General features: G+C 35.4%; 2 protein-coding genes and 1 long non-coding RNA gene across 7 annotated transcripts in view; 2 read left to right on the forward strand and 1 right to left on the reverse strand.

Moving 5' to 3' along the window:
* Positions 1–655: 655 nt before the first annotated feature.
* LOC131928308 (costars family protein ABRACL) lies at positions 656–28,280 on the forward strand. Of its 3 annotated transcripts, XM_059284293.1 has the most exons (4): positions 6,784–6,887; positions 7,799–7,900; positions 23,174–23,241; positions 27,965–28,280. In XM_059284293.1, exons 2-4 carry the CDS (start codon positions 7,878–7,880, stop codon positions 28,141–28,143), a joined length of 270 nt encoding a protein of 89 aa, XP_059140276.1. In that variant the 5' UTR covers positions 6,784–6,887; positions 7,799–7,877; the 3' UTR covers positions 28,144–28,280. The 3 variants fall into 3 exon arrangements, with proteins under 3 accessions (XP_059140278.1, XP_059140279.1, XP_059140276.1); XM_059284295.1 differs by lacking the exons at positions 6,784–6,887; positions 7,799–7,900 and adding an exon at positions 656–839; XM_059284296.1 differs by lacking the exon at positions 7,799–7,900 and having other exon boundaries at positions 6,783–6,887.
* A 20,507-nt stretch (positions 28,281–48,787) lies between these two features.
* LOC131928309 (uncharacterized) overlaps positions 48,788–72,089 on the forward strand; it is a 26,343-nt gene continuing 3,041 nt past the window's right edge. The window contains exons 1-5 of one of the 3 annotated variants that reach the window (XM_059284299.1): positions 48,788–48,966; positions 57,789–59,841; positions 61,144–61,397; positions 65,286–69,067; positions 70,175–72,089. The exon at positions 70,175–72,089 is cut by the window's right edge and continues 3,041 nt beyond it. In XM_059284299.1, coding sequence (XP_059140282.1) covers positions 57,992–59,841; positions 61,144–61,397; positions 65,286–69,067; positions 70,175–70,243 — 5,955 coding nt within the window. In that variant the 5' untranslated portion in view covers positions 48,788–48,966; positions 57,789–57,991 and the 3' untranslated portion in view covers positions 70,244–72,089. Of the gene's footprint in view, positions 48,967–57,788; positions 59,842–61,143; positions 61,398–65,285 lie in introns of all 3 variants that reach the window. The other 2 variants (XM_059284297.1, XM_059284298.1) reach the window with 2 other exon arrangements.
* LOC131928310 (uncharacterized) lies at positions 51,244–53,250 on the reverse strand. Its single transcript, XR_009383756.1, has 2 exons — positions 53,135–53,250; positions 51,244–51,611 (listed from the first exon to the last, which is right to left on the reverse strand). It is a non-coding gene; the product is annotated as an uncharacterized LOC131928310 (long non-coding RNA).

Raw genomic sequence — 72,089 nt, forward strand, 5'->3', positions numbered from 1 at the left:
TATAGAAAACATTAGGGCAGAGATTACTAAACGATAAAATTGAGGTAGATTGATGTTTCTATTAATGATACACTGACGAAACCATGTTGATTGTATGTAGATCTTTAATCAGCTACCATGACATGACAGAACAGGAAGTCCCTGACACCTTGATGTTACCAGCATTGCCTATGAATAACAAGATGAATTCTTAAATTTGCAAAATTTAATTGTTAATGCTAGTAAATGCTTGTTAATAGCAGAGGCGTAGCGACCCTTCCCGGCGCCCGGGGACAAACTTTTCGATTTGCACCCCCCTCGAGATTTTGATTTGCAGCCCCCCCCCCCCTCAAACTTTCAATTTGCACCCCCTCAACCTTTCAATTTATTTTTCCAACCCATTTTGGCGCCCCCTAAGCTCGGCGCCCGGGGACATATGTCCCCCCTCCCCCCCTCGCTACGCTACTGGTTAATAGCATGTAATTTTGCTCATCGTATTAATATTGAAAGTCTACTAGAAAATATTAATTTAGTGCTTATTATTTTCTTTACCAATTGCGACTTGTTAATTATATGGGGGTCGCGGGTCACTTACGTTTTATGAAAGGGGGTCGCCACTCGAAAAAGGTTGGGAACCACTGATCTAATCCATGGATCAAATTTGCAATAGAGAAAGTGGGCAGTTTCCTGCCAGCTTTTACCTGGCAACTAGTCTAGATCTAGTTAGTTAGATCTAGCGATAGGCCCTAGCTCTATAGACTATTAGATCTAGTATTTATTTAGATCTAATCTAGTACTAAAGTAACTATACTCTAAACCAAGTTTTAGATCTAGATAGTTAGTAGATCTAGATCTAGTAGGTAGGTATCCCTTTACTTAGTACTTCTTAGTACTTTTAGTACTTAACCGGTAAAACCTTAGCGTCGTAAATCCAACGAAGCTAGATCTAGATTCTAAATCTAGAATCTAGATCTAGATCTAGTGTTCTAGTAAAACTAAATAATGTGCGAATCTATCGTTTTAGTTTTAGGACGTAAAATCGGCCGAGGCTAGATTCTAGATCTAGTAAATAGTAATGTGCGAGAAAGGTGGCTCATTAATATGGCTTTAATACAAGTAGGCCTATATTAAAATAAATATTATTATATTTTTGTGTCAAATATAATACATAATAATTAATAATAAACCAAAAGCAATGTCTGGTAATCTATCGTTTTAGGTAGGCTACGTATTCGTAAAATCGCCCGCAACTAGTCTAGTAATGTGAGAAACAGGTGACTCCTTAAATTTTAATAATTATTTCACATTTTGAGGAGGATTTGTGTTTTGAAAAATACAAAAATGTTTCCTTGTTTCATTTAATATTTATGTACCTGTTTTCAAACAATTGAATTAAAACTTTTCAATAATAAATGAAGACTAGCGATGTTTCCAACAGATGCAACCATGCTCTTTTACTATAGCAGCCATCTTGTTTAAGTTCTTTCTTTGTTAACTTATAGCGCGAGATTCAGGGGAAGGCAACTCTATTTTACAAATGGCTGCTGTTTATATAGGAAATCCTGCTCTCAAACACTGCTGTTAAAAGTTAATTTCTTGCCTATATTGATATATTTAGCTATTGATTTAGGTTTATTATTCATTTATCTATAATATGTGACACAAATATATCAAAATATACTTCTATTAAAGCCTTGACAATGAGGTAACTTTTTCGTACATTACTAGCCGCGGGCGATTTTACGTACCCTAAACAATAGATTACCGAATGTCTAAATATATATCTATCTATATCAAAGGCCAGAAATTAACTTTAAACAGCCTTGTCCTTGTTTTCGAGTAAATTAAAGTAGTTTCCCCTGAATCTCTAACTAAAATGTTACCAAAAAAAAAAAAGATGACTTCTAAAGTAAATGAGCTTAGATGCATCTGATGAAAACATAGCTAAAATCTTTATTGGTAAAACCTTAGTTTAGGGTCGTAAATTCGGCCAAAACTAGTAATGTGGGGGAGAGTGAATTAATGAATATGTCTTTAAACTTAAATATGAGTATATTTTCGTATAGGCCTATTTTTAAAAAAATATTATAAATAATTGAATAAGGCCTAATAGATCACCTTTTGTGGTTAAATCAATTTAAATCTCCTGCGATTAATTTTTATCAACCCTGTTCGAGATAGTAAATTTGCGATTAAAAACAGCAGAAGAAACTATTATGGCCAAGGCTATTCCCAGCCATTTGGGAATAGCCGTATTGGGGCTATTCCCAGCCGACTGAGAATAGCCCCAATACAGCTATTCACAGTCGGCTGTCATTTCATGCTAAATACGACTGAATAATATCTTAAAATAATAAAATCATTTATTGTGACTGGGGAGTGAGGTATAGTTTTTTATATATTTTTATTTTGTTATATTTTTATTAAAAAAGTTATTACGGTTTAGTTTAGCTTTTAGGCTCATATCAGACATATCTGCTACAGGCTACGTCTACGTAGGTCAAAATAGATGATCAATTATGCACTCTAAATACATACACTAGAATAATAGATCTAGTAATTTTTAAATAAATAATACTAATTAAGCATTAGTTTACTATTTAGTTGGTTGTTCACATTGCTATTCAACTATCAATTACCATTAAAAATTCACATTATCACATAGAATAAACATCAGGTGAAATAGGATGTCCTTTTTCATCAGCTACAATTCAGTTTCCATCACAATTTTGTGTTTTTTCTCGTAGCAAAAATCTACGGGACAGGTTTTTTTTTCTATTTTGCTGATATGTCAACAATTACGTCACAAAAGAAGAAAAAAATTAACAACAATAACCCATCCATGAGTAACTCAAGTAACTGTGAAAAAATATGTTGATAATAAGATTAAAAGGCATACATTAAGAGTCATAGCTATATGTCATCTGATGGATTTGAACACGCACCTTCTGGCACGCTGGCCACTGCCCATGACCGCTCGACTACACATCTTCATGCCCAGTTGGGTATTTTTATCATTAAATCTATCAAAAACGGTCACGACTGTGAATTGATACTTTGAAATATTATTTAGAGTAGCTTCCCTTTCATTTCTATTCGTTTGAAAATGTATTTGAATATGATTGTCTTGTTGGGTTCCCAGAAAGAACCGCAACGGAAAAAAGCGCAAACGGAAAAAAAGAGCAAAAAGAAAAAAGCGCACACAGAAAAAAGCGCAAACTGAAAAAAAGCGCAAATGGAAAAAAGTGCAAACAGAAAAAAGCGCTAATAGAAAAAAGAGCACACAGAAAAAAGCGCAAACGGGAAAAAAGTGCAAACAGAAAAATGCGCAACCAGAAAAACACAACAAAAAATGTGCAAAAGAGAAATTTAGCACAAAGACCACATGGACTAGATGACACATTTATACATGACTGTTAGGACTGCTGTGAAAGTGTCGTGTTTGATCACGTGATCTACTACCATTTAAAGCGTACCACTACCATGTGCATTCCCATCACCAGTATACAGGCGATAATCGCTTTACACAATGCCTATTATTTTCTTGGTCAATAATTATTCAACTACTATTCTCGTATAAATAAACATAAAACTATCCTTGATATCGACATTACACGAAGTATCTCTCACATTCTCCCTAGTCCGAACTAACTAGCTTGCATACCATAACAACCCGTTCCTATGGCAAAACTTCACTCTCTTTCATCCGCGTCATCAAACATGCATTCGTCATATTTCTCGCAACAACATTCATTCCTCTATCTTCTATCAAATTTTGAGTAATTTCCGTTGACCGGAAGTAGTAATTTACGCTATTTCCGATTTCTAAAAAAAAAATGCTTGTAAATTTATAAAGTACTAATAATATTGCGCACTATTATGCATATTTTGTTGTTTTGGCGTTCGCTTGGTGCGCAATTCTTTTTTCTATGAGATTCTATTCTATTTTAAAAAGTTTAAGTATTTAAAATGGATTAAAAATCATAACTATATCCCGAGTTCCCATCCCCTGTTGTTTTATATAAGAATATTCGAGAAAGTTTAGGGGAGATCACTCCCAGTTTATTTTGTACTAATGATTATTTGATCATTACTATTACTATACTGTTTGAGTTTTTTCTTATTGTTTGAATGTTCGCTATTTTCATTTCAGGGTTGTCTTTTCTTTAAATAGTGATTCTATCGTCAATTATGAGAGGGTTTTTTTTTACGTCTCTTTACCTTAATTAAACCCCAACCTCCATCATATTTTCGTGGTCAATGTCACAAAAAGTCACAATGTCAAAAATTACGTTTGGCTCTGCCTTATCTAAGATCTCTAGCCATAATTTTGACAACAATAAATGTTTTTCATCATTTACATATACAAAGAGACCAAAAAATTATCCACCAGCTTCCCACGTAAAACATCATCTAAAAATATCAGCCACCCCACCACTCAAGTACGTGTTGTCATTATGGTCGATCCCAAGTCTCCACCTGTCAGACATATTTTGGTTATCCTTTCTTGTCAAAATGTCAATATTAAATGCCCAAAATGAGTGAAATGGGGTTGTCCATAAATGATGTCACATATGATTTGCTACGGGAGTCAGTGAAGATTTGTGACGTCAACCCAGGCGGCTCAGCAATTTATGCCGTGTAGGTCTAGTGAAAGGGGAAAAATACCTAGGTCATTGATGGAGAACCTCTATAATGCTATGTTCAATCAAAATAACGATAAATAATCATTAGTATACGTATACCTTGCTCAAAACGAAAGATCATAAATGTTGCAAGCCTGCTAGTTTGAGACGTTTGGCAAAACGGCCTCAACACATCCCCGTCGAAAAGACTTGCCAATAAATGCCTGCCGACAAATATGCCCCGTCTAATGCGGGGCGTTAGTAATACGGCCATTAGCATGGGGCCAGGGTCCGACGAACCAAACGGGGACGCGTTAGTAGAGCACCACATAGTTTCTTCCAGGCATCTCTTCGGGGGGGGGGGGGGGGTGCGGAGTCGTCCTCCCCCCTTAAAGAATGTCTACCCCCACCCCGAGTGAAATGGAATTGATATAGAAAACATATACTTTTACCAGTGTCCGACCCCCGGAAAATGTTGACCGCCATCTCCCCCCCCCCTCCCCAAAAATATCAAGTGCACCCCCGGATAAAAAAAAGTCTGGAAAAAACTCAGGAGCACCAGTAGGCTATCGCGCTTTGTAAGATGACGCATATAGCTTACTTAATTTCAATTTCGCGACAGGTCTGCCCTACGGCCAAGCCATTTGCCTATAAGCATGCCAAAAAATTAGACAGGTGTAAAGAGGGTAAGTGCCCTAAAATCCGTATACAAAGATTATAAAGGGAATAAAACTAGTCAGTTTTGACCTCTTTACGAAGTTTTCCCAGATATGCCGAGTTTTTTGTGACACCCTATGGCGTTCTCCTACCACCTCACAAAATATCAAGATGGGTCGTCGTCGGAATTTTTTTTTCGTAATAGAGCTCATATAAAGAGAATTTCACTCGCGGTCACTTTTTAGCCCTCGTCGAGGGCTTTTAGTGACATCGACAGGTTAGCCCTACGGCCAAGCCATTTACCTATAAGCATGCCAAAAATTAGCCAGATGTAAAGAGGGTAAGTGCCCTAAAATCCGTTTTGAAATTACCCTCTGTTTTTCCCATAAAATACAAAGATTATATAGGGAAATACAACTGGTCAGTTTTGATCCCTTTACTAAGTTTTCCCAGATATGCCGAGTTTTTTGTAACACCCCAAGGCGTTCTCCTACCACCCCACAAAATATCAAGGGGGAGGGTCGTCGTCGGAATATTTTTTTCGTAATATAGCCCATATAAGGCGGCGGTCAGTCGGATCAGTTTTGACCCCCTCTCCGTAGACTTTTCGGCAAACCGTCACCGGCCCTCGTGTTCTATCGCCCCAAGGCACCATCGTGCCAAATTTGACGCGCCTGCGGCGCCGGGAAATGCCCTAGCGGGCACCTGACCACTTTGCTTTATATATATAGACTAGGCATGCTGCCCAGCTTCGCTTAGGCTTTCGAAAACATTGAGAATTTGAATGCTTAATTAATTCGCCCGAGGGTCGGTCTACGAGCTCAGGAGTTATGAAGAGGTTCCTACGTGGACATTTTTTTTTTCGATTTATACCTCAGTCGAGGTCAGTTTTGACTCCCTCATCGTAGACTTTTCGGCCAACCGGCCCCCGTGTTCTGTCGCCCCAAGGCAAGATCCTGCTAAATTTGAAGCGCCTGCGGCGCCGGGAAGTGCCCTATCGGGCACCCGACAACTTTGCTTTATATATTATAGAGATTAGCAAATTGCATAGATAAACAAAGATTTCAATAAAGTAATTAAGGCCTGAAATACTTTAGTATAGAAATGTATTATTTGAATAGATTCTAGATCTAGGTAAGGTCTACATCTGTGTAAGTCTAGTTTTTCCGTAGATCTAGAATATCTAGATCTAGATTCATCTAGATCTAGAATCATAATAGAATTTATTTTTTAAGTTTAGCCCGAGCAAAATTATATTGTATAAATTTCATAGCGTACGTAGATCTAAATCAAATTTGAATGAAATAGTTCATTTCTTTTTATTCTAAGCACGGAAGATGACGTCATTAGTTAATGTATAAACATTAGTGACGTCACAGTTTTATGCGTCCTTTTTCACATCTATAAATGCTTTTCCTGTTGCATCATTAAAATTGTTTTTCTACATTCGAATACGCCTTTTTTTTTTTATTTTTCTTCTGCCTAGAGGTGGGATTTCCTAAGCCGCGGGCGAATACTCACAGACAGGAGGTTGTACACGACTCTGTCGCATTTGGGTGCCGTGAGGAAGGGGTCGTGCAGGACTTAACAAAGAACGACACACAGGCTGCTGGCCGCTACTACTTGGTTACATAATTATACATATATATACATACATATATATATCTTATATATATATATATATATATATATATATATATATATATATATATATATATATATATATATATATATATATATATATATATATAAAGCAATGTCTGTGTGTCTTTTATGCATTACCACACCTCTTATCACATTGCCGTGAAACTTTGGGAAGTTGTTGAGAATATTCCTGGGCAGGTTTCTGCGGAAAAAAATTCAAAGTCGCAGGGGTGGCGCCCCGACAGGGCGCGATTTGTTTTTCTCCATATACGATAAAAAAAATCAAAGTCGATTTTGGTTTGACACCATTCATCCGATCGCCATCAAACTTTGGTGAGTTCATTAGAACACTTTGGGGAAGGGTTCTGTGTAAAAAAAATCATTTTTAATTTCGCAAGGGCGGCGCCACGGGAGGGTGCGATTTTTCTCTATATACGTGTAACCATCAGTCAGTGGGGATGCTTTTACCCACTGAGGTGTTGTGGTTAAGACGGGCTGACCCTGAGATTAAGTAGACACCGACAGTTGTTGTCCAGTACTCGCTTTATTTACAGCATCGAGCCATGACGGCGATGCAACACAGTAGTACAAAACGAACTAGCCAAGAAGAAAGAATCCAAAAGTCCAAAAAAAAACAACAAAAGACTGTAGCCCTAAAACAAATGTAAATAAAAAAAGTTACATTCCTGACAACACCATGTGTAGGCTACAATATACACGGGTAACAATAAAATATGTTTTGGCCAGTACACAGTACTGCCAACAAGTACCAATACGCAGTACTTCAACTAAATACTTATATTAATACTCACCCTAACTAGTGTGCACATGCAACACTAGCAGGAATACATAAGTATTTTAACAAACATAATTTATATAACTACCTTCATTAGGTCTACATTTGGTCACCGTGTTCACAGACAGCAGGCTTGCGTGTGCGACACGACTAGGCATGAAACTACCCACAATCCCATGTCACATGACATGGAACACAGGTAATTTCGCTCACAAAAGCATAAAAAAAACGTCAACAGTTCAGTTGCGGTCCCACAGGGGCCGCAACCCAATGAATAAAAACTTCATATTTTTATCCCCCTTTGGCTGGTAACCATATGTGTTACATACGGTATATAAAAATAAAAGTCGATTTTGGTTTGACACCGTTCATCCGATAGCCATGAGACTTTGGGGGAGTTGATTAGTACACTGGGAAAGGGTTCTGTAAAAAAATATTTAATTTCGCAAGGGCGGTGCCACGGGAGGGTGCGATTTTTCTCTATATATGGTATATAAAAATAATAAAAGTGAATTGCGGTGACACCGTTCACACAATCGCTATGAAACTTTGGGAAGATGTTGAGAATATTCCTGGGGATGTTTCTGCGCTAAAAACATTTTCAAATTTGCAGGGTTATCGCCCCGGCACGACGCGATTTGTTTTCTATATATATATGGTATATAGGGGGGATTTAATTTTGCATGCCCCCCACCGGCAGGATGCGATTTGGCGCCCTGGTCTTTCCCGTGAGCGCTATGGTGACTGCGTTCGGTCTAAAACAGTGTGATAGACAATGGATAGGATGGGGCGTTGCAAACGCTTACTAAATTGAATCAGGCGTGTCCTCTGGCGCCCTGGTAGGGTGCGATTGGGCGGCAAATAAAAATTTCTGTTTCGGCCCCCAAAGGCTCACATGGGCCGCTGAGGGCCATGTAATACGTTTTATTTTATAAATCAGAAAAATTAACCAATGTTAGATTATTAACTGGGATTTTTCTTTTTGTTCGTAAAAAAAATCCAGTTTCGTCACTTTGCGAATGATGCAATTAGCATTTATTTTTAGATAATCCAATCAGAAATTGAGATCGAGCATCTAAGTATTCTAAGATTAGACCATTAGTAACGCTAACATATTGCATCAGCCACACTGATGTTTAAAACACGTCAAATAACTTTTTTACTTGTTAAATAACAAATCCTGTTCATTTGTGGCACTTTAGCGAATGACGCAATCTGCATCATTGTTAACAGGATGCTATTTGGCACGAGGGCGCCTGTTAGTTTTAAGGAGCCATGGGTGGTACGCCTATTCAAATAGGCCTAATAAAGATTATATAGGCTTACTAGATATGTAATCTCCCAGTTTTCTGAAATTAGGTACGGCTGCCGCTATTGGGACCCGAGTCCTTATAGCCTCGGCTACTATTCGGACTAGCCAATAAAATTATTAAGATTTAGTTTAACAATTATTTTAAGATGTAGAAAGTAGAGTATATCTTTTCTGTTATTATGATTTTTTTCTTGTAATTCTAAATGATATCTTGAGATCTTGCTTTAAATTTAAATACCCAATATCATTCCTGACAAATGTTACGGCAAGAAGGAGTTGTTAGGTCTATAATATTTGGCCTATGGTATGAATGTCTATGACAGAACGAATGTTGAGAGCGCATGTAAAAATGGGCTTTATTTTTACAAGCTTTTATTTAACTCACTTCCTCGTCAGTCTGTCGTCAGTCGTCAGTCTAGACGGAAACGCAGGAGTGAAAATTCGGACAGTTCTACTTGACCGATACGATTCACATTTGGCACGTGGGTCAAGACATGAAGACAATGCAATCTGAAACTAAATTTGACTTAATTGGATGCCTAATTGATTTTTTATGAATTAATTAAAATTTGGACCGAATTGGTAGGCATGTCTAGCCAACCACACCACACGCGTCATCAATAGCTGCGCCATCACGACCACGTAATGGCTGCGTTCAAAAACCATTGCGCGCCTACTGAACGTGATATTCAGTAGGCGCGCAATGGTTTTTAGTCATGTAACTCTATTGTAGATAAAACATGTAAAGTACTGAAAAAAAAATTCATAAAAAACGTTTTAATAACAAGCTTTTATGTAATGATGCACTAAAAAGTAGAAAATAAATTATTGACTACTATTTAAATAACTATAAAGAAAAGCGTGGGTGTCTTCCTTAACATTATTACAAGCTTTTATTTAACTCACTTCCTCTGTCTGTCGACAGTCTGTCGTCAGTCTAGATAGAAACGTAGGAGTGAAAATTCGGACAGTTCTACTTGACCGATACGATTCACAGATGGCACGTGGGTCAAGACATGAAGACAATGCAATATGAAACTAAATTTGACTTAATCGGATGCCTAATTAATTTTTAATAAATTAATTAAAATTTGGACCGAATTAGTAGGCATGTCTAGCCAACCACACCACACGCGTCATCACCTTCAATAGCTGCGCCATCACGTAATGGCTGCGTTCAAAAACCATTGCGCGCCTACTGAACGTGATGTTCAGTAGGCGCGCAATGGTTTTTAGTCATGTAACTCTATTGTAAATAAAACATGTAAAGTACTGAAAAAAAATTCATAAAAAACGTTTTAATAACAAGCTTTTATGTAATGATGCACTAAAAAGTAGAAAATAAATTATAGACTACTATTTAAATAACTATAAAGAAAAGCGTGGGTGTCTTCCTTAACATTAGTAAAGGTATCCAATAGATACTAAAGTGACCCACGCTTTTCTTTATAGTTATTTAAATAGTAGTCTATAATTTATTTTCTACTTTTTAGTGCATCATTACATAAAAGCTTGTTATTAAAACGTTTTTTATGAATTTTTTTTTTACAAGCTTTTATTTAACTCACTTCCTCGTCAGTCTGTCGTCAGTCTAGACGGAAACGCAGGAGTGAAAATTCGGACAGTTCTACTTGACCGATACGATTCACGGTTGGCACGTGGGTCAAGACATGAAGACAATGCAATCTGAAACTAAATTTGACTTAATTGTATGCCTAATTAATTTTTTATGAATTAATTAAAATTTGGACCGAATTAGTAGGCATGTCTAGCCAACCACACCACACGCGTCATCACCTTCAATAGCTGCGCCATCACGTAATGGCTGCGTTCAAAAACCATTGCGCGCCTACTGAACGTGATGTTCAGTAGGCGCGCAATGTTTTTTAGTCATGTAACTCTATTGTAAATAAAATATGTAAAGTACTGAAAAAAAAATTCATAAAAAACGTTTTAATAACAAGCTTTTATGTAACAATGCACTAAAAAGTAGAAAATAAATTATAGACTACTATTTAAATAACTATAAAGAAAAGCGTGGGTGTCTTCCTTAACATTAGTAAAGGTATCCAATAGATACTAAAGTGACCCACGCTTTTCTTTATAGTTATTTAAATAGTAGTCTATAATTTATTTTCTACTTTTTAGTGCATTGTTACATAAAAGCTTGTTATTAAAACGTTTTTTATGAATTTTTTCCCTGTCAAACCTAATTTGATTTTATAGGACTACTAGGCATACTGCCTAGCTTAACTTAGGTTATCAAAAACATTTGAGAATTTGAATGCTTAATTAATTAGTGATTGGCTGAAACTTGGAGTGCTTACGTTTAAACAGTAATGCTAATTTTAGAGAAGTTGTTGTTTGTTGTTATAGTCCGTTTTCAGAGAAATTGTGATGGGATGTTCGCAATTTATGACTCAAAGGTATTTAGAACTACAGAGGTTCCCTGAACAGTATAACCCACAATTTAAATTACATTGACTTTTACAATTAATTTTTACAATTTTATTAGGATAGGCCTACATACTTTAATTAACAATTTAATTTTTTTTACTGAAACGAATGCTATACTTCGTCATTTTCTGTTTTTGTTAAAAATAGTATACAATTGTTTGAAAAATAATTACTTTAAAAAAGTTACCTCCTTTCAAAATTGAACAATGACGTAGTCTTTGTTTACTTTATTTAAACAGTTGCAATGCTTATATAAGAAAATACGACTTCTGGACAAATCTAACGACCATAATTGTTTTTTCCTATGGGAATAACTTTTTTTTTAGTTACCCTCCAGGGTCGGTCTACGACCTCACAATTTATCAGAGGGGATCGTAAGGCATTTTAAAAATATAAAGCTCATATAAGGAGAATTTCACTCGTGGTCACTTTTTTGCCCTCGCCGCGCGAGCAGAGGCTGGCCGATAGTTTATCCATACGGCAGATTCATTTACCCAGGTTTATCGAATAAAAAATGAGCCAGATCTAGAGAGCCAAAGTTCCAAAACACTGTTTTGAAAATAATCATCTATTTTCACCAAATTAATACTAATAGTTTCACTGTCTGTGTATCTATCTATCTATGTATCTGACAAGATAGAGAAAACACAAGCAAATTAAAAACATGCATAGTAAAACGGAAGCGAAATATGACGTCACATTTAACATATAGTAGAAAATAGTATCAAGCCCGAGAGTGCACACAGTAATATGACGTCATTGATTCTCGAGTAAACATTGAATTAAAAAGCCAATTTTGTCTAATCTTTAAAGTGGTTTGCGTGAAGAGTTTCTTTCATACAATTCGTGAGAGCGTCTAAGCCGACCAAACCCCCCCCCCCCCTCCAACTCAAAAGAAATGTCGTCATCGATACTCTATAATAAAATTACAGCCTAATTCATGTGTCTAATCTAAAAAGTGGTTTGCGTGCAGAGTTTCTTTCATGAAATTCTTCGGGTAGTGGCTAAGCGCGACACCAGTGTTTCTTTCAGACTTTTTCCTCCCCGGAGGGAGGAACTTTTTCTAATCTAAAAAAAGTGTTTAGCGTGCAGTTTTTTTCATGCATCTCTTCCTTTAGTTTGTATGATCTACAAATGCGACCAGTGTTTTTTTCCTCCCCGGGAGTGGTGGGGGTACTTGAATTTTTTGGGGGCGGGGGTAGAATTTTCTGGGAGGGGGCGGACACTGGAAAAAGTATATAATTATATTTCGTTGAATGGGGCTGTAGACATGTTTTGGGGTGTGTGTGTGGGGGGGGGGGTTGGTTTTAGTTTAGAGAAAATAGACAGCACTATCAACCTAGCGCCCGTTGTATCCTTCCTCGACGGGCCATTTTTCTCGTTAATACTAATAGTTTCGCTGTCTGTGTATCTATCTGACAAGAACGCTATAGAGAAAACACAAGCAAATTAAAAACATATATAGTTAAACGAAAACGAAATATGACGTCACATTTAGCATATAGTAGAAAATAGTATCAAGTCGGAGAGTGCACACAGTAATATGACGTCATTGATTTTCGAGTAAAAATTGAATAAAAAAAATTCATAAAAAACGTTTTAATAACAAGCTTTTATGTACTAATGCACTAAAAAGTAGAAAATAAATTATAGACTACTATTTAAATAACTATAAAGAAAAGCGTGGGTCTCTTCCTAAACATTATTAAAGGTATCCAATAGTGACCCACGCTTTTCTTTATAGTTATTTAAATAGTAGTCTATAATTTATTTTCTACTTTTTAGTGCATCCTAATATATAATGGCCCACGTGCGCACTTCTCTCTCTCTCTGTCTGTTTGTCCGCAAAAAATTTTCGCCGGACATCACATCAGAATCTGCAGCGACATATCAAGAACTTTATACGGACTTTTGTTGAAAATAATATGTTAGATGTTTTAAATGTATAATCACAATTTTATTTAAAGAAGAAAAATAAAAAATAAAGGCGTATTCGAGAAACAGTATTAATTCTGCAACCGGAAAAGAGCTTATATCTGGGACAAGAACGCATTTAACAATGACGTCGCTTATTGTTTACTTTAAAAGAGCACGAAACTGGTGACGTCATCTTCCGAGTTTAGAATAAAAAGAAATGAACTATTTCATTCAAATATGATATAGAGCTATGTACGCTATGAAATGTAAACAATACGATTTTCTCAGCCTAAACTTAAAAAAAAAATATTTTATCTATTTTGATTCTAGATCTAGAGATTCTAGATCTAGACTAGATCTAGATCTAAATCTAAATCTTCACAAAAACTAGACGTAGACTCTACGTCGCTAAGATCTATTCTAGATCTAGATTTAGACTCCTATCTACTGTAGAATCTATTCCAAAAATAAATTTCTATAATAAACTTTTTCAGGACTTCAATATTTTATAGAAATCTTTGTTGTTTAGCAATGAAACTGGCTAATTTTGGGTAAAAAAAATTAATTAGAAAAAAAAATAGGCATTTTCGCGTAATTTTTTTTTTAAACACTTCTTTTATTCTCCAATCTTTATAAGGTACCTAATTAGCTGAGATGATAGTGTACTTGATACCAGACAGGTGGTACTGGATCGAGACACACCAAGTCAAACCTTTTTTTTTTCTTTTTATATGTGAATCTTCCTATTTTAGACTATAAAGAAAGGAACTACTTTGGAAATCTTTGTTTATCTATGCAATTTGCTACTTCTATAATATATGAAGCAAAGTTGTCGGGTGCCCGACATCGGGCACTTCCCGGCGCCGCAGGCGCTTCACATTTGGCAGGATCTTGCCTTGGGGCGACAAAACACGGGGGCCGGTTGGCGGAAGAGTCTACGATGAGGGGGTCAAAACTGACCTCGACTGACCGGCGCCTTATATGAGCTAAAAATCGAAAAAAAAAGTCCAGGTAGGAACTTCTTTATAACTCCTGAGGTCGTAGACCGACCCTCGGGCGAATTAATTAAGCTTTCAAATTCTCAATGTTTTCGAAAGCCTAAGCGAAGCTGGGCAGCATGCCTAGTTAGTACATAAAAGCTTGTTATTAAAACGTTTTTTATATACCGCATATAGAAAAAAATCGGACTCTCCCGTGGCGCCGCCCTTGCGAAATAAAAAAATATTTTTTTACAGAACCCTTCTTCGGCAATATTGTTCTAAATTATGGCAGGAATCGATTGGTACATGTTTCAAGTCGCTAAGTGGTCTGGTTGCCGAGATATGGGCAAAAAAAAATTTCGAGGTTTTTTGGCTTTTCCGGGAAATACATGAAAGAAACCCGGAATTTTTATGGCCTATGCTCATTCTCGTAACTTGCTTAACATAATTGCTTTTGGAACTAGTCATCGATATTGCTTCGTTGAGGAGGAGATACGACTTAAAGCCCGGACACACATTCATCCATACATTCATTCATTCATTCATCCATCCATTCCCAGAAATGACGAGTTAATAAACGCAATTCTCCAGAATGGAAATTGCGCTAAAAAGGTGTTTAGCGTGCACAGTTTTTTTCACGCATCTCTTCCGGTAGGGGCGAAGCCTCGCCCAGGTTCTTCCTTTAGTTTGTATGATCTACAAATGCGACCAGTGTTTCTTTCAGACTTTTTCCTCCCCGGCGAGGGGTGGGGGTACTTGAATTTTTTGGGGGGCGGGGGTAGAATTTTCTGAGACGGGGCAGACACTGGAGAAAGTATATAATTATATTTCGTTGAATGGGACGGTAGACATGTTTTGGGCTGTGTTGGGGGGGGGGGGGGGGCTCCGCGCCCCCTCCTCTAAAGTAGAGTTGCCTGAAAGAAACTCTTAATGCGACTTTTGTCATGAATGAGAGTAGTTGCATGGTTTAGGGATATGCCTATGACTATATCTATCTATCTATCTAACTATCTATCTATCTATATATTTATATATATATATATATAAAGCAATGTATGTCTGTGTGTGTGTGTCTGTCTGTATGTCTTTTATGCATTACCACACCTCTTATCACATCGCCGTGAAACTTTGGGAAGTTGTTGAGAATATTCCTGGGCAGGTTTCTGCGAAAAAAAATTTTTCAAATTCGCAGGGGTGGCGCCCCGGCAGGGCGCGATTTGTTTTTCTCTATTTACGGTATATAAAAATAATAGTCTATTTTGATTTCACACGGTTCATCCGATAGCCATGAGACTTTGGGGAGTTCATTATTAAACTCTAGGGAAGGGTTCTGTAAAAAAATAATTTTTTATTTCGCAAGGGCAGCGCCACGGGAGAGTCCGATTTTTCTCTAAATATGGTATATGAAAATAATAAAAGTGAATTGCAGTGACACCGTTCATCCGATAGCCATGAAACTTTGGGGAGTTCATTATAAAACTCTAGGGAAGGGTTCTGTAAAAAATCATTTTTAATTTCGCAATGGCGGCGCCACGGGAGGCTGCAATTTTTTTCTATATACGGTTTATAAAAATAAAAGTCTATTTCGGTTTCACATCGTTCATCCGTGTACCATGAAACTTTGGGGAGAAGGTTAGATCATTCAATGGTAGGGTTCTGTAAAAAAATATTGTTTAATATTGCAAGGGCGGCGCCCCCAGGGGGGGGGCGATTTTTTTTCTCTATACACGGTATATAAAAAATAAAACTCTGATGCTGTTCATCCGAGTGCCATGAAACTTTAGGAAGTAGATGAGAATACTCCCGAGAATATTTCTGCGAAAAAGAAGACTAAAGTTTCTTATGGGCGGCGCCATATAGGGTACAACTTTCGTCAATTCACGGTTTGGCGCCCAGAGTTTTAGAGCGACTATGTAGGCACTTGGCATCCGTTAATCGAGCGTCCTGCATAGCGATTAAGGGGTACTACTATATTCAGCGGTAAAACTACAACAGTCTTCTAAAAATAACTTTGTAACGCGAGGAAATCCTTCTGTACAGTTTCGTCACCTTGCCAAAGATGAAAAAATAACTTTTTGAATTTGAGGAGCCTACTGTAGAGTTTCGTCACTTTGCGAATGATGCAATAAGCATCTACTATTAGACAATCCAGTTAGAAATTGAGATCGAGCATCTAATAAAAGACCATTAGTAACACTAGCATATCGCATCAGTCACACTGATGTTTAAAACATGTCAAATTCTTTTTTACGTGTTAAAGAAAAAAATCCTGTTCGTTTGTGTCACTTTAGCGAATGACGAAATCTGCATCATTATTAACAGGATGCTATTTGGCCGATGGCGCCTGTTAGTTTTAAGGAGCCAGGGTTCGTACGACGTGCCTATGGGTGGTCACCGAAGTGTGTTCTACCTGATTATTTCGGTGAGTTATTAATGTACACATAAGGTTTTCACGCGGTAGTTTAGGTAAACCCGTGTCTCAGTATTTATGATCCACGCGCATTCATTGTTTACATTTAAATAACTCACTTTTAGAAAACAAGGTCACGCGTCTAAGAATATAGGATTGGTAACGTATGGATGAAACCCTTCTTCTATTCCCGCGGCAACGCGCGGGGACGGGTACGCTAGTTTTGTATAAATTAAAGTACCAATTCTGGATAAAAATCCGTTTTCAATGTAATTTTTTGTTTCCGGTTAAATTGAATTAAGATGGCGATTTTGGTTTTAGTTTAGAGAAAATAGACAGCACTATCAACCTAGCGCCCGTTGTATCCTTCCTCGACGGGCCATTTTTCTTTTTAATACTAATAGTTTCGCTGTCTGTCTATGTATCTATCTGTCTATCTATGTATCTATCTGACAAGAACGCTATAGAGAAAACACAAGCAAAATAAAAACCTTCTCAGTAAAACAGAAACGAAACATGACGTCACATTGGAGCATATAGTAGAAATTAGTTCCGAAGAGCCTGGTACGTCGGACTCCCAAGTCCCCTACATAATAGCGTGGGGGAGGAGAGGTGCAAGACTGCTGAGAACAAAGAAGGGTTTGCTCTCGACCCTAACCAGATATCTTGACTTTAAGCTGCGGCCTTCACGTGGCTTCGGAAGAGTGCCACTAGTCGGACCAAGCTCATGACCCCCCTAATGGGTGCGGAATGGCTAGTGGTAGCCAACAGCTGCTAGAGTTTTTTTGATCTGGCCGAGTAGAACGGCTGTATGCGCTAGGTTCAAAGAATGGCCGAACGCCCCCCCCCCCCCCACGATGAAGCTGGGTACCAGGCGGTAGGACGACGTCCCGCGTCTGGTGGGTGGGGAAGGAAAGCCCGGTGAGAGCCGACGGAAGTAGCGACCGATGTGTGGGAAACTCTTGTGGTCGGAGTTTGCTACACTGAGGCCTGCCGGTTTCCGTATAGGGAAGGAAGTAGAAATTAGTCTACAGCCGGAGAGTGCACACAGTAATATGACCTCATTGATTCTCGAATAAACATTGAATTAAAAAGCCAAGTTTGTCTAATCTTAAAAGTGGTTTGCGTGAAGAGTTTCTTTCATACAATTCTTCGGGTAGGGGCCAAGCCCATCCCCCGCGTAAGAACGTCTAAGCCGCTAAACTCAAAAGAAATGTCGTGCAATTCTTCGGGTAGTGGCTAAGCGCGACACCAGTGTTTCTTTCAGACTTTTTCCTCCCCGGAGGGAGGAACTTTTTCTAATCTAAAGAAAGTGTTTAGCGTGCACAGTTTTTTTCACGCATCTCTTCCGGTAGGGGCGAAGCCCCGCCCAGGTTCTTCCTTTAGTTTGTATGATCTACAAATGCGACCAGTGTTTCTTTCAGACTTTTTCCTCCCCGGAGAGGGGTGGGGGTACTTGAAATTTTCGGGCGCGGGGGTAGAATTTTCGGGGAGGTGGCGGACCCTGGAAAAAGTATATAATTATATTTCATTGAATTGGACGGTAGACATGTTTTGGGGTGTGTGTGTGGGGGTGGTGGTTTTAGTTTAGAGAAAATAGACAGCACTACCAACCTAGCGCCCGTTGTATCCTTTCTCAACGGGCCATTGTTCTCGTTAACAATGTTTATATAGGGAATTCGGACGAGTCAGTTCTAAAGCCCTTCCGAAGTTTTCCCGAAGATAACGCCTAGTTTATAGTGATCCCGCGGGTATTTCTACGACCTCAGGAGTTATGAATGGGTTTGTACGTCCAGATATTTGTATTTTTTTTTTTACTAAAACGTTACTATGTTTATATAAGGAAATATGGTCCCTGGTCTGTTAAAACATTGTTCCGGGGGTAGCACCATTTTTTTTCCTGAACCCCTGGGGCCGATGTACATCTAGAGTTTTTAAAGGGTTCCTACATGGGAAATGCTTTTCAATATACAGCTCATATCAGGAGAATTTCACTCGTGGTCAGTCACTTTTTGGCCATTGCCGTGCGAGCAGAGGCTGACCGATAGTTTATCCATAAGGCCGATTCATTTACCCGTGTTTATGGAAAAAATGAGCCAGATGTACAGAGCCAAAGTTCCAAAACATTGTTTTGAAAAACAAAGTCGTCGTTTTCACCAAATTAACAATGTTAATTCGGACCGGTCACTTCTAAAGGCCTACCGGAATTTTCCCGAATATATCAGTTTTTTTTGCCACCCCCGAAGGTCGGTCTACTACCTCAGGAGTTATGAAGAGGTTCCTACGTGGGAATTTTTTTTCGACACATGATTGTTACGCTTTTTTTTTTTTTTTTTTTTTTTTTTTTTTTTTTTTTTTTGTTTTTACAAAAAAATCGTTTCTTGTTCCGCCATCCCGTTTTTGTCAAAGTTTGTCGTCGTCGTTGTCGTGTCCCCCCCCCCTCCCACCCCTTAAAAAAATTAAATAAAAGTAATAAATCGAATTGAAAAAATATCAGGAAAAGCGATTGTCTCCCTTTGGCACTCATTTCAGTTTCCTAGTTAACTTACAATATTTACAATTATACTTAATCTACTATACTAACAGATAATGTGGACAGTCTAGCTTCTGAACGGTTTTTAATATTTGCAATTGAATTGTAGATTTAAATTATGCCTTAAATAATATGTAGGGAGAAAAATACAATAAAATCAAGACTAACACGCTAATTTCTAGATCTATATAGTAGATTCTATATATTACAATTACTGCTCAGTCTTGTTTTAAGTTGTAACTAGATCGAGATATAGTAGATACTATTATGAAGAACTTACTATTATGAAGTAACTAGGACTTTTACTAGGTGGATCTAGGTCTTAGATCTTGATTTATATTTTATACTAGACGGCCAGGCCCTGCACTGGTCTATGTGAAAAACCTATCTGTAAAGAACCATGACATGTGTGTCATGGGCATTGCCCACCCTAACTACAACCAACCAAAACCAAAACAAAACAAAAAACCCACAAACGAAAACACAAACCCAACACGCAAACAAAAAAGCAAACGAAAACAAACTAAATCCAAGAGCAAACACAAACCTAACCGCAAACCCAACCCAAACACAAAGAAAACGCAAACATAAACATAAACGCAAAGTGCTCACATTCTAGCCCGGGGCGCTAAATCGCACCATGATTTTTTAAAAAATTAGTAAACAGTACGTTCAGTGTATAAAATAAATAAAAGGCAGTATTTTAAATACCTACTACATTGCACTTGATCAATGCGTGCTAATTATGTATATACATTCCCCCCCCCCCCCCCCGATGTAATGTTTTTTATAAAGGAAAGTAATTTTGTTTTCCTAATTTATCAACGGACGTAGTGAGTGCTAAATGACTAAATTTAAATAATTTTCAAACAAAATTAGAATTTTTGTGAAAGGTGATACATTTTAAAAAAATTTGTTTGATAGACATGCTGACAATTATTGCTTTAAGTTTGAAAAAATGAAAATTGTTTTACAACACTTCAGTATTAATTTTTTAATCATTAATTTAGACGATAAGCACGTTAGACGAATTACACGATGATGACGATAATAATAGATCAATTTCTTATATATCTTTGGAAGCCGCGGTTTGCTGACAGACTTGAACTTTATATATGGAGGGGGGGGGGGATTGAAAGCTCGTGCCAGTATAGTTGTGGAAATTATCCGGTAGTGTTTTTTTTAGTTAAGTAAACAGTTACTGTAAACCATTTAATTTTTGGTGCGCGGACCTTTGACCACAGGTGCTTTGACCATAGGGGGTTTGACCATAGGTGGTTTTACCACAGCGGGGCTTTGACCGTAGGGGCTTTGACCATCACGGAGCTTTGACCATAGAGGGTTTGGCCACAGGTGTTTTCTCAGCAGAGGGTATTTGATCACAGGTGGTTTGTCCAATGAGGGCGTTTGATAACAAGCGCTTTGTCCATGTATGGTGCGATTAATTTAAAATAATAATCATTTAAAAAGTTAAAAAAAACCCACGTTTTCTGATTGAACTAAAAAGTAGAAAATAAATGCTATACATCACAATAATGCAAGCGATCACTCTACTATAAGCGATGAAAAACGTGGGGCGCCGAAGTAAAAGTTATATTACTATTGATTAGATAATACTATTGACTTTTATTAGGGAGCTTGTAGAGAGTCAACAGTATTAGAAACTGTAAGAAAATCACGGCGCCCCACGTTTTTGATCGCTTATAGTAGAGTGATCGCTTGCATTATTGTGATGTATAGCATTTATTTTCTACTTTTTAGTTCAATCAGAAAACGTGGGTTTTTTAAAACTTTTTTAATGATTATTATTTTCTACTTTTTAGTCTTTGTCTGTTTGATTGCATTAAAATCTTGCTATCGATTTTATCTTTTCACTTTTTTTGGGTAAACGAAGACAACTCGTAAAAAGACAACTCGTAAAAAGACAACTCGTAAAAACACGTTGTGTGAATACGTTACTGACTAGAACACATAGATTTGAACCCGTGTCGAGTGGGATAGCAATCGTGTGCCCAACCACTCGACCATATCGTCTCCCCCATACTGGCCACCAGTTGTTATGGTTGTTTGTACACAAATTACAGTTACTGGGTTATGTCCCTTTTTCCCCACGTTTTTACTACAACGAGCCGACCCGCGGCGTATCATACGCCGCTATTTAGTTGATTTATTTTCTACTTTTCAGTAATTCATAATTTGTGAATTCGACAGTACCAATGCTGCCACTGAAAATATTTGCTTTAAAACACTAACCCCCCTCCTTTCCCCTAACCCCGACCCTACACCCCCCCCCCCTCGTGAAAGCAGCCTCCTCTTAGTTACCTCCTGTAAGTTTAAAGTCGGTTCAAACTAAATTATCTGCCCCTAATAGCCGTCACTAAACCTGGCTGTACGGTTTGTAAACAATAACGTGACCACAGCTCAGCAGACCATGTGGGGGTGGGGTAGGGTGGTAGTGATAGTGATAGAGAGAAAGAGAGGGGACTGTAAGGAGGCGCTTGCAGCTTGTTTTCTAATGGCTCGCAGAGGAGAATTATATATATATAGATTATATAGCGGTCTAAAATGCTCAATAAAATGTTTCCATGGATCAATTTAGTAATAATAACAATTGAATATTCTAATGTCATCCAAAACAAAGCTTCCCTGAAAATTTCAGCGCGCTAGCTAACTGGGAAGTGCCAGAAATTTCGATCGCAAGATTTGATTGGAAAGACAAACAAACAGAGACGAAAGCAAGTTAAAGAAAACGTGGGAAAATTGGAATCAATTACACACGATTGCCGATGGTGTAGCACGAACAAATAACATTTGTGAAGAATGGCATTAGTCTTCAGTCTCTCCTCCAATCTAGTCGCCCAGCAATGTGACGTTTCCTTGAAGGTCTACATATGGACTGCACACGTCAAAAAAACAACTTTCTTGCAAGGTGTTGCAGGAGCAAGCTACCCAGCTGAGAAGCTATACAGAATGCTGCACGAAAAATTACAGTGTGCTGTTCAGACATACGGTCAAATAGATGTACTGACATATGGTCAGATGTACTCACATGTGGTCAAACAGATGTACTGACATATTTGCGTGCTAAAGCACATCTGTCATTTAGTTAACCATACAAGTATCACTTCTTTGACAATAGTGTTGGCATGCTTTTTATCGTTAATCTATGCTATGTATTTTCCGGTACATCTACATTATTTATTTTTTAAACTTCTTATGTCTCATTATTTTTGTTTCATTTATATTTAAAATAAATCTATGAGGCCTAGCACCAGCCTTTATGTGGAGACTAAAATATCGTTATTGACTTTTTTTAAATACATCTTAATTTCAATTAAGTGACTCTCGGGAAACATGTATTATATCGTATGATTTGTATCATAAATTTAAATCAAATAACAGTTTCTAATTTATATTTTTAAATCTATAAATTATGGTTAACCCCCCTCTGTGGTCAAAGCCCCGCTGTGGTCAAAGCCCGTCTGTGGTCAAACCTCAGCTGTGGTCAAACCCCCTATGGTCAAAGCACATGTGGTCAAAGCACCTAAGACCCTGTTAGGCATGTTTCTTTACCGCCTTTTCTTATTCCCTTGCATCTTACCGCCTGGTTTGGACGTGAGGGGCAGTTTGTAGGGGATACATTCTTTAGCCAGGGTTCAGAACCCATTTGGGTTATTCTCCTTTTTTTAAAAATATTTAAGCTATTACTGCAGTTGTACGGGTGTGTGGTTTAAAATTTTATTTTACAGTGAGTAGTCTTACATTCTGTGCACAGAGTTCTGCTTTGTACTATAATAGTGATAAAGCCCCTTGTGACTTGAGAATAACAATATATTTTGTTGACTTTTTTTTTCTTTCCTCAGAGTTAAAATGAATGTGGAACATGAAATTCAGCTTCTTGTTGGTGAAATAAATCGCTTAGGAACCGAGGGTAATATTTAACTATTCTAGATTAAATCTATATTTATATATAAATACTTGAATTTGAATATATGACGTTGACCAGGGTATATCTACCATATAATCATTTCATCTAAGTGTCTGTGAATATAGATGCATCAAAAATACATGTTGCTTCCGGGTTTACTGTACCATACTATGCGTATCGCTATCATTATCCTTATTTTGATCATCCTTATTGATGATCCCCTGATTTATCCATTATTTATCCTTTCCCTATCTGTATCTATTTCTCTATATGAGAGAAGGGATAATAAACATGTTGGATCATGTCTACTGCTGTTTTATGGGCAGGGAAATGTACATGGTGTAATTGAGATGATCCATATGTTTCTTATACCATCTTCACGCTATCATAAATCGATATTGACCACCACCCCTTTCAGGGGTGATATCGTTTTTTAAATAACTAATTAGAAATGTCACAGGGCCATTATAATTGAGCAAAAATCAAGTAATTATTAAAAAGTAGTTATTCTGTTTTTGTGTCAATGTTGTATGTAGATGTGGGAACATGAAATTATCTCGGTAAATAACCCCCTCTCCAACAACCGAAATTCCGTTTCACACTATGAATACTGCCCACCTTAATTTAATACACCCCTACCAAAACACTGGAGAAGGACATTACCTTCTCTTTCCTCCCCCACCTCCACCCATCTGCAGTCGATTTCAAATTGACCCTATTCCTTACATTAAAAGTTTTAATGATAAAGTTAGGGTTAGCTTTAGTGCATAAACACAAACTTACACGCAAACACACGCAATCGCAAGCGTAATCGCAAACAATAATGCAAACAATAATGTATAAAGCAAACATAATCATTAAAGGAAACATTAAGGATCTGCTGTTAAACTGGGGATCCGGACAAAAGGCCGACAAGTTTTATAAAACAACAAACTTCAATTATAGACATTTTTAATTTTTATTGAAAACCAGTTACAGAATGATAAAGGTATATTATACAACATGTAGGCGTACTTGTATTTTGTTTTTTTTTAACAAAAAAAAATAATAACTTACAAATTTTGGCACACTTGTATCACAGTCACAACAGAATTAATGAATCCAACGAATATAGTATACACTTTTTTTTCACACAATTCGCAATGGACGAAACAAAAATATAATTCAAAGTTTGTAGGTATTTAACATGGAGTAGTCCAGTCAAAGCACGTGAAACTTCTACTTCATTCGGTGTCTGATTTCTTTACGAAATATGGTGGTACACTCCTCTGTACACTCCCGTCAACTCCAGTGTCTCTTTCTTCCAGACTTTTTCCTCCAGGGGGAAGGGGGCGTACGCTGTTAAAAGTATATATTTTCTATATAAATTCCATTTCGTTCGGGGGTATTGACCGCATTTCGCAATATTTAGGTGTTGATCCTTTGTGTTTAAGACACTCCCGTAATCTTCAGTCGCTTGGACCCGATTTTTCACCTTATAATGATATCAACTAGCATCGCCTCTTCTCTTGAACGTTTAGCCTTATTTTGATGGTCGTCAAGATAGGAGCTATGCAGTAACACATATTTTGCGATATTAGTATTTTTATGCTTGTCGGCCTTATGGTTTGTGAGCCTTATGGTCTGTCGGCCTTTTGGCTGTCTGCCTTATGGCTTTCGGCCTTATGTCATGTCGGCCTTTTGGCTGTCTGCCTTATGTCCTGTCGGCCTTTTGTCTTGTCGGTCTTTTGGATGTCGGCCTTTCGTCCTACACTCGCTAAACTTTTATTGGTTTCTTAAATATTTATTAAAATGTTTTTAAAACAAGCTTTTATGTAATAATGCTCTAAAAACTAGAATGTAAATTATTTTCTTTAAATATATAGATCAAGAGAGAGAGAGAGAGAGAGAGAGAGAGCCCGCGGAGATCTTTTTGTTCATGGAAAAAAATGTTTGTTAAAAGTGGCTGAGGAACTTTGCCCAAAAAATTCAAAACAATTTGAAAATGTAGCTTTGGGTGCAAATACCATTGCCCTCCATGTTGCAGAAATAGATGAAAACATTGTGACTCAAATAGTGAAAAGTTTCGAAATTTTTCAATTGCAATGGATGAGTCGCTGGATGGCTGTTCCATGTTTTTGGAACAAGTACAGGGCAACAGCTTGACGCACTTTCAGCATTGCAAGGCCTTCATGGCTGAAGCAAGAGCTTAGTTCCCCACGTCATTTGCATGCGAGATCATCAAAGACCTCCAGTGGCAGTTTCAGAAGAAAAATCACAAGACTTGTTTACAGTTCTCGCCGTTTTACTTCTCAGTACTTCATCATATACGGAGTATGGGGGACTTATTTTAATCAGGCTAAAGTAATAAATGCAGATCTATCAAAATTTCGGCGTTCTATGCGTAATCGAGTCGAAACAAAATGGGCTTTGCAATTCTGTCCGTATGTCTGTGTGTGTATGTATGTCTGTGAACACGATTACTTGAGTACCGTTACAGCTAGGTTGATGAAATTTCATATACGAGCTGACCCGCGACGTAGCATACGCCGCTATCTAGTTGTTTTATTTTCTGCTTATCAACAATTCATAATTTGTGAATTCGACACTCCCCCCCCCCCCGTCTCCACCACTCCCCTACCTCCACCCCCCACCCCGCCCCGCGAAAGCAGTCGTTTACAGACGACAGTGAAAATATCAAGCAGAACTTATTATCTCCTCTTAGTTTAAAATCGTTTTAAAACTAAATTATCTGCCCCTAATAGTTGTCACTTATTCGAACCGGCCCTACTATTGTAAACATTCGGGGTGAACCATAGCTGACCTGACAGGTGGGGATGAGGGTGGTGGCTAAGCTGCTTGGTGTCTCGTATGGTCCCCATGAAGAGAATTATATATATAGATAAGTATTATTTCAAATTTGTAGTTCTGTATCAACTTTTCAGGGATTTCCGGTAATCGGAAGTGGAACTTATTCTACTTTCAATTTTTCAAAAGCCTATAACTTGAGTACTTTTTCAGATAAATAAATAAAATTTCACGTGTAAGTAAAAGATCTAATTCTCTGTCTTCTTTCACATTTTGAGTAATTTCCGTTGAACGGAAGTAGTAATGTACGCTATTCCCGGTTCCTTAAAAAACTAATATGAATTTATAAAGTACTAATAATATTCCGCACTATTTTACAGATACTGTTCGCCGCTCACTTAGTGCGCAATTCTTTTTTCTACTAGATTCTATTCAATTTTTAAAACTTTAAAGTAATTAAAAATGGATTAAAAATCATCTCTATATCCCGAGTTGCCATCCCCCGTAGTGTTATATCAGAATAAGTATCATACGCCGCTATTTATTTTCTACTTTTCAGTACTTCCACCCCCCCCCCCCCACCAGAATCGGGGTGGGGGTGGTGGTGGTGGTAGCTTTACGCCTATAGAGCGGGGGAGTAGCGGTGTGCGTTTGGTGAACGGAAAAAAACACAGGAAAAAAAAAACACAGACAAAAGTCACAGTTTTTGCTAGGAAAAAAGTTACAGAAAAAAAGTCACAATGGAAAAATTTTATCGGAAAAAAAGTCACAGAAATAAAGTCACAGAAAAAAGTCACAAAAATATTTTCAGATATATTTTGATTTATTTGTTTAAAATTAATTTTTGTTTGTATGTTTATTGTTGTGGGTTGTATTTTTATAGCATATATTATTTATAGAGTTAAAAGCATTATGGTTTATAACAATTTTAAGTAAAAATACTCTAACTCTAAGATAATTTACACAACAATCTCAACTTTTGCTACGTATTTAGTTAAATACGCGGTTGAAAAGCTAATTATAGAAAAAAATTAGGCACATCATTGTGTTTTGCATTTGTTTTGCCGTAGGCTATTCTCTGGTCGCCCCTCCTCAGTCGGCCTTGTCCGAACATATTGTGTGTTGTTGGCGTTTGGTGTCAATGACCGCCTTTGAACTTTGTCGGCTTTCTGTTTTGATCCTATGCTTTGTTATGTAATGAGCGTGATAAATGTGGAAAGTAAAGGTGGTTGAACTAATCATAACTATTGTTGCGATGAGTTGAGGGCAGCAAGTCAGATGAACTTGGAACATTCTAATAAACGCTATTAATTTTATGTTTAACATAATTACAATCTACATACTTCATACTAAATATATTTAGCTGAATTATAAAAAAATTACCATGCGAATACAACCTACACACATTACATTTAATTAATCCTAAGTTAATATGCACGTTCTGAATATATAATTCATAAAAGTATTAACAAAATCCATGCAAATATATATTTGTGACTTTTTTCCTGTGACTTTTTTTCCTACAATCGTGCGTTTGCGTGGTGGTGTCTCGCATGGTTCCCATGAAGAGATTCATATATATAGATTCTAGAAAGTTTAGGGGAAGATCACTTCCGGTATATTGATTTTATTTAAAACGAGAGGCCATTTTCAATGCAATTTATTTAATAAATTTTTTACTTTTGATATTTGAAAAAAAATCGATTTGTTCTCTGTGTGTTTGTGTTGAATTCAACAGATTGATTTTATTTCATATACTTTTACCGATATAGATCTAACTCCTCAAACATGGAACGTTTTTTACAACTTGAGATAAATGAACTAATTTAATATCCAATATCTTAGAATCTTGAGTTCTTAACACAGTAAATTGCTGTGGGACAGTTTTATAAACAATTTGACATACCAAATAGAATCCTTCTTTGTTTTTCCTATCAAGGTGCCGATGGTAAAGTTCAAGTTACCTTTGGAACCCTTTTTAATGACGAAAAATGTGCAAATATTTTTGAAGCTCTTGTTGGGACATTGCGAGCGGCTAAAAGAAAAAAGATTATCAGTTATGAAGGTGAACTTCTATTGCAAGGTGTTCATGACAAAGTTGTTATTTCTATACTTTAAGTTTTAAACAGTATTGTAATTGTTTATGAAGCATTAATGGTTCGTTCTTGACGAACTTTAAATTTACACTATATTTATTTTGTAAATTTACTTTTTTTTAATTAAAAAAAATAATAAATATTTTCGACTTAAATCTTTGTCCTGTTTTATGTTGTTTTTTTTATTTATTTAATTTTACTTTTCATATTGTCATTGTAAAATATGTTTAGTACTATGTGTTACTTTATTTCAATGTGAAATTCTGATGCGCGAGATAGAGAAGTAGGCCTATATTATTTACAGGTACATCAATCTGTCTTCATAGTAAACTAGTTCCACAATAGATATCAAAATATCATTGGCGTAACTAGGTTTCTGGTGTAAGAGGAGAGAAAATGGCTAGAATATATATATATATATATATATATATATATATATATATATATATATATATATATATATATATACTAGCTGCATCCCGTGCTCCGCCACGGTAAATCTTTTTTAAATGTACCAACTTTGGAACAGAACAAAAAAAAAACACAGCACAAACACAACACAACCACAACAATAGAATCACCACCGAACAACACGCTTTTCCTAGGCGTCCGCGCCCAGAGAGAGCCTTTCCAGCATTCTCTATACTATAATTCTAAATTTTCACCATCTGTTAACACCGAAGAACAAAAACCAAAAATAGTGATTTTGAGAGATCATAGTCTAATTAGAAAATAATGTAAATAATCTTAACATTTTTCTATTTTACTTATGAACCTTAACATATAATAATCAATGAGGTAGTTAATAAAAAAATTAACTTAAATTATTGAGAGTGAGTTGAATATTAAAAACACGTTTTCCCCGTGAGCCTTTCCATTATTCTCAAAAAGTCTAATTTCAACATCTGTTTTCATAACACCGAAAAACAAAAGCAAACAGATAGTGATTTTTTAGAAATCATAGACTAATTAAAAAATAATAAATAATATTAATAATCTTAACATTTTTCTCTTTTAATTATGAACCTTAAAATATAATAATCAATGCGGTAGTAATAAAAACAAATTATTGATGAGTTAAATATATTTTCAAATTACCTCCCTTGCAAAAATTACAACAAAAAAAGTTGAATTAATTAGTGTTTTCGACTACTTTTACGAAAATGTATCCATTTTTTCTAGGAATATAAACGAAAATGATATTTGACATTGATCTTTTTAATGTGTTTTAGCAATGTGCGTGTATTTAATATTTTCTTTACGTTAAAAAGTAAAAACGGTGGTTATTATAAAATAGCTCTATGCCGTTATATAAACAAACCCTACTCTATTACTTATAATAAGACACTGCGGTGCACTGAAAAGCACAGTATGGTGCGATGTATACTTTTATGGTTTCAAAATCTATAGCGATGACAGAAGGACTGACACACGCTCAGCCCGCTTATATTATATTATATTATATATATATATATATATATATATATATATATATATATATATATATATATATATATATATATATATATATGCACTACATTAATGACCAATGGACACGAGCGAGAAAACTCTCAAAGGTATTTGAGAGGTGTATAAATTAGTTTAAAAATCAGGCACGGCGTAGTTACAATTAATATGGTTATAAAATCCTGTCTGTCTGGTTTATTTCGGACTTTACTAAAGATTGGTTCTATTTGATGTTTTAAAAATTTTCGGTAACTAATTGAAAATTTAAAAACAAGCCAAAACAATTTGGTTTTCACGTGTAATGGCGACATAAACAATGGCATCCTGCTATTGGATAGGCCGACATTGATTTTATTGTACACATTGTAAGCTAAAAATAGAAAACTAGGTCATGGGGTTTTTAATTTGCATATTTATTTAAAAACTTGATCTGCAAAGTTTTGTAAACAAATAGTTATCGATCACTAAGTTACTGTACAGCCAATCAATATTTGTCTTACGAAAGTGAAACATCCGGTTTTAACCTAGGGTTGATGAAAATAAATAGAAATGTAGCCTTAAACTCAACAAATTATTTTCAAGTTCTCTGGATTTGCAACTTTTATAGCATTTATTCTAAAAATATAAAATTTCTAAATTAATTTTAGGCTTAAGTTTTTATTTTTTATTTTTTTTTACGGTCTAAATCTAAAAAGCACGTTTTTATTCCATGACAACAACATTATGGAAGGAATCTCGTCAACTCGCTCGCCTCCATTCATTCTACCAAAACACCACCCTTGACGTCCCAATTTAAGCAGCATAACTCTGAACACTTTCACAAAATATTCGTTTTTGTCTAAATGAAACTAATTAAGAATTAGATACAAACTACTGCTTATTGTTGGAATTAAATCTGGCTTTCCAACAGTATTAAATAAATAGAATATATTCGGTAGAAGTAGAAGTACAAAATAAAAAATGTCAGAGAAATTCCTAAATAGTTAAAAATAGGTCATCTTGGGTAGTCAACTTTACATCGAATTTAACAGTTAAACATTTATTTGTTTGTTTAAGATATATCATTCGTAAAATACATGCCTAGATATGTTTTTAAGCATTTTTATTTGATTTTTAATTTACAATCAACTGAAAATAGGACAGAGGAGTCTAGAATTTTAGGATGGAAAGAGACTAATATTATGTAGGGTAAAGAAGGGCACTACTACTAGTACTAGCCACACTTTTTAGCATCTGTACATTTTTAAAGATTTTTACTAATCCAAGTATTTTATAATATTGAAATTAATGCAAAATTATTCTAACACATCTTACTCAATATACAATCAATAATTAAGGCTATCAAATTTACTTTAAATTGGTTTAATTTAGCATTTAAAGCCATACCCCAAAATCAGCATTTGGGGCAAATGTAGCCGGACCACGGGGCATTAAGTGTTATCTCCTAGTTTAGTCTAACTCCACAATAACAATAATTAATCTCTAACCCCAAACTAGTTAATGCTGTGTACATACACATTAAATAATACCAGCTATCACTAGGCCCCATTGGACCCCTCCACAATTGATACAATTGCAGGTCTACATAGGGCCTACAGTTTAGTACTTTACAGTAGGCATATTAGTACACCTAGTGTGTAGCTAGTATACTAGTGTGTAGCTGTCCAGAGTTAAGATTCTTTGATGTAAAAAGAGTAGGTACTAGCTAATCTGCCTTGATTCTTTCCCCTGATTAGCTATGTGTGCTATACATTACATAACATGACATGGAGGTGAGAAATGTTGAGGGGAGAGCAGTGGTACTGCTTTCCCCTTTGTTCTCCTTGCTGGACCCTGAGGGACATAAATTACATAAGAGATGCTATCTCTGGTTGGCTGAGATCTAAGGACTAAGTCCATGTTAACTACAAAGAGATGAAGTTTTATGGTGGGTTAGATACAGGTGGTGGCTATGTATCTTGGGGGTGAGAAATTGTGAGGGGGAGCAGTGGTATTAATGTGTCACTTCCCTACTGGACCGTGGTGGTTATATATTACATAACATGCCACCCCAGATTAGCTGAGATCTAAGAACTATAATCCATGTTACCTACAAAGAGATGAAGTTTTATGGTGGGCTAGAAACAGGTGGGGGATGGTTATCATGGAGGTAAGAAATTGTGAGGGGGGTAGCAGTGGTATTAATGTGTCAGATCACGTCCCTACTTGACCATGTGGGTCATAAATTACATAACATACCACCCCAGATTGGCTGAAATCTAAGAATAGTTATCCCTGTTACTTACAAAGAGATTAGAAGTTTTATGGTTGATTAGAAACAGGTGGGGGTTGAGTCGGTTGTATTGCCCCTTATGTGTAATAAGTATGTGCACCATTTAAAAAATTACCTGGCTAACATCAGATGTCTGAAATTTTGCTTTTTAGAAGGTTGTATTTCTATCACTTAGACACAACTGTGTTTAACAATTAATACATTTTGTATTAACTATTCCTATACCAGTGTCATATTCAGTGGTCTAATAAATGAGAAACTTGCACCGAGGGCAATAAAAGCCAGATAATAATATCTGTTATAACTTTTCTGAACATGCAAGCTAGTGCACAACCTTAATGTATTCATGTAGATTTAGTTATTATCTAACAAATAAAACCATTATGATATTGATCATAACTTTATAGCATGGTAAAACCGGACAAATGTCGGACATTTTGTTTTGGCATCAACAATCACCGTGGAAAAAAAATCACCAAAATAAAATTATTCTACCCATAGTTATAAAAATTGTGTTAAAATGTACAGCAATCAATGCTTTGATACTGGAACAAAGAATGGGCTTGAAAAACTCATTTGGTTTACTACAAAGTGAAGTTTCCCTAAACTCTCTCGAATCTTCTTATATAACACTACGGGGGATGGCAACTCGGGATTTAGACATGATTTTTAATCTTTTTTTAATTACTTTAAAGTTTTTAAAATTGAATAGAATCTCGTAGAAAAAAGAGCTTTTTGAAAAATTCAAAGTAGAAAAAGTTCCACTTCCGGATATTGGAAATCGCTCAAAAGTTGTTACGGATCTACGATTTTGATAAAATATATATGAAATTTCATCAACCTAGCTGTAACGGTACTCAAGTTATCGTGTTTACACACACAGACACACACACATACAGATAAGATTGCAACACTATGTTTTTCCGACTCATGGAGCACTAAAACGTTGAGAATTGAAAAAATCTCGATTTTTTTTTTTTTTTTGCACGATTACAAGACTTTCTCTATACTTCGTATATACGAGAAAGTAAAAAGTTCACAAAGTGGTTTTATGGAGATGAGAAATTTTAGGGAAAGAGCAGTTGGATTAATTCCTGTCTCATCTTCTGCCTTTTGGGCCTAGTGGGTCATACATTACATAAATGAATCCTCGGCTTCTCTGTTACCTTAGAAGTAGATTAGTAGATTTATTGGGGGTTTTGTGGGGGTGGGGTGCTGATCGGATTGTAGGAAAAAAGTCACAGGAAAAAAAACCAGGAAAAAAAACCGAAAAAAAGTCACAGGAAAAAAGTCACAGGAAAAAAGTCACAGGAAAAAAGTCACAAATATATATTTGCATGGAATTTGTTAATACTTGTATGAACTATATATTAAGAGAGTGCAAATTAACTTAGGATCGATTAAATGTAATATAATGTGTGCAGGTTGTATACACATGGTAATTTTTAGAATTCATCTAAAAATATTTAGTATCAAGCATGTAAATTGTAATTATGTTTAACGTAATATTAATAGCATTTAGGCCTATAGAATGTTCCAACGCCCTCGGTTTTCACTGTGTTTTTTTTTTAATACTAACATTAAATTACCCTGAAATGATAAGTTCATCTGACTTGCTGCCCTCAACTCATTGCAACAATATATATATATATATATATATATATATATATATATATATATATATATATATATATATATATATATATATATATATATATATATATATATATATATAATTCTCTTCTTATAGACGTTAGAAAACAAGCTGTAAGCGCGCCTTGCAGTCCCCTTTCTTCCTCTCTAGGAAGTCTGGTGAGCTGTGGTTCACGCTAAATGTTTACAATCGTATAGCCGGGTTTAGTGATGGCTATAAGGGGCAGATAATTTTGTTTGAAACGATTTTAAACTTAGGGGAGGTAGCTAAGAGGAGGCTGCTTTCATGGGGGAGGGGTTAGGGGTTGGGGGAAAGGAGAGGGGGGGGGGTATCGTCCTTAACGACTTACTGATAGTGTTTTTAAGCAAATATTTTCAGTGACAGCAGTGGTACTGTCGAATTCACAAATTATTAATTACTGAAAAGTAGAAAATAAAACAACTAAATAGCGGCGTGCCGCAGGTCGGCTCGTAGTTATGATTAGTTCAACCACCTTTACTGCCCACATTTATCACGCTCATAACATAACAAAGCATGGGATCAAAACAGAAAGCCGACAAGGTTCAAAGGCTGACATTGACACAAAACGCCAACAACACACAATATGTTCGGACAAGGCCGACTGACGGAGGCCGACCAGAGAAAAGCCTACGGCAAAACATTCAAAACGCGATGTGCCTAAACTTCTTTTGTAATTAGCTTTTCTACTGCGTATTTAACTAAATACGTAACAAAAGTTGAGATTGTTGTGTAAATTATCTTAGAGTATTTTACTTATGATTGTTATAAACCATAATGCTTTTAAAGTCTATAAATAATATATGCTATCAAATAATATAACTCACAACAATAAACATACAATATTTTACAATTTGCAACAAATAAATCAAAATATTTCTGATAAGATTTTTGTGACTTTTTTTTCTGTGGTTTTTTTTCCAGTGACTTTTTTTCCGTTCACCGCTGAAATATTGTTCTGCAACACTCGGTAATGAACGATACAATAATAAAAGTAAACAATAAACAATTATATTAGAATTCTATTAGAATATTTAGCTACTCCCTATTTCAATGTACTTCCTATTAAATTGTCCATCCCGAATTGAAGCATTCAACTTCATGGTGGATATTACATAGAAACTAAACGAGATAAATGTAAAACTGCAAGGAAAAGAAAAACCCAGCCTATGCCTTGCTTGAAAAAGCGGATTGTTTCGGTAAAATTACTTTTTTTTTATGTTGAAGACACGGAGAGCGGCAAATTATTTAATTTCGAAAGTCTGAAAAAATATCTGAAAAAAAAAAAGCTACTTTTGACATAAATTACTTCAGCATTACTATAAACAAAATGAACAATGGGTTTACTGAGAGATTTGAGCAATTCAAAACAACTCTGAAAAAAAGGTACAAAAGTACTCATACACTCAACACAAAAACACGTGATATTAACTTTGATCAATTTGGAATTGATGCTGGTTCGCTTCAAATACAATTGCTGGATTTGAAAACCAAACACTTGTGGAGTGGTAAGTTCACAGATATCAAGAGCAAGTTAGGATATTTGGAGGTCCAGTAAAACATGCACGTTTCGCTGCACAACTGGACAGCTCTTAAGGAAAAGCCGCGAGTTGAGGCATTATTATGTGACGCATGGATTAGTCTTCCAGTATGCTAAAGTGAGGTAAGTAGTTGGCATTTGGAGTGCTGACGATTTTTGGGTCAACATATTCATGCGAACAAGCGTTTTCTTGCATGAAGACAATACTAAGAAAAAATAATAAGCCAACTAACAAATAAAAGTCTAGAGGAATGCTTGAAACTGAAAACAAGTTATGAGCTGGATTTAAACAAACTTTTAAAGCCAAACTAGTGTAAATATTATCCAATAATTATAGTTATATAATTTGATAACTGATTGTATTATTTTAGCAGAGCTAGCAAAATACTTTAATAATTTTTGTGAGAAACAAGTGTATGTTTTTATTTGAATAAATATTATTCCATATTTAAAGCTATATACACTTAATCCTAATCAAATAGCCAATATTGAAATAAAAATTTTAGTGGCTCTTCAAAAACTGGGTAATTTTGTAAATTGTAACTTTTGGCTCTTCCGTCTCGAAAGGTTGCTGACCCCTGCACTAAACTGATTCAGGCGCGTCTAACAGCGCCCTAGCAGATTACGATTTGCCCCGAGCTATCCTGGGAATTCTTTTAACCCCGCGGCTATTCGCTTGAACTGGTACGCAAGTCTGATATATAAAGTTCAATTCTGTATGTTTGTAAAATGTTTGTAATCTAGGATTACAAAGGAATATAAGAAAAAGCGAAAAAATCGATACTTCCATGGATTTAAATGTTAGATTATTATAGTGCTCATGGTCTAAATTTATGAGTTAAAAAATTACTATCTTTAAGAATGATAAATCATTAATCAAATTATATAACTATAATTTTTACTCGGTCGTCTCCATTGGCATCTAATAAAGTTTTAATGAACGAAAATCATCACCGTAATTATTAAACCTTTTCCAGACTGTCGTACCCATGATTACACATACAAACACAAACAAACACACATAAATACGCGCACAAATGTATATATATATATATATATATATATATATATATATATATATATATATATATATATATATATATATATATATATATATATATATATATATATATATATATATATATATATATATATATATATAATATGTATTTAAGTATGCATACACACACACACATATATATATATATATTATATATATATATATATATATATATATATATATATATATATATATATATATATATATATATATATATATATACGAGGGGCGCCAAATTGAAAGTTCGCCCCGGGCGCCGGGAGGGTTGGTACGCCTCTGTGAATTTGCTGGCCTAAAACCATCAGAAATGATGTTCTATGGCAACGGACAAATCAACTGCCAGCTGAAGTAGAGATCCTCCAGAGAAAATGGAAGTGGATTGGCCACACACTCAGGAAGCTTGTATCCAGCATAACAAGACAGGCCATCACCTGGAATCCACAGGACAGGATGAGGAGAGGCAGACCAAGAAAGACCTGGAGACGTGACCTGGAAGAAGACACTAAGAAGATTGGATACAACTGGGGACAGTTGGAGAGACTAGCCCAGGACAGAGACGCCTGGGAAGCTTTTGTCAGCGGCCTATATCCCTGGAGGGGCGAGAGGCAAACCTAACCTAACGTAATTACTTTAAAGATGATGCCATACGATGCATATAGATATTGTAAGTGCAGAAAAGAGGGTAAAAGAAAAGAACAGAATGATACTTAAAAGTATTAGTATTATCGATGCAACTGTACTTAGAAAATCAAGGACAGGCATTGAGGGATCCTAATCCACAATGTTTAGGAAACATTTTGCAACTTTAATTTTATATAGGGCCTACCTACCGTGTCTAGTAAGAAATATTTGTTGAAACATTTGAATATGTAATTGCTTTAACACTCTGGTAAAGTGTTAAAGCATTCTGCAAGATCCTTATTTTTAAATCTATAATTTGTATAATATAAGACTGGTGGTAGTGGTGTCAGTCAGCCATCGCTATAGATTCAGGAACCATAAAAGTAAAAATCAACACATGCCGTGCTTTTTACTTGCATCTGTAAAGGACCCTGACATGTGTGTTTAGTAATCAGCATATACCCGGCAGTGCCCACCCTAACCACAACCAACCAAAACCAAAACACAAAAAAATGCAAACATAACGCAAACGCAAATACAAACGAAAACACAAACGAAAAAGCAAACGAAAGCAAACCAAATTTAAAAAACCCAAACGCAACGGCAAACCCAACCCAAACTCAAAGAAAACACAAACGCAAACGTAAATCCAAAGTGCTCACAGTCTACCCTGGGGCGCCAAATCGCACCATGCTGTGGCGCCGGCGGAATCGTCTGTTTCAGCTTAGTAAACGACTATAGCACCCCAACTTTTACACTCACGTAAACGAACGTCGGCGCCAAAGCGAACACGGGAAAGCCCGGGGCGCCAAATAGCACCCTGTCTGTGCGCCGAAGTACGCCCAGATTTGATTCTCTTAAAGACTATGGTAACCTTTCTTATCCATTTGTTTCTTTGGTAGTAAAACTTAGTATTTCTAAATGTACTATTAAAAACGTCTGCTTAAAAAATAAACCGGGAGTGATCTCCCCTAAACTTTCTCGAATATTCTTATATAAAATAACAGGGGATGGGAACTCGGGCTATAGACATGATTTTTAATCCATTTTAAATACTTAAAGTTTTAAAAATAGAATAAAATCTCGTAGACAAATTAATTGCACACCAAGTGAACGCCAAATAAAAAAGCGCATAATAGTGCGCAATATTATTATTACTTTTAAAATTTACATTAGTTTTTTGAGAAATCGGAAGTAGCGTAAAGTACTACTTCCAGTCAACGGAAATGACTCAAAATTTAATAGAAGGTAGAGAATTAGATCTTTTACTTACATATGAAATTTCATTTATCTATCTGAAATAGTACTCAAGTTATAGACTTTTGAAAAATTCAAAGTAGGATTAGTACCACTTCCGGCTATCGGAAATCGCTCAAAAGTTGATACGGATCTACGATTTTGATTAAATACCTATATATGAAATTTCATCAACCTAGCTGTAACGATACTCAAGTTATCGTGTTTACACACGGACAGACAGACACACAGACATACGGACAAGATTGCAAAATTATGTTTTTCCGTATCAGTGAGGTGTGAAACGTCGAGATTTGTAAAAATCTCGATTTTTTTTTTTTGCACGATTACAAGACTTTCTCTATACTTCGTATATACGAGAAAGTAAAAAGGTAAGCACTATTGTGACGTAAAAAAAGGCAACGTTCAGCATGTTTGCTGCGACCGACAAAAAATAATTCCTCTTCGTGCGCAAAAAAGGATAGACAAAACGAATGCGCAAAAAAAGACACAAATAATATACTGCGGGAATTCCCGTTCCCGAATAAAGATGTTTTTTGATACTTCAACTGTCTTTGATTAAAAATAATAATAATAAACAGTACGTTCAATGTATAAAATAAATAAAAGGCAGTATTTAAAATAACGACCACATTTCAGTTGATCAATCCACGCTAATTATGTAATATTTTTTTTACCAACACCAAAACAAAGTAATAAAAGGTACATTTTTTCCTCCCGATGTAATGGATTTTATAAAGGAAAGTATTTGTGGTTTCCTAATTTATCGAGGGACGTAATGAGTGCTAAAGGACTAAATGTAAATAATTTTCAGACATAATTAGAATTTGTGTGAAAGGTGAATTTTTTAAAATTTTGTTTAATGAACATGTTAAAAATTATTATTCTAAGTATGCAAAATGAAAATGTTTTTGAAACACCTTCAATACTAATCTTTAAAATCATATCTTTAGACTATAAGCACTTTAGACGTTTAACACTATAAGAATGGGGTCTATTCAATTTTTATATTTCTTAGTAATCCTCGATTACAAATATTTTACAAACAAACATACAGAATCGAACTTTATATATTAGACTAGCCCAGGGGTCGGCAACCTGAGGCTCGCGAGCCGCATGCGGCTCTTTTGATGTCAAGATGCGGCTCTTCAGCTCCATGCACAAATATTAATATTTTTTATATATTTTATTTTTAAAAACTCATAATTTTTTTTGCAACACTCGGTGTTGAACGTATAATGATAAACAATAAACACTCGCAATTATATTAGAATGTTTGTTACTCCCTATTTTCAATGTACTTGTTCATCCCAAATTGAATCATTCAACTTCATGGTGGATATCTCAAAGAAACTAAACGTGCTAAATGTAAAACGGCAAGGAAAGGAAAACGCAGCATATGCCTTGCTTGAAGAAGTGGATTGTAAAAAAAATATTTTTTGTTGTTGGAAGACACGGATAGCGATAAATTATTTAATTTTGAAAAATCTGAAAAAAATTATTGATGTAACCAATGCTACTATTAACAAAAATTACTTTAGCATTACAATAAACACGATGAAGGATGGATTCACTTAAAGATTTGAGCAATTCAAAACAAATGCAACTACTCTGACGGTCATAGTAGATTCTCTCATCACAAAAACAAATAAGATTAACGTTGAGCTATTTGGAATTGATGCTGGCTTGCTTCAAATGCAATAGCTGGATTTGAAAACCAAACATTATTTGGAGTGGTAGGTTCACAGATCTTAAGAGAAAGTTAGGAGAGTTTGACGTCCAGTAAAACATGCACGTTTCGCTGCACAAGTTGACAGCTCTAAAACAAATGCCGCAAGTCGGGGCACTATTATGTGACGCATGGAATAGTCTTCCATTATACTACAGTGAGGCAAAGAAGTCCACACCAAACAAAACACTACGTAAAACCACTACGTACAATACGTTACGTACAAAACATTACGTAGAAAACAATACGTACACAACAGACTTTTTACACCAAACAAAACAATTCATATATAACAAAACACCCAGCCAAGTTGCCCAAGCAACCTCACTGGAAGGGGGGGGGGGGGAAGAGAAAAAGAAAAGGGAAACATAAGAAAAATGCATGGTAATGGCAGATACATACATAAATATATACACAAGTTCAAAATGCTACCTACTAATACTATCTAGCTAAAGCCTCGAGTAAAACTAATCCGTACTAGACAATTCTAAAAGCAATTCTCAAAAGCAAAACTAACCACTGTCTAACCAAGAAACTAGCAACTTAAAAATAACGTGTAAACAAATTCATCGTAGAACCAATCTTTCCTACACAAGGAAGCCCGAAGCCATTGGTCTACATAAACAATATCCATATTGATAACATTAAAGTTAACACACTCCGCTAAGGCCCCAATGAAGGCAGACACAAAGCAAGCGATACTCAACATGACGTTGCACGAAACAGCACACACATTAATTTTAAACAACCTAAAACTCGAGGCAACTAAAATATACTAATCTAATTACTGTCTAAAACAACTTACTATTGACTAAGCCAATCCTAGTCAATAACACATCATAAAACAATCAGGTAAATGCACACACACATTCACACCAGTTTAGGAAACACTCCTAAACACACTGACCTAAACCACGTGGTCCGAAACACACGCCACGGGTTTAGAAAACACAATAATACATTTCAAAAAAATAACAGAATAACACACCACGTGCATACCAGACATGCCGATGCTCACTATCTCGTTTTAGACGAAAATGAAAGAAAACGAGAAACATCGGCAGTCGCATTCATACAAATCACATAAAGATAAAGTATAAAAAAAACAAATACCTCCACGTGTGAGGTGCGCCACGCGCCCACACAGAAACCTGACCCGACCTACATCTCGCCGCGGGTCAAAAAGGAAGAAAATCCTCCGAGCGGTCAATTTATACTGACCGCTTCGGACGGAAGGGGGGGGGGGGGGGGGACCCCGTGGCCGTTCCCCATTGGACCACCATGCACTCAAAGATTCGAACCAAATTAAATAATACAAATAATCCATTCACCCGCTCACATTCACCCCTTTTTAAAATCTTACAGTCCCTGTAAGACAAAAAAATGCATATAACAATCTTAAAATAAAACATGCACCCATCTCATACATCAAGCCTATAAGCTTGAATGCAAGAAAAAAGAAATAATCTATATATATAATTCTCTTCTTCGAGCCGTTAGAAAACAAGCTGCAAACGCTCTCCCTACCTCCCCACCCCTACATGGTTTTAGTGAGCTGTGTTCACTCTAAATGTTTACAAGCAGAGCCAACGATTTTAAACGTAGGGGGGGGGGAGGAGGGGGGGAGGGAAGGAAGGGGGGGGGGTTATGGTCCTTAACGAGCTACTTATAGTGTTTTAAAGAAATATTTTCAGTGTCAGCGTTGGTACTGTCGAATTCACAAATTATGAATTATTGAAAATTAGAAACAACTAAATAGCGGCGTATGTTATGCCGCGGGCCGGCTCGTTTACAATAACATTAATCTTGTGTCTGTGCTCCCTAAAAAAACTCAAGTCACCAAGATAGTGCACCCTTCACTGAAGACTGATCCGCGCTACTAGTCCTGTCGGTCGTTCATCCGGAAGGACGAGGGGGGAGGGTCGGCCTAGACCCGCCCGCTACTAATGACACGCCGTTGCAACGTCTCATCTGTACACGCATTCTGGTCTTGCGTCCCCGTAGGCACACCGGTGGAGCGTCCGCTAGGTCGGTCCGGAGATGGCGTAACCGCCTTTCACCACTGGCTCTCCGACTGTTACCCGCCCCCAACGATCGTGTGTCCGACTCGACACACCTATGGGGCGGGTGTCCAGTAGCCCTCTTTGTGGGTCAAGGAATTGACGTCATAGGCCTTTTGTTGGTAGGGAGCGTCCGCTTGGTTGGGCCAGGTGGTGACGCAACCGCCTTGCCCCACTGGCTCTCCGACTGTTACCCGCCCCCAACGATCGTGTGTCCGACTCGACACACGAGTGGGGCGGGTGTCCAGTAGCCCTCTTTGTGGGTCAAGGAATTGACGTCATAGGCCTCTCGTTGGTGGGGAGCGTCCGCTTGGTTGGGCCAGGTGGTGACGCAACCGCCTTGCCCCACTGGCTCTCGTGCTGTTGCCCGCCTCCAATGATCGTGTGTCCGACTCGACACACCTGTGGGGCGGGTGTCCAGTAGCCCTCTTTGTGGGTCAAGGGGTGTTCGCTGTAGGCTTGTCGCTGGTAGGTCTGCCTCACACACCAGATCACGCGCCACACACCGCGCCTTGTCCCGTCTAGCACACTGGAGGCTCACCAATGCACATCTCTCCGCCAACCTGACTGGGTGCTTAAACGACAAACAATTCCTACACTAAACAAAAACTAAACACATATGGTTCCAAAAAGGGCCTATCAAAAACAAAAAAAATTAACTAAGCTTCACCTAGCCTTATCAAAAAAGACAAAAATTTACCTAGACTAAAGCACTGACCCCACTCGTGCTACCAATTTGTAAGCCCTGCTAGGGGGGGGGGGAGACCTAAAATCTACCCTTCTAGGCTTATCTAACTAACTGTCCGGTCAGTGCAAGCCCGGTAACCCAGACTGGTTAATAACCTAACCTTAGTCTAAATAATGAAAACAAAAAAAAAGCTTTAACAATAATATAAAATTTATTTAATAAAATATGGAACCAAAAGTTATTATAAAAAAACTAGGATCTAGATCTAGACAAAACAAAACACCCAAGACATACAATACAAGCAGAACTCAACGAAACAAAACATTACGTTCGACCATTTGCTGGTGTTGCACCGACTTATGATGTCTAGGATGGTCCAGGCCCTGACACACAGAAACCTCCCTTCATCCATTCTCGACATCCAAAAGTCCACACCAAACAAAACACTACGTAAAACCACTACGTACAATACGTTACGTACAATACATTACGTAGAAAACAATACGTACACAACAGACTTTTTACACCAAACAAAACAATTCATATATAACAAAACACCCAGCCAAGTTGCCCAAGCAACCTCACTGGAAGGGGGGGGGGGAAGAGAAAAAGAAAAGGAAAACATAAGAAAAATGCATGGTAATGGCAGATATATACATAAATATATACACAAGTTCAAAATGCTACCTACTACTACTATCTAGCTAAAGCCTCGAGTAAAACTAATCCCTACTATTACAATTCTAAAAGCAATTCTCAAAAGCAAAACTAACCACTGTCTAACCAAGAAACTAGCAACTTAAAAATAACGTGTAAACAAATTCATCGTAGAACCAATCTTTCCTATACAAGGAAGCCCGAAGCTATTGGTCTACCTACACAACATCCATATTGATAACATTGAGTTAACACACTCCGCTAAGGCCCCAATGAAGGCAGACACAAAGCAAGCGATACTCAACATGACGTTGCACGAAACAGCACACACATTAATTTTAAACAACCTAAACTCGAGGCAACTAAAATATACTAATCTAATTACTGTCTTAAACAACTGACTATTGACTAAGCCAATCCTAGTCAATAACAACACATCATAAAACAATCAAGTAAATGCACACTCGCATTCACATTAGTTTAGGAAACACTCCTAAACACACTGGCCTAAACCACGTGGTCCGAAACACACGCCACGGGTTTAGAAAACACCAAAAATACTTTTTAAATCTTTCAAAATAACACACCTAGTGCATACCAGACATGCCGATGCTCACTATCTCGTTTTAGACGAAAATGAAAGAAAACGAGAAACATCGGCCGTCGCATTCATACAAATCACTCATACCAAAGTAAAATAAAAACAAATACCTCCAACGCACAAAGCGCGACCACAGAAGCTGACCTGACCTACATTCTGGCGGTCAAAAAAAGGAAGAAATTATCCGAGTGGTCAGTTTATATACTGACCGCTTCGGACGGAAGGGGGACCCCGTGGCCTTCCCCAATGGATCATCCACTCGCAGATTCGCAACAAATAAAATAATACAAAATAATCCATTCACCCGCTCACATTATGTTTTAAATTTGCTGTGTTTTCATCCCTTTAAAATTATCCCTCGTTGACACAGCATTAATAATGAGTGTGCAGGACCCATTCGTGGCACCAGCAGGTAAACAGTAGTACAGTAAGGTAATGTTAAAGCTGAAAGGATTAATTTTTTTTAAATACTTAATGTAAATGTAGGTATTTCTTGCAGACATGACGACACACGTGAGAATAACAATATATTTAGGATAATATGCAAATTATTTGACCTGTTAGAACTATGCCTAGACCTTTAATTTTCCTGGTATATTTTATTGTAGCCTATATCAGGGGTCTCCAAACTTTTTAGTCCGAGGGCCGCATTAACTATCACATTTCAGCTCGGGGGCCAGTTTCTTCCAGGCATGTCTTTGATTTTTCTAGGCAAAGTTCCTCAGCCTTCACCAACAAACGTTTTTTCCGTGGACAAAAAGATCTCCGCGGGCCGGATGAGAGGACCTCGCGGGCCGCATTTGGCCCGCGGGCCGTAGTTTGGAGACCCCTGGCCTATATGATGGACTTAACGGATGTCATCTCTCACAAAGCAATATAAATGTCATAGATTTAGTAAAGACTCTCCACTAGATTATTAAATTGCGTGTTTTGCTGTTAGCAAAAAGGATGTTGAAATAGGACAAGAAATACTCTCACACTGACTTAAATCTAAGCAAATTTTATAGAAATTTCATTAATAACGATTAAATAATAATATAAGTAACAGGTTATACTTATAACTTAACCGACCATATCTATATACATTCATATTTCTAAATCTTAGCAAGATCATTAACAGAAGTATTAAAAAAAACTACTTACAACAGTATTAATATGGCAATGCTCAATTAAAAGTTGTGATATTTAAGCTAATTCATTCTCCCATGGAGAATTAAAATGTTCCTTCATTGAATAAGGGACGGAATTGATTTTTTTTCTGTATGGAATGGGAATTCCCTTTACATCAAGATCTCCCACTTCTATCCAATCTACACTCTCACCATTAATTTCATTGGCAATCACCACCATCAGTTCACGTTGGCGGCAGCAACTCTTAGAGGCCTGATGCGCTGTAATGGCACAATTGATGATTCCTGTTTGTGAGTTAAGGAATGATTGCGCCGCATAACCAATGAAAAGAAGTATGAATGACACTTCTTACAAACCCTATCGCTGATCACGGATTAAACAGACGGACAATACAAATCATAAGGGATTGTGCGATAAGGATTGGAAGAGCGGGGGAGGATTTCATCCACTTTTTTACTTTGAGCAGCAAAAAGAGATGGAAATTTATGTGAAGAGTCATCTGTTGAACACTCAGGCATTGTTAGTCCACAGCTTGTTTGGGCGACTGGTAAAGGTGGAGGAAGAAATCTATCAGTTATTAAGCTGAAATACGAGCTTCTTTGCTTTGAGCAACATTTACCATCCATGCATTTAACGATCTGAGTCAAATACTGGCTAGTTCTCACATGAATATCGTGCCAACGCTGATCCTTTGAGAGCAGAGAAGTTTCAAGGAGTTAAGAATCTTCTGGATCTCTGTATGCTGCCACTGTAGGAAATGTATCCACTGTCAAGTGTGACCATATTTCTGCCAAAGTGTTTCCGGCAAACTGAAAATTCTTCTTCTCTAAATCTGTGTCTATTGTGACTCCTCTTTCATCCAAATGACTGCCGTAGTGGTCATTGGGTAAAACTAATCCTGTGAGCTCATTGCTAAGTGGCGCCATTTTTCTTTCAACCCTATTAAATGCACTTCTTCCTGCAGCATTGGTAGCAATGAACAAACCATCATAGTTCTGATTGAGAAAGTGGTGTACCGCAACTTTGATCACCTTTTGATACCTAGGATTTTCGTCTGGGCCACCATCAACCGTCAACACTAATATTGGTTTAACAATTTGATCCACACCACTCTTTGTGATATCATCAAATTCATGTAAAGTAAGTAATTTTTTCAAAATCAAGTCCATGACTAAGTGCTGTAAATTAGGAATGTTTACCAGATCTGATTGATATGTAGATCTATGTTGGGCCGGAGTATCCAACAGCTTCTCGATTTCCCAAGGCGTTGGGCTGAAATTTTTATCCCGGCATAAACTGAAGGGATCAGCTTATATCCAGCAGCCACAACCCAGTCATGGTCAGGCAAGCTCACCCTGTATTCCATGTACATGAGCAATGGACTCTGTTTTTTATCTGCTGTTAAACCAAGTGGAACGCGGGCCTTGTCATCTTGACTTATAAAGCACGAGCCGACCCGCAGCATATCATATGACGCTATTTAGTTGTTTTATTTTCTACTTTTCAGTAATTTATAATTTGTGAATTCGACAGTACCATGCAATGCTGCCATTGAAAATATTTGCTTTAAAACACTATTAGTAGGTCGTTAAGAACGATACTACCCCCACCCTCCTTTCCCCCAACCCCTACCCCCACCCTCCTTTCCCCCAATCCCTACCCTACCCCCTCCCTTCAAACTAAATTATCTGCCCCTAATAGCCGTCACTAAACCCGGCTCTACGAATGTAAACATTGAGCGTGAACAACAGCTCAACAGACCATGTAGGGGTGGGGTGGTAGGGAGCGCGCTTACAGCTTGTTTTCTAGCGTCTCCCAGAAGAGAATTATATATGCATGTTAGATGCATGTTAGATGACGCGGATGAAAGAGAGTGAAGTTTTGCCATAGGAACGGGTAGTTATGGTATGCAAGCTAGGTAGTTCGGACTAGGGAGAATGTGAGAGATACTTCGTGTAATGTCGATATCAAGGATAGTTTTATGTTTATTTATACGAGAATAGTAGTTGAATAATTATTGACCAAGAAAATAATAGGCATTGTGTAAAGCGATTATCGCCTGTATCGGTGAGGGGAATGAACATGGTAGTGGTACGCTTTAAATGGTAGTAAATCACGTGATCAAACACGACACTCTCACAGCAGCCCTAACAGTCATGTATAAATGTGTCATCTAGTCGATATAGGTATTTGTGCTAAGTTTCTCTTTTGCACATTTTTCGTTGTTTTTTCTGGTTGCGCATTTTTCTGTTTGCGCTTTTTTCCGTTTGCGCTTTTTTCTGTGTGCGCTTTTTTCTGTTTGCGCTTTTTTCCGTTTGCGCTTTTTTCTGTTTGCGCTTTTTTCTGTGTGCGCTTTTTTCCGTTTGCGCTTTTTTCCGTTTGCGCTTTTTTCTGTGTGTGCTTTTTTTCTGTTTGCGCTTTTTTCCGTTTGCGCTTTTTTCTGTTTGCGCTTTTTTCCGTTTGCTCTTTTTTCTGTTTGCGCTTTTTTCTGTGTGCGCTTTTTTCTTTTTGCGCTTTTTTCTCTTTGCGCTTTTTTCCGTGTGCGCTTTTTTCTCTTTGCGCTTTTTTCCGTGTGCGCTTTTTTCTGTTTGCGCTTTTTTCTGTGTGCGCTTTTTTCTCTTTGCGCTTTTTTCTCTTTGCGCTTTTTTCCGTGTGCGCTTTTTTCTCTTTGCGCTTTTTTCCGCGTGCGCTTATTTCCGTTGCGCTTTTTGTTTTGCGCTTTTTCCGTTGCGCTTTTTTCCGTTGCGGTTCTTTCCGGCCACCAATTTTTTAAAATGAATTATTTGAACCGTAAGACCAATATTCTAGACATGTATTTAGACTATTATTCAGAATGTTCCACCTATTAGTTTTAGTTTTTCCATTTGATTGAAAAGCTTGATTTTATACAACGATATATTTCACAATCTTTTGACAACTTAGAAGTATCGCAACCAATGTAAAAAATTATTTAGTATTTAGTAAGTTTATTTTTCTAAAAAAAAAATGTATGTTAATCAATTCGTGGAATTAGGACAACGTGACGTCACACTGTCTCTACCCCCCCTCCCCCTCGTCACACATCGTCACAAAAGTCTGTCGTCACACATCGTCACAAAAGTCTGAACCCCCTCCATCCCCTAGGCGTGTGACGTCATTTATGGACGACCCCTTAGTGCTTGTTGTTTTGGTTGGTTAGGATAATGTTTAGAGTTAGGTTTATAGAATCTATATCTTTCCTCAAAATATTTGTATATAGACATTTAATTTGAAATTTAATATTATTTTCTGCTGAATAAACACGCGTCACGGCCCTTTAAGGAAACGTTTTTAACAAAAGCTAGTGCAGTGCCTAGCCGACACGACTAGTTTATACAAAGGCTTAAATCAAGTTCGGGAGGATGGGGACTTTTTACTATTTCTGCAACCAACTTGATCAGTGTTTCTTCCAGACTTTTTTCTCCGGGGGGAGGGGGCACTTGAAATTTTCGGGGAGGGGGGGGGCGGTAAACTTTCTTCGGGGGGGGGGGGGCGGACATTGTTAAAAGTATATATTTTCTTTATAAATTATATAAATTTCATTTCGTTCGGGGGGGGGGGGGGCGGTAAAAAATTTTCGGGGGGGGGGGGGGCTTTGCCCAGAATTTTAAGTAATAAATTAATAGAACCTAGTAAGCTAATGAGTAACTAAGCATAGCTTGAAATTGTTTTATTTAATTTAAAAAAGCTAAGCTTTGATCTATTTCATGTTTCTTTTATAGATCTACTTTAGTAGGCCTAAATAGATCTAGATCTAGATTCTTAGATCTACTACTAGATCTAGATTAGATGTAGATCTAAATAGGCACTAAAACTAAAAGTGTTAATATTTAGCAACTAAATCCGGTTTAGGCTATTCAGAAGCATTATGGGACAATGCGCATGCCCAGAATACAATCGGCCATGATACACATATATATATACACACATAGTAAATCTTGATCTAGATGAAAATATAGAATGGAATCTCGTATTAAAATATTCTACTTAATGCGAATATTGCATTGTGTAAGATTCAGTCATGTTAACGGAGACACTTATTGTCCAAATACTGTTCTTATTTAAGATAAAGGTACCGTTTCCCTTTCCACTTTAACTTAATTATGACTTAATAGTAGAATAGTTGAGAGTAGTGAGTAGGGTAGGGAGTTTAGTCTCAGTTTAGTAAAGTTTAGTTATATAGTTAGTCTAGATCTAGAATCTAGATCTAGATTTTCTAGTAAAGTCTAGTTCTATTAGTAGTATTAGTAATCTAGATTCTAGAAACTAAACATGGAATTATATTGGATCTAGAGTCTAGTCTAGCTAGACTCTAGAGAATGAGATCTAGATTTAGATCTAGCTACACTTCTCTTGATTTGGTAATCTACTCTTGATTTGGTAATCTAGATTAATCTAGATCTATCTATTATCTAATAGTATCTATATCTAGGCCTAGACTAGATTCTAGATCTATTGGTAATCTATCGGTTTAGGTACGAAAATCCCCGCGACTAGTAATGTGAAAAACAGGTGACTCCTTACATTTTAATAATTATTTCACATTTTGAGGAGGATTTAATCGGATTTATGTTTTGAAAAATACAAAAATGGTTCCTTGTTTCATTTATGTACCTGTTTTTAAACAATTATATTAAAACTTTTCAGTAATAAATGAACACTAGCGATGTTTCCAACAGATGCAACCATGCTCATTTACTATAGCAGCCATCTTGTTAAAGTTTTATTTTTATAAGACTTACAGCGCAAGATTCAGGGGGAAGTCACTCTTTTACAAATGGCTGCTGTTTATATAGCTAATCTTGCTTGCAGACACTGCTGTTTAAAGTTAATTTCTGGCCTATATTGATATATTTAGCCATTGATTTAGGTTTATTAGGCCTATTCATTTATCTATAGGGCCTAATATTTGACACAAACATATCACAATATAGTCAATATACTTCTATTACAGCCTTGACAATGAGGTAACATTTTCGTACATTAATAGCCGCGGGGGCGATTTTACGTACCCAAAACGATAGAATACCGATCTATTCTATAGGCCTAGGCCTATATAATATATTTTATAATTTTACATAGGCCCTAGGGCCTAAATAAAAAAAATTCTAGGCCTAATAATCTAGAATTAAGAATTCTAGATTCCAGATAGATCTAGATTGAATCTAGACTTTAGATCTAGTTTAGTTATTTTTAGTAGAAACTAGATTCTAGCAGTCGATGAGTAGATCTAGAACTAGAAATCTAGAGTCTAGACTAGATCTTTAATTTATTTAGTATTTAGATCTGTCTAGCAACTATGGAAATCTAATAATCTATTGTTTTAAAACTTTTAGGAACGTAATATCGGCCGAGCCTAGTAACATTTTTAGAAAGATTTATTATTTTAAACAGTTGTATTAAAATTTTTCATTTAAAAATAAATATTAGCAATGTTTTTATCAGATGCAACAGAGCTAATTTACTTTAGAAGCCATCTTAAGTTTTTGGTAACATTTTAGCTAGAGATTCAGGGGAAACCACTCTAATTTACATATGGCTGCTGTTTACGTAGCAAATCTTGCTTGCAAACAAGGCTGTTTAACGTTAATGTCTGGCCTTAATTGATATATTAAGAGATTGCTTTTGGTTTATTATTCAATTATCTGGTATATTTGAAAAAAAAATATAATAATATACTACTTGTATTAAAGCCATATTAATGAGCCACCTTTCTCGCACATTAATAGCTTCTGCTGATTTTACATACCTAGAACAATAGATTACCGTAACTGTTTAGAATTTTAGATCTAGATCTAGAACAGGTTACAGTACTAACAGTAGGATCATAATTAAAGGCAGATGCTAGCCAGAAAGAGATACGCATGCGCAATGTAGAGAAACCACGACTTGCCTTCGCTGCGATGTTTTTTGATGGTACTGCGCATGTGTGTGTTTACAACCGCAGAACCCTAGCCATAGGTCACTGCGCATGCGCAGAACTATCTTTTGCTGACTAGGTGTAGACATTGGGGCGAAAAATCTTTTTCTGAGTAGTCACTTCGTAGTAAATAATATTCTGACTCTTTTTTTAGAATAATTAGGGCCTATGCTTTGTTTACATTGTTTTAAATTAAATTTTTCATTAGATCAGGTTTAGTAGTTACAGGATTCCAGCAATTTACCAGCACAGTTTCTTCCAGGCATTTCTCTCGGGAGGGGGGACGGGGGACAATGGAGTAGGGGCCAAACAAAATGGAATTTATTAGATTTTTCATTAAATTTTTAATTAAAATTTTCTGTTACTTATGTACCATTACAAACCATATGGCAGGAAACAGATTCAACCCTCAAGCATCTACTTTTAGGGTCGATTTTCGCCAATTTTCAAAGTAACAATTATTGACATATTATATATCAATTTTGTTGCTTAACAATCGAGGAATTCAAAAATATAAAAATTAATAGCACTAGACATTTACATCACGTTCAAAATGTAGATTAACCACACTCACTCAACTGAGATTTTTTTTTACATCTAAATGTAGTGAGGTCTAAAAATCCACGAAATTCACAAAATTAACAATATAATTACACAGAAATGTCACTTAGGCATACATTTATTTGTAAATGTGTCAAACTTTACAAAATATACCAGTTTATAGCTTATTTCTATAATTATTCTTGAGAAAAAAAACGACCGCCCTCCCCTTTAAAATTCTGGCTTTTAGAAACACTCTGGGGAAGAAAAAAATAACAGAGTTAAATATAGATCTAGAAGGTCTATATAAAAAACATAATTAATAAAATATGTCTATATGCCAATTTTTAATATAGTTGCAGCATTTACATGGCTAGTTATAATTGTTTAGTACTTTAAACATTAATTTAAAGTTACGACTCTCTGTGGCGTCTTTCAAGTGTAGTGTCAGTGTAGGAGTGTAGGTGAACAGGGTGTTAGGGCCTGATACGATTTCATTAGAATTGGTAATGAACAGAATGTATAATTAGAACTGGCATATAAAAACAATGTTGATAATAGATGCAGTTGTTTTAATGCTACTTATAATAGATCAAAATGACAAACATAATTAAAACCCAAGAATCTGGAAGCGCTGACCTCATTTTACTGACACGGTTGTCAAATAGTAAGTCTAGATCTAGATCTAAAAAATAGATCTAGATTTACGTAATTTTGAAAATACGCTAGATCTAGATGCAAAATCACTTTTAAAAACTGAAGTTAGTGATTAGATCTATAATGAAATTGAAATCAACAACTGATATGTAAGTATCTTTTGATTAAAAAAAAATACGCTTAGTTCTAAGAAAAAAAAAATTCTATGGTGTACTCGATCCCTATCCCAAAACGTGCCAGCCATATCGCATGCGTAGTCAGCTACTCAGCTGCTTATCAAATCGATGAATTTTAAAATTATATAATAAAAGTAGGTCACCCTAAAAAAAAGAGTAAAATGGCTCCCGTTTTCACGACAGCCGTCACTCGATTCATAATTTACAGAGTTATAAAGTTCTACTTTCTTTTGGCTATAGATTTAAAGAAATATTAATTTGTTATTTCTCATGCGTTCCAACAATTGTACCTAATTTTAATAAACATTGGATTAGTAAGGACTCGATTCTTTTTAGAATTAGCCCTCGACACTATACAGACTATTGCGAAGAAACAGACTCGCGCGAATGTCGTGCGTAAGCTGGTTCAGTGGGCGAAGATTAGAACCCAATCAGACGGAAAATTTTTACTTTGAAATAATTACATTATCAATTAATTTCGATTTAAAACAAATGGCTTAAAGTCAAAAGTAAACTAAAATTTAAAAACTTTGTTATTCGCAGTGTACTCAAGATTCTCGTGTTTTAAAGATAAGTCTAGTTTTACTACGCGTGCGTGCATGGTGCGAATATCGATTTTCCCCGACAGAAAATCATAAAAAAATTTTTTTAAAGTATCTACGGCAAAATAATACTTATATTTTACAGAATTAAATACATTTAACTAAACTGTTATTTAAGTACATGCCTCGGAGGAAAAAAATACAATTTTATATCCGTAAAAAATTAACTGAAATCCCCGCTTTCAACGACGCCGATGTGTCGTAATTATGGCCATTCACTTTGTTCAAATTAAAGTAAAAAACACATTCAAATATACTTTTTTTTACTTTCATAATTTACAGCAATCATTTCTAATGAAAAATCCATAAAAATAATAGTTATTTTTACAAAATAGTATTTCTTACCTTATTAGTGCAGTACACGTACTTTTCCAAGTAGATCCATTCCGTCCAGATTTGCATACTTCGCATCCTTCGCCGCGGCACAAAATGTCATAAAAAACGTATTCCACAAAAATGTTTCTAACGAAGCTTGTAAAAACATAGCTCTATTTATCAGTATAAACAAAATCCCCGAACGATGTCTGGTTAGAAAGTTTATGAACGGCGAAGATCGAATATGCATTTTCCGGTACTAATCTGTTTCCTGCCATATCACTTACTGGTTAATTTGAGGCTAAATTTAATGGTCTAGCTTAATTAGGGGCCAAGAAAACAAACAAAAACAAAATGACCTAATAACTGCTTAAAACGTGAAACTCTTTTTTCGCCATCAAAAATGGCCAAAAAGTTATTTTGGTTTGTGTTCTCTATTTTTAGCATGATGTCATGTCTATTATGACAACATAGGCTATTTTACTTAACAATAAACCCAAACATCTTGTTAGTAATAAAACTTAATAGGCCCATTCACATGTTTATTAAAGAAATATCAAACAAAATAGATAATGTTGATAATAAAATTAATAGGCCTATCCTAAACTAAAAATAGATCTGACAAAAATCTAGATCTAGTCCTTGTAACTGTTAAGACAATACAGTATAGGTCAGATAATAAACTTTTTTTTTAAACTTTAAGATTAATACTACTTAATTATTTTAGAAGTATAAGTAAACCCAAGTAGTTGCCTTCCGTCGTGCTTTCGCGTCCTTTGCAGAAGCTTAAAATATCGTCAAAAACTAATCCTGCAAAAATATTGTACACGAAGCGTCCACAGACATTGTTCGATATATCAATATCAGCAATGCCTTGTTTAGATGATTTTAAACGACAAAGATCAAATATGCAATTTGCGGGGGGATCTGTTTTCCGCCATATTGTAACAACATCGTTCACTTTGTACAAAAAAAAACTGTATTGGTTACATTTACTTTTAATATTCATATGAAGCTAACTGATGAGGAAATGTGTTTTAAAAATAAATTCATGGTATATTTAAGCAGAGGATGGGATTATGTAACCTGATAGTGATAGCTATATAACAATGGAGGATCATTTAAAATACTACCAATAACTTCAGCTTAAACAAGTATCGTATTATAGATTAAAATGGTGTTAAAAAATGATTTCTTATCACATGGATTTTCAGATGGTCTAAAGAAAATTGAAGGGGTATTACCAGGGATTAGACTTCCGATATTTAGTGCAAATCAGACTTTTCCTTTTCCATGCATTTTTCCTTCGCTAATTCCATTTTCTCCTAATTTTTCCTCAGATTTTTTATTTTTGCAGATTTTTCACGAAATTAAAAAAAAATTAGGAATAAAAACGTAAATAGCCTTTACAGAAACAGCCTACATGCGTATTCCACGTATTCCTATAGAGTATTACAGATTTACAGTACAGGTATTAGGTCAAACGGGCAATCAAATATGCTCATTTCTTTTCAGTTGGACAATTGCGCTAGGTCTGACAGTGCTAGATTAAGATAAAATGTAGGTCAAGGTTCAGAATCTCGTCAGATTTACAAATTTTTCAGAATGCAACTTTTGTTAGTCAAAATTTTCCGCTGGTATTTTAAGTTAAGTATTTATCAAGAACACTGAAATAAGTTATCTAAAATAATACAGCTCTTCAAATGAAATTCACATCTCCCAAGCTTGGTTTCTTGACTGTTAATCGAGGTGGATTAGTTACAGCTTAATTTATCTACCGGTATTAACTCTACCTTTTGTCTCTGCTTCTAATTCTATTTTATTTCACAATCTGTAATTTATATTAAATTATATAGGTGACTTTGTGTAGCAACTGTGGCTCTTTGGGTCCTCACCATAACCCCTAGTGCAAGTTTGGTACTGCTTGTTTTACTGAAGGCATTTTTATTTTCCCCCAAATATATGTTCTTGTTATGACTTATTTTATAGCCTAGGCATACTGATTTCAAAACTAATGTGAATTCAATGTGGCCTTGACCGTGACCTTTTGTGGAAGGAAAATATGAATATTTTTAATAACAATCTACAGGTATTCGAAAAGCATAAATTTAAACAAAGATGTTTATACAAATATTAATTCTTTCACTGTGTGTATAGGTGGTTCATACATACCTGTGATAGTGAGTTACTGAATACAAGAAATTGTGCCCCAGTATGCATAACTAGATTACTTAATTTACACATTAATAATATGAATCCATCATTGAACGAGTGTACAGCCTACACTTAATCATAGAAAATACATTTGAGCACACCGACATATCTTTCACTCACTTCACATTCTATGGTGACCGTCTAACATGTATTTAACCGGGTTATATTGTCCTTACCAATCCTATATTCTTAGACGTGTGACCTTGTTTTCTAAAACTGAGTTATTTAAATGTAAACAATGTCTGCGCTTGGATCATATTTATCGGGGCACGGGTTTACCTACTCTACAGCCAAGCATGCTGTATAAAAGCCTTGAGTATACATTAATCACTCACCATAATAGGGAGGTAAAACACTTCGGCAACCTCTCAGGTGTCAGGGAGGAGGAGCCTCTGGCTCTGTTTAATCATCGAAATATGTGTGCCACCCTTGTCATTATTTGTAGGGTGCTCTTATATATAAAACTAACGTAGGTGCCATGTTGCTCATGGGAAAGCCCAGGGCACCAAATCACATCCTGCTGGGGCGACGCTAGTGCAAAATAGAAAAAAAAATTTTTCACAGGAACCTTCCCAGGAGTAGGCCCTATTCTCAACAACTTCATAAAGTTTCATCCTGATCGAATGAAAGGTGTAGTAATTGCATAAAAGACAACCAAGCAAAAAGACACACATACTATCATAAGGCATAATTTTAAATTGAAAACGAGTACAACTAGATCATTACAGTTAAAATTAGCTTAATGTTAAAATAAAACTTCATTACTATGTTTGTTATATTGTAAAAATTTAATTTTTTAAGTTATAAGGTAAACATTAATTTTTGTTGTTTTGGGCCTTAATTATGATCTATTGATCAGTTATCTGTTATATTTTTCATATTTTTTAAAATATTTTTTACCTCATCACCATATTACTAGTTTTGGCCAAATTTAAATCCCCAAACTGATACATTACCTAGTTAGTACTTAACTAGAATCACTAAATCTTCTAGAACTCCTCTTAGATCTAGATCTCTAGACTCATTGTAATCTATTTTCTATTGATCTAGTAGATATCTAGTTTATTATTTAGTAGACATATCTAATAATCTAAATACTAAAATAAATTCTAGTCAGTAACGTATTCACACAACGTGTTTTTTACGAGTTGTCTTTTTACGAGACTTTAATGCTATACAACTTTTACGAGATTTTAATGCAAACAAACAGACAAAGACTAAAAAGTAGAAAATAATAATCATTAAAAAAGTTTTAAAAAACCCACGTTTTCTGATTGAACTAAAAAGTAGAAAATAAATGTTATACATCACAATAATGCAATAGACATAGATCTACAAAAGTTTTCAATACTCTAACTAAATTGAAATTTTATGTGACTTAAAAAAAAACATTAAAAACTCGGGAATTTCACTTCCAAAAATAATATTAGTCTATGACCTCTTGTCTTAGGTGTCATTAGGACTTGGATTTTAATTTAAAGATAAAATTTTATGTAATGAAATAGTTTTGGTTGGGTTTGTAAGGTCATATTTGTTTGTGTAATTTATTCGCAGTTTTTAATGAGGTTTAACCATTAATGACTCATTTATTCTACCAAAAACGTCCCAATGTAAGGAGCATACCTCTGTATGAACCCTTTCACAAAATATTTTTGTCTAAATGAAATTAATAATTAAGATAAAAACTTCTGGTTAGAATTAAATCTGGCTTTCCAACAGTATTACAGAGAATATAATATAGGCCTATTCAGTAGAAGAACAGTATAAAAATTAAAAATGTCAGAGAAAATCCTAAATGCATCAATTTGGGTAGTTAACTTTATTTTTGTCTTAACAACTATGTATCAAATTTAACAGTTGAATATCAATTTGGTTATGTTTAAGATATATAATTGGTAAAATACATGTCTAGATACGTTTTTAAGCATGCTTTTATTTTATTTTTAATTTTAAATCAACTAAAAAAGGACATGAGTCTAAAATTTCTGGATGAAAAGAGACTAATATTATGTATATTTCAAAATTGCCTTTGAATCCAACTTCCTGTTTAGTTAAAAATTTGGAATTTTTAGGCTCCATTTTTATGAAACAAATTTAATTTTTCTATGCGTATCGTAAGCAGGCGTTACGGGCCATCATGGGTTGCGGGCATTATGGGTCATTAATGATTAAGCGCTCTTGAATAGTTGGGTAGGGGTCATCCTTACACAATGTCATCCTTCCAAGGGGAGGGGGTGTGGAATTTTATGAGGATGTGTGGGAGGGGGGGGGTTCATAAGATGCAGTTACATGCTTATGCAAGTTTTAAAATGTTAGCAACTGAATTTTATCCTAAGATATTTTAATAATATTTTAACTAATAATGTTAATATTTTTTTTAATTAATGCACTTGAAAGCTTGCCATTATAACAATTTTTGTGTCTAAAAAAGCAGTTATTACATTTTTTTTTTATTCTTCATCTGCTATAGCATGAAGTTAAAAGCCCAAGAATTACAAGATATTGACAAAGACAAGAAAAACAAAAGATATATGACATAAATAATGGAGAAACATTTAATATACAAACAGTTGCAAATTCTAAGTACTTGTAATAAAGCTGTCAGGCTTACTTTGTTACTGTCACCAACATAAAATATATTTTCTACGGTTGTGTTCTTGGTTTGAGGTAACAATGAACTATGACACTCAACAGTATACATTCAGTCATGGGTTGGCTACAACCCCTCAAGTTCATATACAACACCATGTTCAACAGCAACAGTTTCAGCAACAGCAGATTTTCCCACAGCAATATACCCATTCTGTTCCAACATCTGGCATCTATCAATTCCAGTTTGCAGGGGGAAATAACATGTTTCACCAAAAAGAAACTCATCCATTGGGGCTTTCTGGTGGGATGCATCATAGACTTGGGCAAAATGGCATGGTCACCCAACCTTACATCAAACAAGGAATGTCTTTTGGGATAGACAGAAATACAGTTCATGCAGTCAGTGGGATGGATGGAGTGCTTTATTTGCAGCAAAAAAATGGTCTTAAGTTTATTTCTAATCCAGATAATAGGATGGTGCAACAGTCTGATGCAGCATTTGGTTTACAGCAAGCCATTGTTGGTGTAGACATAATGGGAAATTCTAGCTTCATTGAACAAAATCATGATAATTCTCTCAATCAAACCTTAGGTGTCACTGGTCAAGGTAATATGTTTGCTTACAATAAGCAGCAATTTACAAGCTGGCTTCAACCACAGAATAATAATACTTCATCTAATGATTCTTGTCAAAGCACTTTGCCTCCTTTTAATCATTTGTGGTCGCAGTTTCAAAATCAGAAACAAATTGGTGTGGTTCCCCAACACCATTATCATTCACAGCAGTTTCAAAATCTTCATCAACAGGCAATGCATACTCAGCAATACGCATCCACAAGTTTTCAAACTTTACCAAGTATACAAATGATTAAAATGCAACACCAAAATCAGAAATCTCAGCAACTGGCTATACCGGTTTCTATACCACCAACTCAATCCATGCCATCACAACTTAATTGCATTTCACCCAAGATGTCACCAAAAGTTAAAGATACAGGCAATAATCGTAATTTCAATCAAGGAAAGGGAAACGCATCTTTAAACAGTACATTATCGTTCGCAACTTCACACAATGTATCCTCTTGTGATGAAAAGAAATCTTCAACTGCTGTCACTTATACAATATCAGGACCACCAAAAGTTACTGTTACTCTGGATTCATTGAACCACTGTGACACATTCCCTGCGAACAATTTTCAAGAAAAATCTGTTTCCAATTTTAATCCTGACTTACTAACTCAAAATAACCTTGGTGGTAATTTAAAAGAATCTGAAAATATACCTGAGAAACATGTGTCAAGTCTTCAGCATCATTGGCAAAGTATACATCAAAGAAGTCAGTATATCCCCAAAAAATTTCATACATCTTCCACAGGAAGTTCATTAGAAAGATCATCTTCAGAAGCTTCTAATTTTTCATCACCTCCTTACAGCTTTACACCACCTAGCAGTGCAGATTCATTATTCTCTCCTGTCCCAATGAGTTATTCAAAAGGATTGACAGAATGTTCCACAATCCAAATTCCGATATATTCATCTCCAGCTTTAGTTTCACTTGTAACTTCTCCATCAGTACTTTCAATGCAGTCTTCTGGTGAAAAACAGAACATTTCAGCATTACCCAATTCTGTTGTTCCAATGGCATTATCTGTATCTTCATCCATTACAACTACAGTGACATCAACTTTAGCATCTAGTGACCATCATGTTGATTTGACAACAACTTCAGTGACATCAACTTCTCCTTGTTCCAGAGAAAATGCCAGCATATCAGATAAATTACTAAAACACAGAAGTGTTGGAACTGAAAAGGATTCATCTTGTGATTTTGAAAATAAACAAATATCTAATTTAAGTGCTGATACAAATAAAGTAAAAGTCCCTTTTTGCTGGCAAAGAAATTTGGAAAATGGAGTAATAGAATATAAAAGGTATGTCACTTATGTTTCATTTTCTCACTGTTAATTTAAAAAGTATCAGTGTAAATTAATATTATGTTGGATTTTATTTTTAACCAAAGCAAATTGCTTAGATTACTAGGTTTAATAAAGTTTTTATATCATTCAGCTGTCATTATTTATTTTTCCCACGTTTTCTTTAACTTGCTTTCGCGTCTGTTTGGTTCTCCAATCAAATCTTGCGATCAAAATTTCTGGCACTTCCCGGTTAGTTAGCGCTTTTTGCTTACTGACTAGTGTTCACGCAGTGTTTGTGTACAAACAACCAGAACGTAACAACTGGTGGCCAGTATGGGGGAGACGATATGGTCGAGTGGTTGGGCACACGATTGCTATCCCACTCGGCGCGGGTTCAAATCTATGTGTTCTAGTCAGTAACGTATTCACACAACGTGTTTTTTACGAGTTGTCTTTTTACGAGACTTTAATGCTATACAACTTTTACGAGATTTTAATGCAAACAAACAGACAAAGACTAAAAAGTAGAAAATAATAATCATTAAAAAAAGTTTTTAAAAACCCACGTTTTCTGATTGAACTAAAAAGTAGAAAATAAATGTTATACATCACAATAATGCAAGCGATCACTCTACTATAAGCGATCATAAACGTGGGGCGCCGTGATTTTCTTACAGTTTCTAATACTGTTGACTCTCTACAAGCTCCCTAATAAAAGTCAGTAGTATTATCTAATCAATAGTAATATAACTTTTACTTCGGCGCCCCACGTTTTTCATCGCTTATAGTAGAGTGATCGCTTGCATTATTGTGATGTATAACATTTATTTTCTACTTTTTAGTTCAATCAGAAAACGTGGGTTTTTTAAAACTTTTTTAATGATTATTATTTTAAAGTTTTTTTACCCATTATTATTAGTTACTTTTTCAGACCTGTTGGTCAATAGGGCAGATGAAGTAAAGTTCCACTGTTTCTATGACCTTGTTATATAGTGAATGTGTAATCCCTAATGCTAGTCAGGTACCCTATGACAGGACATCCTATGACAAGATCTTTTAAAGTTGTGCACAATGTTCATATGAAGTCATTGTTCATGATCTGGAAATGTTTCAAGCTAATTAAATTTCTAATTGTTTATAACTGCTTTTCTTATTTGAACTCGAGTAATCAGTAATTATACTAAGTTTTTTTTAACCTCTGTATTTTACGTACATATATTCTATATAGTAAAGCTGTAATTGTAAAATAACAATAAGAGCATTAGAAACATTAGTTATTGAAACCTTGAATGTTATTTGATGCCTTTTTTGTTACAGCCCAAGTGGAGAAATTCTTCAATCAATTGATCAAATTTGCAAGTATCTATTGAGTGACACTACATGTAAATGTGGCCTGGAGTGCCCATTACAAGTGGAAACATTTTTTAACTTTGATCCTGAGATTGGAAGTCAGCCCTGGAGTGTAACTACCAATGGGGAAGATTTGGGAAATCTTTGCAATCATCGTCGTGAAATTATAGCTTTAGCTGCATTTCATAATTCACGAACTAATGTGGCTGAAAAACTAACAGGTTTGTTGTTTGTTTTAATTATAATGTTGGTTATAATTTAAAATAGTAGTTAGGTCAATTTTTTTTATCCCAAATAGACCCCTTACAAATGACGTCATGTATCAGTCACTATGTAAACCTCAGTCATGTTGGCTCATAACATTCAAAATGGTGATTTGCTGTGTGAAAAGTTGTAGTACTTGAGGTGGACATTCTAAAGACTTTCTTTATTTCGACTGCAAAAAAATATTACACAAGGTGAAGGAGATCAATTTTTGGCAAATATCTATTGAAGCGGCGTGAATGAAACATCTGTAAACATGCGAATCTGATTCAGGTAAGGACTGTAAACAATAAACATCATTTTAATTATAATTAACAAAGGACATTTTTAAAACATTATGTACTATAATAAAGTCAAAATATATTTGGCCTTCACAAAAACTAATAGGCTAAAAGTAATAATAAAGTTAATTTAGATTTAGAGTATTTTATTTCTAGAGTCTAATTTATATGACAGTGTCAGTCGGAGTTTAGTTAGTTTAGCTCTAGTTAAATTTCATCTAGTATTTAGCTAGGGTTTAATTATTAATAAACTCTAATATTAAATAATTGTATTAAGTTCAAGCAAATGAATTTATCAAAAAAAGAATGGGTGACTGGCTCCACTAAGTTAGGCAGACAGATTATTTTTAAGTAGGCCTACTATTCATGGTTAATCTTTTTTTATTTTATTATTCCATTTTTCCAGGTATACCTGCAACCTTCACACATATAACACATCAACTGGGCTCCTACTCTTCTCCTTGGACATGATAATATTTCTATGGGAAAAGTAAAATCATCAGTTGAAAGGCACACAGAGACGAGTAAAGAAACAAGATCATGAAGCTGGAGAGGCACTTTCGGTACTACCATTGGGCAATTCGACAAATATCCAATGCAGTGGTAATCAAACACCGCTTCCCCATTGGAAATGGGTGTTGGTGATGCTAATTCAATGCTGCAGTTATCAGACCATCAACACTTCCCAACTTGAAATTAGCCATCAATATGCAGATGATAGCCACCAGCACTAGCGACAATACAGATTCTCTTGATTTAGAGATACAGTAATTGATGATTTGTTTACTTCATGTACAAGTTTCATGCTATGAATTAACTCAAGAATATTTTATTAATGAAGGTGATAAAGTTAAATTCTATAATTAATGACATAAGTGGCACTATATGCTTTAACCACAGAAATCTTATAAACAGATTTCAGAAATTTTTGCCGACATTAATAAAATTATAGCTTACTATGCCACTGCAAGATTTGTTGTACAGATGATATAGTGATTAATCTTTTTCTATCAATTGTGCCTAAAAAAATTTTAGTGATTTGGAAAATAATAAATTGCAACATTATTGAAACATCTTTCAATTTACATATTAATTTAGACATTCATAAAATTTATTTTAATTTTAGTATGCACTGACAAATACAGAGCATTAACAAAGTAAGGGGTTTTTTAATATTATTCCAACTAGTTCAATTAAATGTTTTTTTCGTTGTTGTCAGCAAATGAATTGTCTCAACTTTGTAAAGCTGCTAATCATTTTAATTTTACACTATCATTTTTAAAGGTTTAGTTTGTAAATTTTAAATATGATACAAATAAAAACATTTATAAATTCTGGTTTTATTTTACATTTTAAAAAGTTTCTCCAAATCCATCCATACAAATGTGGTGGACAGCCACCTAGACCACTTAAAATCCATGTCTCACCAGGCTTTTTTATTCTTCCATTTAATGCCCAAATCTGCTAAATAAATCAAGTATCTATAATATAAGCGGACTGGTAGTGTGTCAGTCTTCGTGTCATCACTATACATTTTGGAACCATAAAAGTAAACATCGCACCATGCAGTGCTTTTCAGTGCATCACATTGTCTAAGTATAAGTGATAGAGTAGGGTTTGTTTATATAATGACACATTTATTTTATAGTTTCCACTGTTTTTACTCTTCCGCATAATGTAAAGAAAATATTAAATACACGCACATTGCAAAAACATATTAAGCAGATCAATGTTAAATATCATTTTCGTTTTGATTCCTAGATAAAAGTCGATACATTTTAATAATAATAGGGTCGAAAAAACGAATTGATTAAACTGGTTTGTCAATTTCCAAGGGAGGTAATTTAAAAATGAATTCAACCCACGCTAATTTTTTAAAAATGTGATTGCAAAATCTACGGTCGTCCTAGAAGGAATTAGTTTTGCAATAATAGAAATAGCAAAATGTGGATGCAAATTATGCGGACCTCCATGAGGAAATTAGTGTTGCAATAATATAATTAGCAAAATGTGAATGCAAATTGATGAGTGTTGTCTTTTGTGTTTCTGTGTTGCGTTTGTGTTTATGTTTGCTTTATGTTTTCGTTTGTGTTGTGTTTTCTTTTGTGTTTGTGTTGTTTTTGTGTAGTGTTTAGTTTTGTTCTGTTCCCAAGTTGGTACATTTAAAGATTTACCGCGGCAGAGCACGGGGTATGCAGCTAGTTAATCTTATTGTTATAGTTATAAATACAATTCAATTGGTTAAAGTCCAATTAATTTCTACTTTAATTCAATAACTGGGTATGGCTAATTAAAAAGAACCATGTTATGCCTATTGTTAATTATATTAGTTTTTTGAAAATACTATGAACGAGCCGACCCGCTGTTATTTAGTTGTTTTATTTTCTACTTTTCAGTAATTCATAATTTGTGAATTTGACAGTACCAATGCTGCCACTGAAAATATTTGCATTAAATCACTATCAGTAGCTCGTTAAGGACGATAACCCCTCCTCCCCCTCCTTTCCCCAACCCCTGCAGTCTTCTGGCCATACTCACTATTTACATGTGCTTTTCTATTATCAGAATTCAAGCCACAAACCTTTAACAAATGAAGGCTATCACTGATTCTTGCAATAATAAATGTGGGGGGAAGGGCTCATGAGACCTGGGACATAGCAACCTGATTCACTTATTTAGCTTGATACCTTCTGCTCATAAGTCTATTATGTATTTCAAAAAGAAAAGGGAAGTTGACAATCCCCTAGAAACCGGAAACAGACAACTCTAAGGGACTTTTTTTTTGGTCAAGTCTTTTTCCACAAAATGTTAGATAAATAAATAAATCTTTTCTTATGACAATTTACAAACATTTTTAACTAATTTATGGCAACTATTGCTGGGTAGCTATTTTATTTTAGAATGAACTATGTCTGTTTCTGCTTCATTCTTGTAATATTATTTTTTGTCTACATGTTAAGCGCCATATTGCCTGTTGACTGATTCCAGTCTCCCTTTTTTTTCTGGATTCACTTTCATAATCATTGTTCACCCAAGAACAAATAGCAACTTAACTATAAGGCTGCAATTGTCTAATTTTCAAGTTTTCCCTTCTAGATTATTTGTTATCTCAAGCTAACAACCCCCATCCACTTTTCAAACTAGGGATTTTTGGAGTTAGCTGTCATACTGCTCTCATATCCTACACAACTACACAGTTCCCTGTCTGTGTGTGTCTTTTATGCATTACTATGCCATTCAATTCATCCCTGTGACATGGAACTTAAGTAGGTTGTTGAGTACTCTCCAGTGTAGTTTTCTGGCATTAAAAAAGAATCAGATGAGCGGCACCCACTGCCAATTTGTGCAGTTGGCACCCCAAGTTCCACAGCTGCTATCCTAGCTACTGGGGTACACTGATTGGGCATCCTGCTAGGGGGGGGGGGGGGGTACACACTAGTATTAAATAAATTTTAACATTGTTAGTCAGTAAATATTATATCTTTTCAGAACATGACTGATAAAAATTGTACATCCCAAATTAGTTTCACTTAATTTTACCTTTTTTTTTTTACTGTTTGCCAGATAACCACCTGCAAGTTGGCAAGAAAAGGTTCAAGAAAACACTTTGTTCAGGAGAAGGATTAATTGTTTCTCCCTTAAAAAAACTTAAGACAAGTATTACTCAAGCTGTCAACAAACATGCATTATTTTCTGAGAAAAAAAAATCATCCCTTCATGATTTAGCCCATAAAACAAATTTGAAGCCTAGTTCTGCGAATGAGACTTTACATTTTCCAGATGAAGATTATAGTATTTTTAAAATGCAACAAAATTTTACAAAAACAGACTTCTCTTGCCAAGTAAATCCCATAAGCCAATTAGGGCAAGCAACTTACCAAGAACAGAGTGATGTTGATGAGGAAACAAAAAAAATTAATTCTTCCATTTTACTCAATGGCAGGCAAACACAAACATTCCTAAATCAATCACAACATGCAAGTAAAGTTAGGTTGTCATTAAATTTAGAAGGAATTAAAGAGCTTGATGCTGATTCATCTAAAAGTAGCAGTAACCAGCCCAACAATGCAATGCAAAACCACAAATCTGTGAAAATTGCAAAAAGTGATAAATTGCAGATGCAATATTTACAAGAGCAACATAATCTACATCACTCAGCACCATTAATTAATTCAAGTATGTTTAGCAGGGATCAAGTTGGATTGTTAACTGCTCAACATTCCCCGGAGAGATTTGATCCCACACTGTGGCAAAGTAATTCTGCAAATAGCTCTACAGCCTGTTCCCACCATCAAAGTTCTATGCCCTATCCAGCAAATTATCTGCATGCAGACTTGGATCAAAGTCCATGCCCTAAGCATAGCACACCTCAAATAACACAATCTGGCATTCAAGTCTGGTTAGACTCTAAAAAAAGTCCCAAGAGACTAAAGAATAAAAGAGATAAACGGAAGTTGGTAAACTCTATTGCCAGTCATAATGGTTATTGTAACACATCCATCAATAAAGCAACTAAATCAACTGTGATATCATCCTCATCTGTGTCATTCTTTGAAAATCCTACAGTATTTGTTGAACAACAAACAGCTATTATAAATAATTCAATAGCATCCTGCAAAATAGCATGCTCATCACCTAGTCCAATGAAATCTGATTCCAGCAAACATAATTATTGTGTTTCCTTGAAAAAGAACACTGTTAGTACTACAAATTCTGAAATTGAAGTAGCTCCAAAAAGTTTGTATTTTTTAGAACAGAAAGAAATTGATAACTTAAATGAAGAGCATAAACTGCCAACAGATTCTGTGGATGTGGATAAGGAAAAGAGTTTCACAGAGATCTCAGAAAATGATTCTGCTTATTTGAGCCAGACAGGAAGTGACATTGATAGATCAGAAACATCAGAATCTTTTAATGAATCAAATTTAAATAGTTCTCAGGTTTGTCATCTCATACAACCTGAAGAATGTGATACAAAATCAGCTTTAACCAAGGAATCCTGCCCAACATTTGATAAGAGTGCAAGTTCTGGATTATTGTCTAAACTTGCTGAAACTCAAAGCACATTGATTACTTCAAAATTGGAGAGAAAAAAAATTAAAATAAAGCCAAGACCTAAAATTTTAATGACAAAGGAAGAGTCCATTTTAGATCCTGATTTATTAAAAAAAAACCATCCAAGTACTCTTAGTGGTGATCTCTCTCAACTACTAGCATGTAACAACTGGAATATTTCTGCACTGCAGCAAATCTTAGCTCAGTACAGTTCAAGTGATCCCGGACAGTTTAATGCAGCAATCCAGCAAGTTATATCTCAAGCATCTTTATCTGGTTTGGAGTTTCCTGCTAGCAATTTATTGTCTGCAGCTGCAAGGGCTCAAGTAAATGTGCTAAACAAGCAGCCTGCTTTAATAACCAGTTGTGTTGGCTCATCTGCTTTAAACAGTGTTAGTGAAGCTTTGATGCCAGCATCTATCAACACTGTAAGCAATAGTGACCACAAAGTTACACTGTCAAATTCTCTTTGTGGGCCCATTTTAAACCCAGTCATTCCTCATCTTCATCAACATTCTCAACAACCTTCAACATGTTTGCAACAAATTGGAAATAATACTAATCTAATTGGAAATATGATGCAATTTCAACAACTACCTTCTGGCAATTTTGCTATGAATATGATTTTGCCAGTGTGTTGTCATAGTCAGACATACACAACAGATTCAAATCTCACAGGTACTTTCACTACAGAACATGAACTAAAAACATCTGTTTCTGGGACTAGCTCTGTAAATCCTTTAATGGCACAAGGAATTCTAGCAACAGTGCCACAACCATCTGATATAGGGCCTCAATTAAAAATATCTGTAGCCTCTGTGATTCCTTCAAATCTTGGCCCAAATGTTGCCCAGTGTTCTCAAGATACTATGCTGCTGAATAGCTTTGACTCCCGTATGATTATGAACAATTCAATGCCACCAGTATCTTTATCTGTTGTGACAAATGTAACAAAGTCCTTGGCACAAGTAGTACCTACCATTGGCATCAACCAGACAATGTTTAACTCCCAACAGTTAGCTCAACAACTTATGAACACACAGCAGAACACAGCTCAGATTATAAACTCTGCTGCTGCACCTTCTACCACTCATATGATAAATTCATCCACTCAGGGTCAGCAGCTAGTAAGTTCATCGCAGCATAACAACCAGTTTTTAAGTCCTTCCAGTCATGGCTCTCAGTTGATAAACAGTGCGTCACACGGAACTCAAATAATGAGTGCACTTTCAGTACAAGGTCTTAATAATCAATTATTGATTACAAATCCAATTCAACAGGTTTCACCATCAAATCCTATGTCTCAACTTTCACCAGCAATAGCAGCACATATTCTAACACAAGGTCATCAGCATTTGCAACAAATGTCACCTTCTTTCCTTCAAAGCCATATTCAAAAACAGTCTCAAAACTCATTAATTAACAACCAAAGTATATTTGCTGGTGTTTCCTTACCAACTTTGACTGTTACTTCTGATCACAGTGATATCCAGAATTCTATTTCCCAACCTAACATTTTGAACAGTTTTCAGAATGTTCACAGAAGTGATGAACAATTAGAAAAGGCTGTTGACAGGAATAGTTGCTCTCAGGTAAAAGAAAGTAATATTACCTTGCCAAATACTTCATTGTATGCATCAGCAGGTCAACCTGTGTTTGTTATACCTCAGCCAAATAACAACCCTATCATGCAAGTGCTGGGAGCGTCACAGCTTAACTCAGCTTCAAATTTGTCTGCAGACCTAACTCATTTAATTGGATCATCTTCAGCAGTTGATCATACATTGCTTCAGAATTTAATCAATGCAGGATTTAGTCCTATGATGAATGCCGTTAACATAAATGGAGTACAACAGCAGCAACAGTTTCAAATCCTGCAGCTACAGCAGTTATTGTTGCAACAATTACAAAATCAGGGCCAAAATGTTCATGGCATTTCTCTACCTCTAAACCAAAATGCTTCTGCAGGCCAAGCTACAATTGGAGCTCAGGCTATTATGAATACTGTAGTTCCTCAACAAAATATACAACTTAATTCAGTAGTGGATATAAATGCCATACACTCTAGTCTTTCTCCAGTGGCACAAGGTTACCAGAACCAACTCTCTCCTGCAACAGCACAACTTCATCATATTTCATCTGCTTTAGCTGTTCACCAGGTAACCCCAACCAATACTTGCGGAGCTGTAGGTGTGATTCACAATGGAGTCCAGAATTTGATGCAAGCACCATCTAAAAGCTTTTCTTCTGTAGTAGCAACAGTCCAGTCACAAGAGATACCACCTGACCAGGTAATATCCATTAATAAAAATCAAACAATAACTCCATCATCAGGTACCAAACCTCAGGAATCAAGTGCACATCATGTGGTCAATGATATTACAAAACAAATTACTGTTCCTGGAACAAAATCATTGCAGTCTTTTAAATCATCTAAGTCAAAGTCATCGAAGTCAAAAAAATCTGAAAGTAAAAAGGCTGTTGATCCAGAGACTGTAAAAAATGAAGAAGATATTGTGGCCACAGTTCAGCAGATTTTAGCCCAAGCTGTTCAACAGCAAAAAGAGTTGATTTTAGCTTCTAAAAACCAACCACCTCCCCCCCAAAAAAGCAAAAATAAAAAGTCACATTTACGATCAAAGACCAATTTGTCAAATAAGGAGCATGAACTGGGTAAACTAACAAGTATTTCTGATGATAATGCATTTACAAACTCTGAGCATGCTTCCATGCAGGATAAAATTTCCCAAGATGTCACTAATGAGTGTACAGATAAAATGAACAATTCCAAGTATAACCCAAGTGAAGTAAATTGGTCATCAATAGTTTCTTCATGTAATCAAAACAAGTCATCTTTATTTCCATCAAATAGTTCCACACATGTTAGATGTTTAGATCTAAACACACCATTAATCAATTGTTTTGTTGCAGAACATACCCTAAATGAGACTTCAAATTTGGTAAATTCAAATGTAAAAAAGTCTATTTCACTTAAAGACCATCTGTCTTCAATTGTCTCAAAAGACAAAGATGGTGTCAGTAAAAAAAGTGGGGGGAAAGGTGAAAAAAATGTGAAAGGAAATGTAGCACAAGAGGCAAATGTACTCAGTTTGGCAAAAGTATCAACTGTAAATAAAGAGCTAGCCACATCTCAAAAGGCACTTTAAAAAAATGTTAAATAATTTATTATAATTAAAGCTGCATAATTAATTACAATATTACTGATCATTTTGTATGCATTTTTCTTCAGTGAAAGAGGATATTAATTTCTACATTTTGTGATAATTATATCATTATCCATGTGTCAATATTCATTCACTGCTCTTTTTTTTTCTCTACTAGCTTCAGTTTTGAATGTTTCTACAAAAATAAATCTTGTTTTTCTCTTCAACTTTTAGTTTCCTCATAGAACTAATGAACACTTCTTGGGGACAGATTTTAATCTACATCATCACATATTGAGTTAAAGAATGGAAGCAAGAAACAATATTTAAATTGAAACCCACAATGTCTACAGCAAAACTTGTGTTATGTATATTTTATATATTTGTATGAATGCATACCTATATTTGACAAATGAGTGTATATATCTATGAATGAACATACATACTCACTTTTTTTTGTTATCTAGCATTCTTTTGGCCTAGGAAGTTATGAAACGCTATTGTTTTTAAAAAAGCTGTATTTGTCAAACTCTGATAACAATTTGGCCTGAGCAAACATGTTGTTTGGTTACTAAAATCTGAAAGCCAGTTTCAAATACTGCTATTTTGAAACAAAGTTGATACTTTAAGTTTTAGGATATTGATTTTTTTTTGTTAAATGTTTAATTTTGCCAAACTGTTTTCAATATTTATAATTGTAATAATGTGATTATAACTTATTTTATTTAAACTCGTTGAAATTAAAAATTCTTTGAATTTCAATGACTACTCTGTGAACTATAATGAAATTTTGTGTTAATATATCTTAAGTTTATTTATTTTGTGCCAAATTGGAGTAAAATTTGCAAATTGCATGGAAAAAACTGTTTCTAACATTGAATTTATGACCATGCAAAAGTGTTCTAAAAAATGCCCTATTTTAAGTGTGAAACCTCTTTTTTTTTTCATTTTTGAAGCCAATGTGATTTGCAACGTTTTAGAAGTGAGATGTAATTTAAACTTACCAAGTTTTAATAATGCATGGCAAAGTTAAAAGGATAAAATAAGGGCATTTTATAACATAATTTCACACTTATGAGTTATGGTTATAAAAATGTAAATGTCATAGCACAGATACACAGCTTAATTGATGAGTATTTTCACAAACCGTGATAATGCCATTATGAACAATTCTAATTTAAATAAAAGAGCTCATAGCCTTGAATCTGTGATAAGTCCCTGTTACATACTAATTTTTTTAAAGACTAGAATATGTTTTGTCTATTTATCGGCTTCCAATTTCCCTTTTGGTTTCTCTCCAACTTTTAACAAAATATAGTTATTTGAATGACTCCTTTGTTGCATTGTATCTGAAACCTTTTAAGGTAATTAATTTTTAGACTTCGTTGTTAATAAGATTATCTTTTGTGAAAGACTTTCTCCTCATCACACACAATATAGTGAATGGGGGTGAGACCTGTCGATTTCAAAAAACTTACTTTGTGTGGTACTACCAGTTATTGCATAAAATGTGGTTGTTAAGATAATTGTTAGCTAGAAAGAAATTTTTGTATATTTTCCTTTTTTTCCCACTAAATATACATTAATTGATTTCAGTGGCATACACAAAATTTAAATTTTACACTAATTTATTTTATAACAAGTTTCTGAAATTTTTTTTTAGTTTTTTGAAGAGGGTAGAAATCTTTGAATAAATAAAAGCTTCTCATTAATAATATTATCTTGGCTGAAGATAAACCTTAAGAATAAGCATAATAAAGAAATGCTTTGTTTGATTACATAATCATCTTCCTTTAAAAAAAGTGAAAAGTATAATATAGCTGTGAAGAAAACTTACTGCTGTATTTTAAGATGTACATAATTTCATTTTTTAATATCCTGTTTGCCTATTATGAAGTAATACATAATTTTCTGTTAATATTTGTCTCGTTTCATACCTTTAAATAACATAATATAGTAAGTCATGTATATATTTTGTGACTACCTTATACAGAATGTGCTTTTATTTGTGGAGCTATCTTGCATGCCCTTTTCTTTTGCTATAAATTTCTTAATAGCTAAATAGTTTTAAAATAGACGTAAAACTGATAACTATAAAATAATTGCTAAAACAAAATCAGGTATCCTCTTAAAACTCAAATGTTTACAA

This window comes from Physella acuta, unplaced genomic scaffold (genome assembly GCF_028476545.2).
Source record: "Physella acuta isolate Inbredline_101_S28 unplaced genomic scaffold, ASM2847654v3 ptg001481l, whole genome shotgun sequence".
Lineage (NCBI taxonomy): Eukaryota > Metazoa > Mollusca > Gastropoda > Physidae > Physella > Physella acuta.

Coding starts and splice junctions, on each gene's coding strand:
- LOC131928308 (XM_059284293.1), top strand. CDS start 7,878: ATGTCACATGACATGGAACACAG. Junction 7,901..23,173: donor TCACATGACATGGAACACAG/GTAATTTCGCTC, acceptor TTCTTTCCTCAG/AGTTAAAATGAATGTGGAAC. Junction 23,242..27,964: donor AAATCGCTTAGGAACCGAGG/GTAATATTTAAC, acceptor TTTCCTATCAAG/GTGCCGATGGTAAAGTTCAA.